A 72089-nucleotide genomic window follows, 5' to 3' on the forward strand; every position below is an offset into this window, starting at 1 on the left:
ACACGTCATTATATTCATGGGATGACCTACCATTTATGCTCGTCACACACTCCCGTCATACTATGCCAATTTTGATTAATAAAGAAAAATGATACATCCACCTAATCTTAGCAATTGCTACATAGGAAACCCATACGGGTTCCTCGAACGGAAAGCCTCGCCATTGAAGAATAATTCGTCTTGGTCCAGGACTCGAACCCGGCACCATCGCCTTTCCGGGGCAGCCCCTCTACCATCTGAGCTGACCAAGAGGCTAGCAGATCGCAATGCGAAGTCGAACTTTGTAGCAATTGCTACGATTAAGTGGATGTCTCATTTTCCTTTTATTAATTGCTTGTCTCCACCTCGCGAGTTTCCGCAGAACTATTACGCTATACCAATTCTGGTACATAACAATTAACGAGACAACCATGAGAGCACCAAGACGTAGGTACCTGTCTGATGACCTACATGACATACATGTCACGATATTCATTACATGACCGATCAAACATGTTCGTCATACACGCTTGTCATACTATGCCAACTTGGGTACATACCAAGACGTAGGCGGCTGTTTCATGACATACAATATGTTGGAGATTATTGAAACATTTAAGTTTTTTAATGCTAAAACATCGTATGCACCACTACGGAAAAATACGTCTGAGTCTGAGTGATAGAAAGATGATATCAAAAATAGCCGACGGCGCAAGAGTAAAAACAAGTTAAAAAATGCTCTGACTGACGCCGAAATGCGTAGGGAGGTTCCTTTAAAGGAAATAAAATTTCGCACGCGTCGGTCTGGGTTGGAACTCAACCAGGGCATCCGGGGGGTGAGACGAGCATGCTTTCCCCGACCTGCGACGGCTCCATGTTTGTGGAAGACTAAAGGTGTCCCTATTGCGTGCGTCATTGCAAACGTCACATCGCAGCCATCTAGCTGAGTAAAGGTGTGGCCTACTGCATTCACTAGTGAGCTTCTGCGGCGCAGCAAATGTCGAGGAGTAGGCGTCACTTCACTCGTGCGTAAATTGGGCGCGTTCATGATGTTCCGAGGTCTACGCTCGGTAGAATGTTACGCATTCCAACGCGTGAAAAGTCTTAAGTGTCTCTGCCGATACTTTCTTTTAAAGTGAAAGCTTTTCTTTGGCTGCACTTTAGATGTTAACTAAACGCGCAAGTTTACAAGGCTCTAGATGGACATATTACACTGCTGCCTAAACCACAACACGTCTCTACAGATGTTATATACCTTGTCACAGGTGAACACTGACAGCGTTGAAGCCACGACGTGAGGAGTAACGCTATCATTGTCGTTGCTCGGTGACGAAACGTTCAATACGCGCAGAGCAGCCGTAAAGCATTCATCGTAGAGACCGAGCGACGCCTTCTCGGAGCCGCTCGTCAAGCGGCGGTGCCAGTCCATGCACGAATAAACAGGCATTCCCTAGCCCGCATTCCCTAGCCGCACACTGAAAATAGAAAGGCTGGCTAACCAAAGTCGACGACAAAGAAAGGTCGAGACGACGTGCATGGTATACTGTATCTATACTTCTTGAAATTGTGGTATAATTAAGATGATCCAACGTTGCACAGTTGCAAGATATGTTTTTTCATTGCTCGCATTATTTTGCTCACTCCATGATCAGACGTTATTTTCCGGGCCCCTTGGTTTCCGTTATTCCTGTGGAGTCTTATCATTTCCTATTTTTCTTTACGCGCATGCACGAAGACGGTGTCTTCTTTGGCGTCGATTTTGGTTGACACGCATATCATTCTATTTTTTTGTTCTTGCTTTTATTTTTTTGACCAAGAGGACAGGCGCGCGCATCCCGGAGATCGTGAAGTCTGTCGTGCATTGTGGGTACTTTTCAACTACATTGGCGCAGAACGAACGCGCCGGCAAGTTAACCCACGGCGCGAGTGATTCTCGCTTCATACGTTGCTGAGACCCAAGTTTTAATAGCTCGACTCTCTGCGGCTCTCTCGAGGAGCGAAGGCACCATTTCTTTCACCGAGAGTTCAGATGTAAATACCCAAATTCCAGGCCGGGCAAACCCGCTCGAAGTCGCCTAAGAAGGCCTTCTCTTCAAAACATATAGCATTTTCATGTAACGATATTCACATTAATAAACAGTCACTGTAGCATACGCCAAACAATGTGAAGGCGACAGCCTGCCCGCACAAGAGACCTTCATAAAATTACTTGGTATTCACATTCGGATCCTTTCTTACATCTTACTGTTTTCTCCCACCACAGGTCGTGGGTTCGAGTGGCTTCATTAACTCTATATTAACAGTGCCCTAGTTAACCTCTCCTTAGTACGAAGCGTCGTGGGTTCGACTTTCACATGAGCTCGAGGGTACGACTGCCACAGTGGGAAATGGATTCGAGTGCCTAAACCAATTCTATCACATTTAATATTGCATTTCTTTTGTACGATGAGTGGCATCAGAGCCAGCTGTGGAAGAAGCCGACGACGAAGGCGAGAGCACGCGTCAGTGTGAGACGAGCTCACATGACTTTCTGTACCGCACTCCGTGATTTCCAGATCACCGGGGGTATTAGCCACTTAAGGCTTTCACCTTACGAAGGCATGCGCAGCAGCTCAACGTAGTACAAGAAAACTTGCTTTTTTTTTCTTTCCTATCTAGCGACATTCATATAGATGTAGCAGGAAAAGACTGCACCGGCACAATTCCGGATAGAGAAATCGGTCATATCCTGCCTCTAAGGCGACGTGTTTAGACTTATAAAGCGAAGCAGGTACGTTGGTTGGAATTTTCTGTGTCACCGCCATCGTTATCAGCTAAAAAAAAAAAAAAAAAAACCCGATCAAGCAGGTACGTTGGTTGGAATTTTCTGCGTCATCGCCATCGTTATCAGCAAAAAAAAAAAAAGAAAACCGATCGCCGTCACGATTCACCAGTCGAGAGGATCGAGTGGCTCAAAAACCTTACAATAGAAAAGCTGCAGCAATTCTTCTGTTATCTGTGAAACCACACAGTAAAACAATCATCGGTACTTCAGCACAGACTCATTTTCCGGGTTTGTGGTTCGGTGCGCCTGCTTGTTCTGTCTCTGACATGTAAACTGAACTATCTGCAAAATCGGCCCAACCACGTACGCGCCAACCCTTCGGAAGCAGCAAACCTTTATGGAATTTGGAGTGTCCTGTTACACCAATCGAGAGTACAACCACAGTTAATCTCGCGTGCACTGGGCTAACATTGTCCAAGAATATTGATAAAATGGTTACGGCGGAACCTGTCGGTGCTTCCTATAGTGATCACAATGCAGAAAAATAATGTTCTTCAATCAAACTATTCTAAACATTGTAAGCCTGAATGTGCGTGTTTCATTTTGTGATGCCATTTGTCATGATGTTAACAGCTCACTGACCAATCGCCTTCACAGGGATGAGTGTCTGAAAATTCTCTTTCCCGCAGAGCTGGTGGCGGTGAGGGAAAGGGTGGTTCGAAGGTGCCGTACATGGTAATCGCACTTGTGCTACTCCTCCTCCTCATCGGATTGATCTATTTTATTGGTTTTTCTGGAAGTTCACATGGTGAGTGTAACCACTTTCTCTCATTCGATCGAAGTGTAGTAGTTAGTTCTTTCATTTAGTTATTTCATTCGTGAATGCATGGTTTAGCATCCTACAAAAATGGACCAATTCAAGTAAAATAATAAAATTATGCAGATCCAACGCACACGTTGGAGTTGATGCGAGGTCAAGGTTTAGTGATGATGGCTATATTACGCTATATAAACATTGAATTGGGTATCTTACAACGTTTCTTCAACATTCTGCGGAAACTCATAATGCTGTTGAGGTCAATTACAATGAAGTTTGAGTGACTTGCTGAACAAGTTTTGCCTCAGAAGTAAAGGTGGGTCATCGCAAGATTCCCAATTTGGAACAAGAAATGCATGCGCCAAGCACTTTTGAAAACAAATATGCTATGACTGGGAACATGAGGATATTTATTTGATATGCACACACCTTCCCTCACAAATGATTATGATGTGAGAACTACCAACCATGTCATGAACAGTTCCCAGACGATTACTATACTCCCTATGGCGAATTTCGAACGTAGCCCTTTATGTCTTTCGAATTCGCGGTGCATATTAGGGTAACGAATTTGATTCTTAATGACAGCGTGCTCTCGACGATGGCGCTGAGCGTCTTCTCGGGCAGCTCATTCAGCAGCATCAGCAGCAGCCAGCAGCAGCAACAAACAAAGCATTTCCACAACATGCATCGCTCACTATTCAGGAAGAAAGCAAACACTAGAAGGCGTGGCTCGCGCTGAGCGCATTCTCCGGCGTCGGCGCTGTTAGCGTAGAAGCACATGCGCCGTGCGTCCGAAGGCCACACCAGCGCTGTTTTTCAGCGCTGGCCGTCATGCCTTGTCCTGTCCTCGCCATCTCGCCGCGTTCCTCCTCACTCTTTTACCTCTTGGTTGCAGTCACGGAGCAAGAAACCTTTAGGAGTGGAAACTCCGCTGTGTGCGGTGACCAGAAGAGGTCACAAGCCCGCGGAGCCACTATCATGCTGGCGGCGCCTGGCGGCCTGGAAAAAAATTACCACCGCTCCCAACCTATCGAGCGTGTTGCTCCCGTTCGGCCGCGCGCGCCTGACTTTTATTGAGGGCACTCTCTCGCCCTTCTTTACCGCTTGTAGACCGAAGAGCAACTGCTGCTACGCTTCAGCCATTTGAGCACAGTAAAAAATAAAACGCGTTCTTTTCCATGACCGCTATAAACCTCTAAGCTCACCGTAGTACTTATCACGTCTCATCATGTTGCTCGTGAAATGCTTCTCGCAGACGTAATCTCTCGATGTGAGCAGACGGCCGCCCCCAGGAATTGCCGCAGGCCATGCTTGCAGACCATGCTTGCAAACGCTTCTACGACTCGCCGCATGGCGCGTCGTAGAAGCCACTGTGCTCGCTCGCGCTGACGGGAGTCTCGCGTCCGAGTTGCAGTGCACCCTTCTCTCCTGTTTACTCCTCGCGGTTTTGATCTCCCGCTGCGCTCCATGTTCGTTTTCATCTTTCGCTGTGCCCGATTCGCACCGCCAACGACGTTCGCCGCAGGAACGGCCGCTTAAGAGCTGCGTTCTAAAATTCGATCATTTATGCGAGCATTGTCTATTTGGCGGTTTTCCTATATCAGACCCAGGACGACTGTGTATAGAAAGAACCTACTTTTTTGAAGCTGTGCGCTGATCATCGGTACTGAAATAATTAAGACAATCTCGAGTGATTCAGCATACCACGTCATACAATTTATTTACTAATTGCGCGCTCCAGGCACAAGGAAGTATTTTCAGGGTGTCTACCAAGTTGACATTTCCAAAGTCCCTGAATTTTCTAGGTTTTCCTTGAGTGCCCTTGCAAAATTCCATGAGTGATGCAGAACTATGTTTTATGTCAACATGAGCTGAAACCATATTGCCCGATGCTGTTACTATCTAGTAAGCATATGAAAAAAAATTAAAGAACTACTTAATCCAATTTGAATACTAAAGAGTAGTGTTTATGTTATTCAAAAAGAGAATAGAACGAAGGGGTTAGTAAAATGCACAGCAAATAAATTGTCTTCCAAAGAAATTGCAAATCGAATTGGAAATTCTTAAATACGAATGAAAAGGGAGATTCATACAAAGGCGAATATTTTCGAATATGAGGTATTTCTATCAACTGATAGCAAGCTCAGTGGTATGAGGCCCGAACTTTGTCACAATTGAGATTCTCTCTCAAGAGCTCAAAAGTCAACCCCAGCTGTTCTGACATACTCTCAGCCCACGCACGACGCCTCAGTGTCGTGTTTCACTGCTTTAAAGAGTTTATTTTGGTTTGGATGAGTGACACTTGCATTTCAGCATCAGCTGACACTGTTTTTTGAGCTCAAGCTCCTTCAAAATGGCGGCAGCACGCTTCCTTTCCCGTTCATTCCTGAATGCGTAGGTCCTTTCTGTTCTTGTACACCTTCCGCCACTCCTTCGCCCAAAGGACAATTTGAAGCATCTTCTTGGTCAGTTGCACACTCCACGTCCAAGTTTTCGATCTCCTAAGGGGCTGCGAAAACGTCCGAAATATGGGTCAGTTGGGAAAAAAATAAATGCATGTCATTTTCTGCCCTTAAGGGCTCAAACCGCCACAGGCACTTTCAAAAACACTCTAAAGACCTGTCGGTAAATGTATTAGGCAGATCGGTGCTGGTACTGTGAGAGGAAATACCGGATACACGCGTGCTTAATTAAGGAATGCATACTGTATCCCGTGGCAGTAGCCCCTTCCCACGCTTGTTATGCTTCACTGCAATACTTTTGCGTATGCTTCACCAAGTGACATTTTTGTACGGAGGCTTGTATGTGCTTTCCAAGCTTCTAAGCCAATCGCAAGGACCACAAAGGCAGAGTCCGTGCCGTTGCTGACAGCCGCGAATTCTTTCAATGAAAAACACGGCACCCAAGGGCAAGAAGCTTCATAGCGAACGTAGTCGAAGCAGCTAGGCCTAGCGTTGCTGCGGTGGTGGCTATGGATTGCCAGAGGATCTGCGTGCGAGAGCGCCAGTTGAAGGCGGCGAGGTAATCAAAATGGCAGCAGTGGAGGTTTTGATTAATGCCGTTTCGGACCTGTGGTCACGGCAAAGCGTCCAGAAAATCGGACGGCGAACCGTTCGTGCGTCCGGAATTTCAGACGTTCTGATACATTGACTCTATTGGGTAATGGTGGTGCCGCGAAGCCGTCCAAATTATCGGGAATCCGGATAGTCGGTCGTTGACTGTACTCTGACAACTCCTCCTGACGACAACAGGACGTCAAAGACGATTCATTACCATTTCTACTCGAGCGAGCATTACCGCGACTTTCGACCCTTTCAATAAGATTGCAGCTAATTTTCCCTGATAGAGGCACAAATACCCTGAGTTTCTCCTGAGTTTTTCCAGACTATTTAGGATCCCTGAGAATACCCGGTTTTCCCGGTTTTCTCGGTTGGTAGACACCCTGATTTTAATCAAATGTCGAGGATTTCCTCGCCCACACCATGATTTGATTAGGAGGCACGCACTATTTCGGAAAAACACAATATTTTATTACCACCCGGGGTTACTCAAAGTGCATCTAATTCTAATCACATTTCGCCCCCATCGGAAAGCGGCTGTCGCGGCAGCGTTCGAACCCGCGCCCTCGTGATCAGCCGCGCAACGCCACAGCGACTGACCTGCTGTGGGGCGTGTTACTAGTTTCCCGCTGTTCCTATCGGAACCAACCAAGTGTTCACACGGCATCCCTCATATTCTGTTTAACCGTGTTCTCCTGAACAGAAGTTCACCACATAGCGATGCTCACAATGGTATTGATTGCACCAGTCACCAACTTTACCGTAGAGCAGCAATTAGGACTAATTGCCTCCTTCGTATATATATGTCTTCCTGCATTTACGTAAGGGGTCAGCCTGAACATAAATGATAACTAATTATAGTAGAAAAACGAGCACAACTTATTTCAGTAACTCTGTCATAACAGGCTGTTTCATCGAAATGAACCACAGTGTGTTTGGTCAACCGGGAGACATTTTGGCATGCTCTTGACCTACGACAGTCAATGACAGCTAAAACTTAATAGGGCTCTATCTTTACCTGCACGCGAAACCCTGAAAATTTAGGAACAACTTAAGCTTCTTTTTTATCAATCCTCACATGCTACGGCACGCGTTTCGCTGGCAACTAAGGCACGGATTATAGGTATGTGCACGCGCGCGCGCGTCGGCGCGTGTTGTCTGTGCGAGCACGAGGTTGCGCGTTCGATTTCCGGCCGCACATCGACGATGCATGAATTGCGACAACAGTCACGTAATCAATTTCAGATATACGTTGAGGAACCACTGGTGGTTAAAATTATTCGCGGTGGTCCATCAAACACCGTGCCAATCGATCTACTCTCCTCTTTCGCTTGTTTCTAATTTCAGTGGAGCCGACCGGTGGGGAGGCAGAAGGCAGCAGCGGTGGTGGTGGCGGTGACTCCGGAGGCAACTCGGGTGTTGACCCCCCCGCGTATCACGCACGGCCTCCGACCACGAAAGCGGCGTCAACAGGTCAAAGCCCAAGTTACCACACTCTCCTACGTTGCAATGAATGGACACTGAATGTGAAACTTAGAGCTTCTATACGTTAAGAAAAACGTCAGATAAGTTCCTCTTGGCAGAGACGACCATCAGAGAAAACACGTGCTCAAACCCCGTTTTAACTTGGAAAACCCTTTTACCGAACACTTAACCGTAGCTTCCCCTTTGGTGTCGTCTAACACCTGTACAGTATATTTCAACCCAAGCAGGTTGGCTTCCGAATTTCGTTTTGCTTCGGTGCGCACTAAATGCGACCAACTCACCACGACCTTTGACGTTGCTAACTTGTGTAACAGTCTTGTTACGTATTAAGCAGGGCTAATTGTATAGCCAAGCTTTTATATCAACTCGAATACAAATGTTCGAGAAAGTGATCTTTCTCATTCAAGTTGAATGTCAAAGATTCAGAATATCTAAAAGATTACATCGTGAGCTTCAAGGAGCCCGTTCAGCAACAAAAGGCCAGTACACATTAATTAATACTCTTAACAACGTTGAAAACATGATGTCTCATCTGCGGAGAAGCTTGTACATCCGAAACATCGAGTGGAGCATGCCGTGTATGCAGAACCCAAAAGTTTGAAACAAAGCAATGTACGATCGTGTCTGCGGCACAACGACAGAGAAGAAGAAAAAAGAATGGAACAGCGTGTCCGAGAACCTCGTAGTAGCGTGAAGTGCTCGGTGAAAGAACTAAGGGCAATACTACCCTGCCGAATGTGCATTTAAGATATTCAAACATGGGGAGATTGAAAATGAAGCAGATAAACTGCTTTTTCTGAATAGAGCCACCAAATTCGTCGGCTGCGAAAGGCTACACAGGCCTTCTCAATGGCTGGAAACAATTATTCGCACGTGGCCTCCCGTACGTGCTTGTTGAACAACTGAACCATCTGAGCAACATCTGCAGCACTCCCGCTAAGCAATCCTTCCAACGACTCTACATTTGCACCACGTAGGCAGCAGGAACGGTTCCTCTCATTTACAGTATTCGAACGAAACGAGTATTCGAGAAGCTCGACCACCGAATTCTGGCATCGTATAGGAATCTAATACGCGTTGAATACAAATCAAAAAGCAATGATTGTTTGATTTGCAATGAAAATCTCAAGTTGCCGCACACACCTTGTATTATGCAATTGTGAACTTTATTACTGTATAAGCAAAAGATTGTCTTGTTCACTAACGCCCTCAAAGTCTCGTGTTCAAAATTATGCCGATAGTTTTTTACTGTTCTACCCATGTTTTCAAGATTATATTTATACTAGTTTACCGGCGTTTACTGTGTAATTGTTCAATTCTAATGTTATCTCACATACTATGTACTGTTTCGTCGTATCCTTGAAATAGGCTTTGCGTTATCTAACAGTAGGTCGCTTTACGGCCTTGTGCTGTGGGATCTCCTTCTGCACACTGACCAGACTCCTACGCTATACAGAAAAAAAATAAGTGTAACCGATAACAGTTACAACCATACTTCTTAAAAATCTGATTAATTACGATTACCAATTGCTGCCCCACAATATCAATTGGGTAAACACTACAAAGTAATCGATCACATTAACGTTAACTTTTCAGCCCATTTTAATAACATTGCACAAGTGAAGCACCTAGATCGAGCTGGCCCTCCTCTTCAATTGCGTCCTCTGCAGGCCTTCGCACGTTGCTTATCTTCAATAAGAACTGCCTTTCAAATTTTTATTCGGTAATCTTCTCTCTCTCTCTGTGCGGGGACATCCGCAGCAACAGCAAAACATCGCTCAACGAGCACGCTGTTGATAAGAGCTGTGTTTTATCTCACCAATACACGTCCCGCACAAGATTGTGGTCACTCAAATCCGCGATGCCCGGAACTGTGTCCTGTGTGAAGCGAAGCACTTGTTACTGGAGCCAGGGAAAGGCACTCGTTACTGGAGCCAGGGAAAGGCACTTGTTACTGGAGCCAGGGAAAGGCACTTGTTACTGGAGCCAGGGAAAGGCACTTGTTACTGGAGCCAGGGAAAGGCGCTCCCGATAGCGCCAATCCAGGAGTGGAAAATTGCCCACTGCAAATTCTTTAGGGTCAACAACCGAAGGGAGGGCCATCGCTACGTAGTAGTGCGAATTGAATTCATCCGCTAACATGGGAAGCACCTCCTGCCGGTGTCATTTCTTTGATTACAAATTAGATTACTGTTCATAACGCACTCAAGCAACTGTTTACGTTCCTTGAAAAGTTAAGAAAACTTCTGTTGTATTTCGATATAAAGCTGCATATTATTCAGCCCTTAGAATGCTATTCATAACAATGAGTCACGTATACTAGGTCATCGTTCTTTAGGTGTCGGGGAATGTTTATAAATGGGCTGCTGATGCTGAGGGCATGACTCTTGTCGTTGAACTCGGTTATTCGAAGAGGCAGGTATTACTAGCAAGAGAAACCTAAACAAATATTACACTATTTGCCAAAATGATTATTTACTTCTTAACTGATCAATCTACACTACATATTATAATTGACAAACTGTAGACGGAGTTTCCCAGACTCATTCGCTTGAAAATAACTGCCACAATGACAGCAGTTACCAGACATTTCATAAAGTGTCACACAGAATAAATGGCCGTTTCATTTACTTTCTTGCTTCAGTGCATACAAGACCGTTTTATTAAAGAAAGTGAACCAACTGTGCATTTTTGCATCGAGTTTGATGGCGCATATCTTAAAATTAGTGCGATTTCGGAAACACACGCCAGGCGCATAAGCAAGGAAGAAAGAGCGGCGGTGATGATGCACATGTTCTACACAGCAACGCACACGTTTTGTTGAGTTCATGGGCAATGTAGTTGACTCTGTGCCTCCGTCACGCGTTAGAGTATACATAGGTCGAACTTGTAGGTGCCTAAATGAAAGATTTTTATGAAAACTTTAAGAGACAAGGCAGCATCGTCTGTTGCACCTTCTTTCATAAAAAATGTTGATTGGTTGCTATATTTGGTTACTTAATGAAGTAATTGAATTTCGATGAACGTTAAATTGTAAACAATAAAATCGTTAAACTACAAAATTACCAAGAACATTTTTAATACAAATAATTAATGACATGTAATTGCTTATGTACAAGCCTCATACACATTCATGTGGTTCTAAGCATTGTATGGCTAATCGCTTGATCGAATGGCTGATTGATTCATTGTATTATTTGATAGCCGTAACGGGAACACTCGAAAACGTGACAGGATTAAACCTCTCATGACGCCTCTTTATCTTGTCACAGGCACTAAAACTGACCCTGGCGTAGCGAGCACAACATCATCAAAACCAGGAACAACCGAACCATCCCCAACAACGCCGTCACAACCACCACCTCCTCCAACTACTGCACGTCCTCAGTGTAAGCGCGATAGCACAACTGTACAAGTAATAATGTTTTGTTATCGTATTTTAATATAATTATTAGAGGAAGGAAATCCTAACTTTTGAAACGTTGGGCAAAATGCGCTGAAGTGCAGGAAGGTTATGTAGAAAATGCAGGATTCAGTTTTCTGTGATTAGAACAAATGTGCCTCTTCTTGAACGTCTCTTTACTTTTTGCCTTGCCTTCGCACATTTGTCATCCTGTCAATACCTCATGACTTTATCTAAACGTTTCAGTGATTGGCTTAGTTTAATCGTAACTTGCATATTCAACACCTGCCTCAAGGCACTAAAATTTCTTATATCATGGGAAATCTCTCGTGTCACTCTGATCCACAAATCTGGCTTGAATACAAACATACAAAACTAAAGAATATCTCTCCCATTCTTTGCCTTTAAAATATTCGAGTCCGTCCTGCACACATTATTCGCATACAGCGTACTGAACAACCTAACGTACATAGGTTTATCGCGGTTCGGCAGTACGAGGACAGGAGTCAACTTGACACTGTTTGCAGTGACGAATGTACGGCGCTTAATTTTTCCTCTTTCATGCCGCATTTCTCCCAAAACGTTAAGAAACCGACGTTTGTGCATCTATAATGCCATTGCTGAGGACTAGCTGTCAGATCAGCAACGCTGTGTCACCTCCAACGGAGAGTTCTCAAGCACGTTCAAAGCTGTCAGTGCTGCACCACAGGGATTTATCTTTGGACCGCTTGTCTTCTATATTCTTGTAAATGGTACATGCAGAGTCATAAAGAACTCGTTTTTTGACTCTGACAGCAATGGTGTAGAACAACGAAATGAAATATAGAAATTCTTGCTGTTTTGCGAGCGAATGTCATCACATAAATTTTAATAGCTTTATCATTGCACCGTTTACAAAGAGAAACCTGGTGAGGCTGCAGGATGCGACAGTCATAAACAGTAGGAATTTCCTTGCAAATCGTGATGTCATCGCCATGTAGAAGAAACGAAGACTTCTGAATAGTGGAAAGAACGTCATTAATAAACATTTCCCAAAGTAGTAGACCTAATGCTGATCATAGAGGGACGCCGCTAGTTGTCATTGTTACGGTTTACTTTGTGTGGCCATGAATGCAACGGATGCTAAACGTCTGAGACGCGACGTGACTAATGACGTGCGACAGGATTACGCACCAGTGCATGTCCTACTCTTTTTTGTCCTACGTTCACTCCCTATCGGCCAGGGACTAGTTTGTCCCCAAATCGCTCTCTGTGAACTGACCCGACGTGACCTACGTTCACCCCCTCCATGTCAGCGAGTGATTTCTCCCGAATTTGTCTGTGTGAGCAGGAATGGCGTGTCCTCACAAGGCCCGCCACCTGGGAGCAAGGGACAATGAGGGTGCCCGGATGGTGGAGGGTATAAGAAAGCCAGCGAGACGCCACGTGGAGACAAATTATCTCTGCCCTTGCATACAGGAGCACGCACACCCAACGTTTCTGTATTTCTCTTGGGGCGCACCGCTCACCCGTAACAGTGTATTAAGCTTCCGTTATTTGGTTATACATCATCTCGCGTTTCCTGCCGGACCCACTCTGATGGTCGATATGGTTCAGGCTCCAAGCAGACTCTGATGAAGATCGCCAAAACTCCCTTTAGTGACAAGAGGTACCAGCTCGCAACGCCACGTATAAAGGAGATGTTTGGCCATTGACGTTAACAAGACGTAGTTTATCGAGACAATCACTTCGCAAGAGCTTTTCCGACTTACGAGTCAATAACAAAGTGCATAAACTTGATCAGAAACTGTTATAAACAGGAAGGAAGAGCGAGACGGCCAGACGAGGAGTCACATACGCACACGTTTAGCCCTTTCAGACACCACTTTATCCCATTGATTGAAAACTTGCTTTCGCCAAATCTCTTGCATCTGCAGAATCATAGACACTGTACAGCTGCAGAAAAAATTTAGAATTTTCAATTGCTTAGTGAGCTTTGTCATGTTTACAGAATTTCGACTCCATGCGAAAACTTGATACAAGAAATCAAATATGAGAACAAAAACTACTTGGTGTTTTCAAAAGCTTGAAAAGCACTTATCCAGCCACTTGGAAATTATGCCTGGTGTATGACAATGTCAAAAACAATGAAAGAAGTGAACCCGCTGCATACAACATACTGGCACAGAGTAAAAACACCCAACCGTCTACCTTCCCATTCATTTTGCTAAAGTATTCTGCACATTATTCGAAATTGCAGCACAGTTACAATTATAAGTGTTTCAAGGTGCATGCAACACACTTTCCTATACTGCAACTATCCATACTTTCATCAGTGCTTTTGCTGAGGACGCACTACCTTACTGTACAGAATTGTGTAGACAGCGTCTGAAAGGATTAATGGTCTCTCCGACGTGTTCTATCACTCAACAACAGGCAGTTTACTGTCAAAAACTGCAGAAGGGAGCTTTCCGAAATTTACATATACTATGCAAAATGTTCCCAAGTCAATACATGGACACATGCCCGTGGTGTGGCGCAATGCCCACACTTTATCACATCACATGGGAGTGCAATACGAATACGGCATTCCACAAAATAGAAAATCTGAGTGCCGAGCAGTGGGATGGCGTGCTCTCGAGCGGCGACCCTAACCTCCAACAGAGGGTGGTGCATCATGCCCGACGAGTAGCCACGCTCAGTGGTGCCCTGGAATAGGGGCGCCAACCATGCAGGCCGGAGATCGTCATCAACAAATAGAAGATGAAGACATCCGGCCTGACCACTGAATTACCCTTTCTAGAGCAATGAAGTTTGCTTCCTCTTCCTACTCTATCTCTGGAAGAAGAGCACGCGCGGTCAGATCACCGACCACGCGCAGTCACGGGGAAATATGTCTCCCGCTTTCACTAGATGGCAGCATTTACATCTCCCCAACTGAGCAACCTATGTTCAGTGCAGCAGGCGGCTTCACGCACCTCCTACTTCTAGTATGCATGTGGGAAGTGTCTTGGCAACACGAACGGGCGCCTGCTGCACCGTCACTGACACAAACATTTTCTGCGTTGGTTTTAGCAGGGTAATAGCGAACTAGCTGAGTATTGTTCCTGCGTACAACACCAGTGTCGGTGTTAACCCAGTAGGACCGAGGCTCATCGGCTGGGGCTTGTACTGTAGCTTGGCACTTGAGGTCTGTCAACCAGATGTCACCTCCGTAGAGTAGCCCCAGCAGGTCGCGGACTCCGTGACGCCTGTCAAAGTCTTTCCTTTGAAGTTTCCGGTACTGTTCCTCGAAATCCGAAGGCTCTCTTGATCCGGCAGTTGGGGTGTAGGCTTGGTTGAACTAAGAGAAAGCGTGGTTCTTAGCCGACGACCCATCAGTAGTTTCGCAGGGCTATACCCATTCTTCAAAGGAGTCGACCTGTAAGCTCGAAGCGTTAAGTAACGGTCTTTCGTCTTTGTCATGGAAGCCTTGATGATTTTACCCCAGCCTCAGCAAGTCCATTGCTCTGAGGTAATTGAGGGCTAGACGTGACATGCTTGACGGAGTAGTCCTGAGCAAAGACTGAAAACGAAGTCGACGAAAACTGCGGGAAATTGTCGGAAACCACTTCCTCAGGAATCCCGCGGCGTGCAAAAAATTACTTGCAGTGGTTGAGTACAGCTGTGGACGTAAGTTTCTCGAGCCGAGCCAGTTCAGGGTATCTTCAATAATAATCTATTGCTATCAACCACCACTGGCTCTTAAAGTGAAACATCCATTGCGATGCGTTGCCAGGGGCTTTCTACAAATACGGAACTTCTCAGTGGCATTTTCCTGTTACTTGTTGTTTCGACGCATTGCTGACATTGCTTCACCACGGACCTGACATCAGCTCCTATAGTGGGCCGCCAGACACAATCTCCGGCACGAGCAAGTGTCTTTGTTATGCCGAAGTGTCTTTAATGTACGAGTCGTAGGACTTCGGTTTGGCAGGGGGCCGGAACGACAACTCGAGCCGTGTAGAGGAGTAAATCGTTCTCCAGTGTCAACTGGTGTCGATGTTCGTAGAAGGGTTTTATGTCCACTGGTGAATCTCGCTTGCAGGGCCACTCTTTGTTCTTTCTCCACCAGCGAATTTGTGCACAAACAGGGTCTGTTTGATGGGATGCCGTAAACTATTGAAGGCAGTGCTTCTTTATGGGAAAAGAGGGTCTTAAAGGGCACACGAAAGCTCCGACGTTTTCTTCGAGCTCTGTGTTTTCTAATTTTTGGAGAGACGCTCTGGAAAGATCTACGGCTAGAAGGTATTTGCCTGGAACGTATGCAATGTCGTACTGGCATCGCATCAATCTCATCTTTAGCCACTGTAATCTGGCTGTCAGGTCGCCAAGGTTCTTCGAATTGAGGATGGGAACCAACGGTGTATGGTCCGTCTCCAGCTTGAACAGCTTGCCGACAAGATAATCGCTGAACTTGTCACGTGCCCAGACTAAGGCAAGAGCGTCTTTATCGATTAGAGCGCATCGCTTCTAGGTCTCTGAGAGTAATAGTGAAGCATAAGCGATGAAAGAAAACTTGCCGTTCGTTTGCTTCTGTCGGATTAATGCACCAAGTCTGAAGGATGACGCATCTGCAGTGACGATCGTTTCTCTCGATGGATCGTACACTCCAAGGACCGGGCTAGACGAGAGGACAGACTTCCATTTGTTGAACGCCTGCTGTTGAGGAGCATCTCAAGCAAACTCTTGCTTCTTTGACAGTAAAAGAGTAAGTGGTTGCAGGACTTCAGGGAGATTGAGAATGAATCTGATGAGGTATGTTGTCATTCTGAGAATTCTCTACAGCTCGATCGTTTTTCTCGCGCTCTCCACTTTCATAATCGCTTCAACTTTCTTTTCGTCGGGGCGTATGCCCCCTTGGTCTAGCCAGTGTCCAAGGAACGTGAGGCGCTGGACAAGCATTTGGTTTCATTTAATGTCAGTCCAGCATTGACGAGTAGCGGCAGCACATTTCTGAGTGTCTCATTGTGCTCATGCTCATTCGAACTGCAGATAAGTATGGCGTCCATGTGACAGAAAAGCCTAGTGACGCCTTGTAATATCACGACATCTGGTTCTAGAAGTGTTCAGGAGCAGACGGAATTTCAAACGGTAACCGGTGGAAATAGAAGCATCCAAGTAGTGAGATGAACGTGGTGAACTTTTTAGAACCTTAACAAAGTGGAATTTGCCAAAATCCAGAGTAGCGTCCAGGTTGGAGAACACTTTAGCTCCATCAAGAAGTCTGAGAGCGTGCTCCACGGAAGGGATAGGATGCCATTCGCTCAGAACGTGGCGGTTCTGTTCTGTGAAGTCAACGGAGATTCTCACGTCTCCGGAGGGCTTTGGGACGACTAACACTGGTGCATACCACTCAATCTGCTCGTCAACAGGTGATATGACGCCGAGTTTCTGCATTCTTTGTAGTTCCGACTTTACCCTTTCGTATAAAGGAATTCGGATGCGCCTCAGAGTGCTGAGTGCGAAAGGTCTCGCTCCTCCTCGCAGCTTAATTCGGTGTTCCTTGTGCAGATTCTCGAGTCCCTGGAACAACGCTGGACATTCTTCTTTCGGATTCACTTTCTCAGCAATGGCGTTTACAAATGTAAACATCCGGAGTTCTTCGATCGCCGGCTCGCCTACCAAAGGAGTGCGGACCTCATCTAAGACGTAAACATCCTGAGTAATCGTACGGTCGTGGTAGATGAGCTCGAGTTGTGCCACTCCTACGGCTGGAAGAAGCTTTCCGCCTGGACCATTTATCTGGCGAGGAGGAGCTGTGAGAAAAGGTCTGTCCTTGAGCACGTGGAATACTTGCTTCGAGAGGACGGTTTCGTCCGCGCCAGTGTCAATTTTGAAATCTACTGGCTGACCTTGAACCAAGACTGCTGCCTCGCACGTTCAAGCATGCAACCTCTTGATTAGTCCGAGGAATCTTGCTTCTAAATTTACTTGTTGCGTTTCCACACAATCGAGGCTGTACGACATGCATACGGAGGCGTAATCACCCTTTTTCTGGCAATTCCTGCAGACTTCCGAGCGTGCTGGGCACAGAGTACGAGGGTGACGCTCTTCAACGCACCAACGGCATAGTTTTGGCATGCTGTTTTTACCAGAGCATGAAGATGGCTTGTTTGTCCCACGTGAATAGCTGCCGCTTTTGTACTGTTTTGAAGTACGCCAAGTGGATTGGGGTGCGGGCGCAACCTTGTTCACACATGGCACTTCCTGGCGGAGCTCGACTTGTTGCTGATGGGCGCTCTCGATCTGGCGGACAGACTCAAAACCCTTCTGAAGAGTGGGGTCTGCGTCGAGCAATAGCCTGGCAGATAGCTGCTTATCTTTTATCCCAACCACGAGGCGGTCGTGCACGAATTCTTCTCGAAGAACGCCGAACTCAGTCTTTCGAAAATGTGTGAAGGGCTGTAACGAAATCTTCGGCCGACTCACCGTCTTGTTGCACTCTGGCATTGAATCTGGCTCATTCAAAGATTAGGTTGCGCCGCGGGATCAATTATTTATCGAACTTCTCCACGACTCTGTCGAATTTCTTGGAGTTCTCTTCAGAGAGAGCAAAAATGGCGTAGATTTCTTCGGCTCGCTCGCCCATGATGTAGAGCAGCGCGTCTACGTGATGCTCCTCGGCCTGTTACGCACAACACTGAAGAGATTCGGAAACGTTCAAATCTTTGTTTCCACTTCGGCCACTCGTTCGGTGACGAAAAGTTTAAGGCGTCCGGTGCTTGAATTACGAACGACGCCATGGCCTCGAACGTTAAGGGGTCGCGTTGCTTGAGTACCGAGGTGTATGTATAGGGAGCAGCTCACCGGCGTTTCGTTGCTGGCCTCCTCCTCCGCATGGAGGATCACTGGGAGCCGATGTCCGCTGGTAGAACCTGTCCTTCTGACACCATGTTGTAGCCAGGAAGGAAAAGCGAGACGGCCAGACGAAGAGACACATCCGCCCACGCTTAATGGTATCTCATACGTGTTCTATCTCCAGAAGAAGAGCACGCGCTGCCAGATCGCCAACCACGCGCAGTTACGGCGAATTATGTCTCCACGCTTTCACAAGATGGCAGCACATAAAAAAAAAAAACAATGAATGGCTGACTACATCAAAAACTTTCCTGATGTCGCAGGAAATGGTGTCAACTTTCCCTCTCTAAATGGCCGGTATGGAGCCCTGCGTCATGACACTTACGAGATTTACTTACGAGCGGAGAGGCCAGAACGAAATTCATGCTAATTCAGAATCATTAAGTTCTTCACAGTAAAAGATAATAGCTTGTGAAGAGCAGGCTCAAAAGTCATAGACGTGGCACAGAAAACAAAACAAAAAAAAAACAAATTGGGCGATATACTTCCAAAGTTCCACCGTGGGGTCACAGGATGCTTTTGTCGAAGAATAGAATATATGAGTCGTGATCCGGCTTGTATAGGCATTTGCTGAAAGCCTGAAAAATAAAGCGGAGTTCTTCACTCCACCCATTAGGCCGAGGATTTCTGGATTTTCGGTGGACGCCATCGTTGTACTTCAGGACAGTTTTAAGTTCAGACAAAAGCCAGAGGAGCTATCTATAGCTACCAACCTTGTACTGGGGAACACATCTTTGCATCGTTTTTAAAACTAGGTCTGTAAACTAACCTACTTAGCCATGCAGTTTGGTTTTGTCTGTATCTATAACCACTCGTTAACGGACAAGATATCATATAAATCAACATAATCAGCACGCGTGAAAGCAAAGCGAAAAGATTCAATTGTGTCACTGGAGGAGCTCTGCCTGAGGGCTGACACAGAGGCAGTTATTTTTAGTAACGAACAAACCCTATCAGGACAGGACGCACAAATGAAATGTCAGTACGAGACATTTCGTTTAACTTGAGCATTTAACAAGCACTGGTCTTAGACATTACCAGAGAGATTGGCGATAAAGTTATGCTGCGTAAGGTAGCAGAAGGCTCGAAAGCCTAATAGCAGGCGGCACTTGGCATGCTCCAGTCAATTCCGGGTGTACTAAGATTACGAGGAATGATTACTCCACTCTCGATACGGAAAGATAATATACTTTCAATAGCAGAGATGATCTCATCAAACAGGACAGGGTAAATATTCGTCGATACACAGAGAGATACAATAAACTTCTAGCAGTGCGTTAGGCTGATCTTTAAATACATCGAGTCCTGAAAACTTTCTATTTCGTCTCGCAGGGAGTGCTTCGCTGAACTGTCAACGATATTCAATACGCCACCACCTTTTTTAAAGATAATATACTTTCAATAGCAGAGATGATCTCATCATACAGGACAGGGTAAATAGTCGTCGATAAACAGAGAGATACAATAAACTTCTAGCAGTGCGTTAGGCTGATTTTTAAATAAATCGACTCCTGAAAACTTTCTATTTCGTCTCGCAGGGAGTGCTTCGCTTAACTGTCAACAATAATCAATACGCCACCTCCTTTTTTAAAGATAATATACTTTCAATAGCAGAGATGATCTCATCAAACAGGACAGGGTAAATAGTCGTCGATACACAGAGAGATACAATAAACTTCTAGCAGTGCGTTAGGCTGATTTTTAAATAAATCGACTCCTGAAAACTTTCTATTTCGTCTCGCAGGGAGTGCTTCGCTGAACTGTCAACAATAATCAATACGCCACCTCCTTTTTTTTCCAACTCAAAGAAGGCCCGATCACTGCGGAAGCCGTTGTAGTGCGTAGAAAAAAGGCCCGAAGGGGAAATTGAGCCAAGTTTCGAAAATACGATGTAGAAAATGACGATGTGGAAAAATACTGTGCTTTGTTGCGAAGTCCACTAGTAAGTTGATAAAATGTATGTACGTTACGTAACATTTCAATCCTTAAATAATAATAATAATAATAATAATAATAATAATAATAATAATAATAATAATAATAATAATAATAATAATAATAATAATAACAATAATAATAATAATAATAATAATAACAAAAGAAATGCTTGTCAATGCGATATGTATACACATTATAGATTCATAAATAAACTTCGAAATTGCGCCTCATACGTACAAGCAATGACTTTTGTATACTTTCCTCCACACAAATGTATTGTGGGCAAATAGAATTCTCTATAGCTTCAATCCGACATTTTAATTTGCGAAGTTTGCAAAGACGATTGTTTCTCATTAATATAAGAAGCGGAGGAAACAGGTGCGCTTTTCCGCCTGTTGGCATGTTTTTTGTTGGAGCAAACTTCATGTAGCAGTTGAGGCTCCGGATCCCACCCGTACTTCGACAATGGACTTTACGGGAGCTGCAGCGACAAGTGTGTGAAGCTGCGTTGGGTTATGATGTTTTTGTGACTTCTTTCATTTTTCTTTTTTAATAGCTCTACGTTAAGGTTGCTACTTTTTTTCCAGAACTTATTTACTTTAGGAGGCCGACGGATTCAGTGTTTTTATTCAATCGAGGCATTATGTGTTTGTACAAGCTATATATTGGGCGTGCATGTGTTCTGCGCTGCTGCAATCGGCAATTAGTTCAGAATCGTGTTTGCGTCCTTCATTTGACCCACTCTGGTGCTTCGCTCTGTGTGATGTGGCCAGGCTGACCTTGAGCTGTAATCACCGTTTTTTTTTCTTTATCATCTCCCGATGGTATTGCGGAAAATGCTGAATACTGTTCAAGTCAATTATTTCGAGAGAATGGCGTAAGGTTATCGGGTGAGCCAATGCACATTGGGTTTTGTATGTGGCAGAACCTGACCGGCCGCACACGAGCTTATTACAAGAAAGAGAAGAATAACAACAACAAAATAATGTTTACCTGAACTGCAACGTTGTTCAATACCAACATCAAACTTTGAAAGCTGGACAACTCGGCGTGCCCATCTATGTGCTCCTAATAACTCTTAATATAACTCTTAATAACTGTTAATAACCTCCAGCAGAGTGCTCCTATTGGACTCATTTACCAGAGTTAAGAGCTACGTTTATGGTGCGAAATAACGCTCACGTTCGTGGTACCGTAAATAAACATACCTTGAAGTCTTTATTCTTCCATGTGTTGTGCTCCACGCTTCCATATAAGTACATATTGACATGCTCGTCTCGAATGGAAGTCGATCTATGTTTAGTTCGTGGGGTTGTTAATTTGTGCAAGTTCTATTTGCTATATTTTACAAATAAAAATACGGATTCTCCTATTTGGCCTAAAACCTACCAATCTATTCTGGGTGATGCAAGAAATATAGTAAGAGCAACCTTCATGCCGAGAGATGTTGTTCATGGAACTTTCAGACACCTGTTGAATTTCCCCGCAACACACCAGCGTAAATTATTCAGCAGCGTTTTCCAAAAACTATATTTCAAGAGAGCTGCTCAATTCCATTGAGGTTAAGTTAGCAGCGTTGTGAGTGTACTAACGTTTACCAGCATATACGTTTACACAACCTAATTGGCAGTTAGCTCGGCAATATCGCAGTGGTTAGGTCACTACCAACACACTACTATAGCGTAGCACACCATGCCGACTAATTCTCATCTCTTACTTCGTTAATATACCCTTCCGCGTTCAATAAAGTTCGATAAGCATTGTGCAGACTATGTTAACAAATGTGCACGAAATGGCCAATTAGAATGATTCAGTGTACATAATAAGTTTTTGTGTTTCGCAGTAAAAATGACCATGTTGTCTTGCACGGTCGGGCAGCAAGCCGTGATCATAGATATGCTGCCCCCCGATGGATTATGCCACAACATATTCTACACGGACGTCTTCTTCAACGACAAGAACAACAAGATAGAGCCAATGTACAGCGACACCGCCTTCAAGGTGGTCCGGTCCGCCGCAGCGACCTACTCGAAGACAACGTTCGGACTTTCGATGTATCCGGGGTGAGCCCATCCCTGCATCTCCATCTGCTAGTTTCTGTGATGAACAGAAAAGCCCACTAGCAATATGAGGAGTTTATTACTGCTCAATGCAACGTGACCTAATAACTCCGTGATTCAGAGCAGCGTGAACCGCAATAAGTGAAGAAGAACGACCTTCTCCAGGACACGCGGAGAATCGTGCTTCGAGTACAAGTAAGGTCTCAAAATGAGAAACAACGTGATGGCTCATTTGAAGGTGCAGCGCACTCTCACTTTATGTATAGCTTTCACTGTAGTAGCTGTGGCTCCCCGCAAGTCATTACTTTTTTCGCTTTCTCACCACAAGCGTGCGGTAGTGCGTGAGCTGTTCATGCCTAATTAAAAAAAAGAGCAGCAGCATTTCAAAGAGTCATCAATGCGTAATAAGCGGATATATGATGGCGCTACTTTCACTCTTTGAGAAATAACATTGTTGGATAGCGGCTAGGCATGAACCTAGTTTTTCTATAGCGCACATTTGACCTATTATATCCCACTCCATTGTCCCTGGCGTCAGCCGCTTTTGCAGAAGACGCTGGTAATGAAAACAAGATAATGGTCTTCACAGAGGAGGGGATATTGCTGTCATAGAAGATGAGTTGAACGCCGGAGCTATCGCTGAAATCTGCAGAATTTGGTTGTTGTTTTTTTCACATCTGTTTCACCCTTGTGATACGGCTTTTTCATAATAAGTGCTGAATTCATATACAGGGTGTATCTTTTAGCCGCACCAAATTTTCTAATGATTACCTATGACAGGTAACATAATTCTAACCTTTGGTCTAAATCACTCAATGAAGTGGCCATTACTTCTACGAGAAATCAAAATAATCCATTGAATATTAACGTAATTAGTCTAATTAACGTATTACCTAATTGATTTACACCACATATTTCGACCTACGAATTATCGACGCTGAGTTCACAAGACGTAACCGCTTGGAACAAATTCTCTGGACAGCACCAGTTCCGAGATATGAATTTTAAAAATGTCTGACGAAATGCATTCGTGTTCCAGTTACTTTTGTGCTTCAATGCAAAAAACAGCGCCTTCCTAAAAAAGTAACTGCAACGCAAATGCATTTCGTCGGACACATTGAGAATTATTATCTTGGAACTGGTGCTCTCCAGAGAATTCATTTTGAATTGTATACGCCTCGCGAACTCGGAGCCTATAATTCGAGCATTGAATTATCTGACGCAAATTATTTAATCGCAAGGTTCATAAGCTTAATTACGCTATTTATTCAATTCACTATGTTGCTTTCTCGTAGAAGTAATGGCCATCTCTTCGAGTAATTGATATTAAAAGTTACAATTCTGCTGTGGCCATAGGCAATCTCTAAAAATTTGGTACAGCTAAAGAAAAACACCCTGTATAGTATGTGACAAAGGAGCTACATGTTTTGTGCTTCTTTAACCCTAGGGGATTTCGGTTGAATTACCACAGGTAAAGGTATAAAGAAAAATGTATTGATAAGCTCTGTTCGCCGAACCAGAACACAGGCAAGATGGCGGAAAGAAAATCTCTATAATCATCGTTTCCTTCTACACAGTGACCAATGTAATCTTTGTCAGATTGATTGCAATCTCGCGACATTGACTCTGGCCGGAAAAGCGTCGACCAGGTGCCAAAGACAGGTTCGTAGGCGAGGGGTACAGCATTAGGCGGATATGTGCATCATGTCTAAGGAAGCAGAAGACGTGGTAGATTCGAACGGCGCCTATCTCGAAAGTAACGTCTGCCACTTGTCCTGGTAAGGGCTGGAGGACAGTAGTACATGGTAAGGGTCGCAGTACCGCGAAAGTAGTCTTTCAGAGAAACCAACGGGCTGAGAAGGGGACCAGAGAAGGGCAAGGTCACACGCACTAAAGTGGTCTTCCCAGTGGTTGGGGTCGTACAGCTTCCGGCGTGCTTACACCGCATAGCTGAAGGCGCGCAATCGGATGTGTCTCTTTGTTGTAGCAATGACGTCGCAAGCGTATTCACCTGACAGTTGTGCAGGGACCGGAAGAAGCCTGTCAAAAGGCGCCAGAGAGAATATGCAATGAGAGTAGCCGTGGTTTTCAGGGCCTGAGGAGCTATACGCATAGGTGAGAAAAGGTAGCATAATGTCCCAGTCGCGGTAATTAGATGAAAGATAAATTGACAAGATATCAGTGATCGTGCGATCCAAACGTTCGATAAGACCGTTCTTATGAGGGCGGTACGCATTCATAAGCTTTCATATGGTGCGCCATAAAAGAAGTAAAGCTTCGCTAACTTTACACCAAACGCAGCTTTTTGAAAAGCTGATGAGGGGCGCGGGTATGTAAAATGACTTTTTGCATTCAGAAGCCGATAACGCCTGTAGCGTAGATGGTTCGGGGAGGTCTTGTGATAGGACAGGTCTTGTGATAGCCACATCTCTGAGACCACGGGCAACGCTTTCTCCTAAGGGCAATGAAGCAATATTTCGATAATCTGTTCTTTTTACGCAGGGACTGTACGCAAAAGTGCATGCGAGTTGCTTTTGCCAAATCTGTCCATTGCTGGTGAGGCAAAAAGCACGGACTCCTCTTCACAATAGTTTGTCCCTTGCACATATATTCTCATTCTAGTTGATTTCAGACTGCATAGAATTGCTGCAGAAGACAATTTACCTTGTGGCACGTTTGACCGGACGGGTGAACGCAGCATTCTCTGCAAACAATGCAGACGGAACAGACATCCCTCGCTCGTGGTTTGCTGCCAATAATAGGCCGTATTGTTTGAGTCGCTGATGAGGAGCATTGACCACTGCTGTCGAGTGGAGGCGCCACCATGTACTTTCTTCAGCCGAAGTGGAGCCCGAGTGAAAACGCGTTCTCGAATATCGTGGAATCTGTGTTGGTCGCATGATCTTCGAATCTTCGTATTAGTTTAAGCAAGTGTCTATGTTGTCGTTGCTTTATTTATTTCCTTTACTTATTTGTTTCCGTGCTTAATGTCCCGAATCCTTTAATGTAGAGGAGTTGGTTGTCTTTCCTTAAGCAAAAAATCTTCAAACGTGGCTTTCTTGAAGGTGGTAGCATCAAAAATTGCAGCAACGGAGCCAGGGAGATGATTTTATTCGTTTACATGTGGATAGTATTAAGGAATTGAAAAAAAGAAGGTTGGTTCGGCATAAGGCGAGCTCGTATTTGGAATTCCTTGTCCCCGCGAGAAGCAAGGGAAGTATAGGAGCCAGAATTTGCTGTTATGTAATTACGGTGCTAGTTAAATGCCTTTTGCAACGAACAGAAACACGAGCACATGCGACGCGATTCGAGGCAAGAAAGACCAGGCAGTCATTTTATAGAAGATACACTGGTTTCACGCAACTAATCAGACATAACCAATAGGTCGGCACGGTTTTGGACACTTTGGAAAGCATGCGATAAGGTAGCAATGCATTGCTCCCTGACAGAACTGACATACTCGAGCTTGACTCTCACCAGGGATGCATGGGTATGGGCATAACGGAAATTTCGGCGCAAATAGAGGGGCATGCGGCTGGCACACGTAATTAGAAAATCAACATGCATATTCTAAGATACAATAAGAGGAAACAGGCACTAGGAGGTGTGTCGTTGAGTGTAAGTGGATGGCTGACTTAAAAAGGGTGTAGCATTAGATTTGTTGCCGAATGGTTGTTCCAGTTCAGTTGTTGTTGTCGAAAAGAATGAAAAACTACACTTCCCTGTTTCTTTCGTCATTTTGCGCAGGACGATCGGTGAATTCGCACGCAGCAAACGGAAGGATATTGAGAGCGCCATGACCACGCTCTTCAATGAAAAGTTCGTCAACTTCGGCATGCTGAACGTGGATAATATAGAGGACTACGACACGCTCAAAGATGGCCCACTCCAGTACTTGAACGTAAGCATACGTACACACTGCCACTATGTTCATTTTTACTTCTTTGTTATACCATTAAAGTATATTATTATAGAAGGAATTGGTCACGCAGGGGTTGGTAATAATAATTTAATATGAAATGGGAAGCTTAAACAAAAATAGGAATTATTCTTGCTTGAAAAGAACACAGCGAATTGCGAGAAAAAGGGGCCCAAACATATACAATATTTAATATTGAAATGATACAATAGTAACTAATAGTTTCACAAATGCATTACCACATTCAATAGTAAGCAGTGATGGGGAAAGGTGATTAATGTCGATTGATATGGGGGCACACATGAAATTAAATATGACTGTCTAGAATCGCTCGCGCAGGTCTCGGTGATGCCTAAATGAAATAGTCTACGGCGATTAATGAGGCTTGCTAGAGAAGCACGTTATTACGTTTGCGTTATACTAGCGATATGACCAATAAAATAAAATTAATAAGGCCGAAGACTTCTGCGACATTTCCAGCGAATTGGGTCTTGCCACAGCTCCCATAACGACGCGGCGAACTAACGTTGACTACGAAAAAGCGTTAAACCGAACGCACACGAATCTAGGCTGGCCTCCGTTCTCTGATGGCGGCCGAATTTCGGAAAGGCAGAAAATATTCTTTAAATAATAATGCACATCCAGCGCACACCTTAGAATGAACGGAAGCGAGGCGAAGAGTTCGTGAAGCAGTTATTTCAAATGCTCCAAGTTTGCTCATTTGTTTCCTGCGTCTATGGCGTAAGCGAAACTGGGCAGCTCATGCACCTCCGCGCACCTGTGCTGAACAATATGACTACTTTTACCTTGTGTTACTGTCGCCCTTACAGACGTAAGCCGGCTGTGGTACCCCGCGTGGAAACGCACTGGGGGGATGCAACCACGCGGAAGCCGGAAAGTGGAAATTCAGGACCTTGCAAATCCAAGCTTGCAAAATGTTGGCTTTTAGCGCCGTAACACCAGAATGTTTCCGCAAGACTCTAGGGATTTACTATTTAAAACGTATATTAGGTCCGCGTTGGAATATGCTTGTACTGTATGGGACCCGCCGACAAAGACCGACAGACAAAAATTAGAAAGAATCCAGAACTTAGCGGCCCGCTATGCTTCTGGGAATTATAGTAGATACAATACTGTGTCTGGCATAAAACAGGAATTAGAATAGGAACCCCTTGAAGTAAGAAGAAGAAAGCTAAGGCTTAAATTGTTTCATAACACATCTTACGATAAAGTTGCTATTCCTAGGGAGAAGTACATTTTTCATCCACGCTACAGATCCGAGCGGGTTGATCATAACCATGAAGTGCGTGAATTCAGGTCAAGAACCGATATGTTCAAGATGTCGTTTTTTTCCTCACACTGTTCGAGAATGGAATGCTTTATCTTCATTTCTTTTTATTATTACTGACAATGAAGTGTTTGCATTGTCATTGTGACTGCCCTTGTAATATTTTTTTTTTGTACAACCCCCCAACTGTAATGCCACTGTGGCGCTGTGGGTAAATAAATAAATAAATAAATAAATGAGCAAAACGCGAACAAGGTGAAAGCCGGAGCCAACATTTCGAGAAGTGGACTTGTCTTTCTCAAAGCGGCATATGCAAGGATAGCATAGGCCGCCTTGGAATTGACATGTCCGCATGTGACACCTTGAAAGAGCAAAGTGAACTTTTAGAAACGTCGGATCCGACTTTCGCCTTTTTACCCTTTCACAGTAAAAATAAAGGCGTTCGTTTGAGAAAAAATTCATCTTGTCGCCGTTTTCTGCGCTCGTCGCAAGCATTTGCAAACTTCACTCGGCGTCTTTATCGACATGGCTAGATTCTTTACCACTGATTTCCAGCCACAGAACACTGTTTTACCCTTCGCCTGCATCGTTCGAGACACTGCATTTTCGCAATAGTCGAGTTTTCAGTAAAGTTGTTTCAGTGCCGCCAATGCCCTTAGACCATTGTTCAGCCTAACCGTGGATGTCCACAGCTCTCCGCGCGCCTGAGCGCATGTCCGGCATACACGCGACCCGCACGCCGTATCTTCGAGGTAATCTGCGGCGGGTGCGGAGGCAAATGGTCAGCCGGGATGGTTCTGGCTCCATCCCCGCTTCGCCATGAAGGTCACGTGATATCCAGTTAGGGAGAAGCGTTTTTCCTCCGCTGCCGACGCTCTGAATTATGCCAACGTTGTCACGGCGACTACTCGCGTTCAACGAGTGAGATATGGTCAAGTTTATCTGTGCGCAAGTGACACTACGATTTTTTTTATTAGCGAGCGAGTGTCTGCTTCAATATGCATGCCTGATAAAGCGTGAGTCTTCATTTGGTGTAAGTGGCAATTACCTTACTATCGCTAGCAATGCGACGCCTTTTTGGCAAAACAGTGACTTGCTTTTCTACGTCTTGGTGCTCGCGCTTCTGTGATCGGTAGTTCCTGGTGGTTGCGGTAAATCTTTACTATCGATCATAGGACGACACCTGCAGTTCGGACACTACTTTGTAAAAAAGAGATTGGTCTCCAATGCACGCTGCGAAGGTAGTTGGACTGAGAAGTCCTAAACGAGAACTAAAACGATTGCTCGTTGAGACGTAGCCTGAAATTAATCACACGGCGACATTGGTGTTCGACTAAGATGTTTTATCGGCCTGCGACATCGCTTGCGCCGCTAGTAAGTGCATGTACAGAGTGAAACAAAGAATAGAGGTTCGCACTTTACCACCCTTTCGTCGCGCTTCTTGAGCCCCCTGTTCTTCAGGAATCTTCGTAGCCTTCTCATGGCATATGAGAACACAAATCAGTTTCCAGGTGGGTTCTTCTTTTAAACACGAAAGTGTTGTTAATCACTCTCTGCAGTTTCGGCTTCCTGGCGACTCTAGCTTATCCAACCGTAATCCTTGGCGGAAATTTCTTGCGGAGACCGCAATGGTCGAAGACGAGCTTTCTGTTTTATTTCGTACAGCGAAGATGTATCTGCCTAGCAGGTTCATATGTCCGTCCGTCTGTCGCCTGTACGCCGAAAACTCCTTTGTGGCAACCCCATGCGCACGCGCGAAAAAGAAATGAGGCGCGCGATGGGCTGCGCGAGTAGTGACGCTGTTGCTTTCCGTCGCAGTCGAGCGCGCGCGCCGCAGTTCCTCTCCGGCTGCGATATGGGTTGGCCACGCGGCATGTGTACTCCTGAGGAGCAGGCAGCTTTCGATCTGCAGCACCGCGAGAAGAACCGGTAACGAGCTCGTCTGCGCTGTACGGATGCTGCAGCCCGGGCAAAAGAAGAGGCTCTTGCAGCCGAGCACAATCAGCACCTGCGTACCGAGGAGCGGTAGCCTAGAAAGCGTTGATTAATGGACCGTAGGGAATAACTCAGTGAACAACACCACCGCCGCCCGGAATGCTTGGGGGGTAATTCTTTATTTCCCCCGCACTGCCGGCACGCCGCTGCCGGCATAGAGTTTCTCACTATAACACCTAGAGGGTAATCTGGCGCCACCGTCTATGGGAGTTTCTTAAGGGGGCACCGTGCCGTCATGGCAATGACGGTATATGTGTCTGCGAGGCTCGTGTTGGCTGGTGTTGTAAGAGGCTTCGTCTAAAACGTGGATATGGCTACGCAAATAACGCGTTCTCAAAGTAAAATCTTCATAAAATGTTTCCATTCACGCATATTACATCTTTACTCACCCACGATGCATGACCAAGCGAAGAAAAGCAAGAAGAGATGACCAACTGTTTCAAAGCGAGCGCGAACCTTGTCGTCTGTCCTCCAACTTTAGCGGCCCGCTGATACTTCTTACGTAACATGTAGTCGTACACACAATAACAAGTTCTCGTAGTTAAACAAAGCATGTTTTCGCGTAATAATAAAGCTAAAACACATTTTCAAGTGCTGTTCTAGTAGAAAATGAATCATTGTGACAGACGGAACGGTACTTGCCAAGCGCGTCTTCAAGGTTTCCTGTCTCTACGAGAACGATGCCAATCCGAATCCACAATATACCGGCATTCCCATGCATACCGCAGCGCAGCAGCGCCAGATTTCCCTCTAGGTAATGTAGTGAGAAACTCTATGGCTGCCGGGTATGGATGGATGGATGGATGTTATGAGCGTCCCCTTTGGAACGGGGCGGTGGGTTGCGCCACCAAGCTCTTACTTGCGGGGATGCGAGGAAGTGAGCGCCATCTAGTGGTGCTGCAAGAAACCCAGCTTTGCACGCATCGGGCGCCTCCCGCCTACTGTGTTGAGTTTTTGCCTGCGAACGCGACAGGCCCATTGGGAGACCGAGCTATGCAAACAGTTTAACTGTAAAGCGTATTCGCCTAAAGTATACCGAATACGGTATATACAAGTATTCCATACCTTGCAGATCACGTAGAAAGAGCATATGGAATGCAATCAGTGTTCTTAATGACATATTAAATGTAAGCACACCAAAGCAGGTTGCATTAAATGTGTACACCAATGTACTTATATTGGTGCGCGGTTCAGTTTCTTTACCAGAATAAGGTTGCTTTGTTTCTCTAGTCCCATGCCTACAATTTGTGCTCATTCACTTTTATTTTTATTATGCGTATTTTTACTAGGAGGAAAGCATTAGGATTGATTATTAGCATAGCGGCACATTCCGCCATGATCAGCAAAAAAAAATCAATACTGCAAGAAACAATTTCTACTCGTCAAATAAAAAACGTAGCGAGCCCACAAGACAGCTCTGCCACACAGCACTGCGCACCGCAGGCGCCCATTATTCGAATCGTCAGCCCAGCCGAGGTGAACTGAGTAGTTTTACAGAATATGTTGTATTCATGTCCACGTCAGAATGCCTATTTTCATATTAGGCCAACTAAATTTATATATTTAGAATTTTGAGGAGGATATAGCACGGTGTATACGTCGTAAAAGTAGACTAAGGTTTGCGAGGTTGTACTACTGCATTTCAAAGCCGGCCAGCTTACGCCCGTGGCAATCCATGGCCGGTATTACAATACCTCTGGTATTGGCGTGCCCATTCCGCTTGCTTATACAAAGAGCCCGAGCGCACAAACCCGCAGACCAAGAAAGTACGGCACTTCATGTGTGTGCATATATATATCAACTTCTAATTGTACTGCTTATAAGAACTAAGTCAAGTAAAGATGATGATGTTGAAGTGATACGGGTCTTATCAGTTACCATTTGGTTCAGTGAAAACGTAAACGATACATCTAGCAGTGATTCTGAACTTGCAACATCACGGCCGTCATGTGAGCGGTTGTTCCAGCCTATTCCTGGAAGGTTAAAATGCAAGAGTCCCAATGGCTCTAGTTAAGAGGAAGCTTTAGGCCGGGCCCAACTCCGACGCGGCCTATTCAAATACATGTAAAACGCAAGAACGTTTTCTTGAAATAACCTCTGTACCTATTTTAATGAAATTTGTTGCATTTGAGAGGGAAAGTTAAATTCTAGTGACTGTTGGAAGCGGAATTTCGATTTAGGGCTAGAATTTTGTTTAAATGATTTCCAAATATTTGACCATTTGAAAAAAATGGTAGCACGTAGTTTACAAAATCATAGCTCTGCACCAAGAACATATATCGCGGTTCTGTAAATGGCATCCATCAGATCATTGAAAGCGGACAAATTGTGCATGTCTTTTTATATCTTACGTGATTTTTTTACGTTGTTTACAAGGGTTCTGAAAAAGCTGTATTTCTATATTACTGAATTTTTTATATTCATGTGTAACATATCAATTTTGTCCGCTTTAGATGTACTATTATATGCAATTCACTGCATTGTATTATAATTTTTCGTTGTTGAGTTACAGAGTTGTAAACTTGATAGTTCCGTCTTCTGAAAATTTTCGATCTTTGCCAATTTTTAATGAAATATTGACGAAGTAACTCAAAAATTCGAAACCAGCGGTCACTAGATTTTACGTTTTTCTTTTAAATGCAACAAAGCCCGTCAAATTTGGTGGAGTGGTCGCCGAGAAAAACTAATTCTGCTTTCACATGTATTTAGAGAGGAGCACCCGAGCTAAAGCTTCCTCTTAAACACATTCACTGTTTGCGTTCCCTAATTATTCGCTTTAGGACATCTGGTGAGGTTGGAGAAGTTCATGGAATCTGAGCAGTAGTACAGTAATGTCAATCTCAAGGTTAGCAGCTGCACTTGAGCGAGTCCTAATGAGCCCTTCGCCAGCTTCGGGCATTGCAACCACGTAATTGTAGAGTGAAAACCCTGCAGCGTTCATCCGATCAGCAACATATTATGCCGACAAACGCCGCGAAAGCAGTTAATGTCAGCCAAGTACCTCGCGCTCATGTTCTGTGAACTATATACGATATACAAGGCAAAGCTTGTTGACTGATCATAGTTGCCGCGAGACCTTAAGGAAACAATAATAGCTGGCCTATCGGATTCGGTCGGTTAAGAAAAGTACGCAAATAAAGGATGTCGCGGGCGCATGGTACTAGACGTTGATTGCTTCTGCCGCTAATTCATTAAGTCGCGCATTCAAGGAAATACCTTGAGGAGTACAACTCTTCTTAGAAAATGGTACCAGTGAGTAAAATGTATGCTGGGCCAGTTTGGTACGTCACGCTATACGTAGAATATGAAACAAGCGCTAAAGAAAAATAACAATGACAACGAGAGGATGAAGCCTCATTTCGCCGTTTTTCGACCACCGCTCCGTCCAGATTGCGGGAGACTTCCTAACTGTACCTGGCCACCACTGCGTCTTGGGAATAGGGCTCTCGAATGGAAAACTAGGTGAACTGATCCTGGACAAAGCCAAATTAGCCGCCATGTGAGTATAAACTGCCGGATGGGAGCCATCACCTAAACGTGTGTTGAACTCGAGGTCGCGGGTCCGTTACACGACGGTAGCGGCCGCATTTCAGAAGAGGCGGCGTATACAAAAACAGCATTGTACCCTGTTTCGACGAGCTTTCGCCTTCTCTGGCACCGCGTCCACTTGCATGAACAGGAGCTTTCATCTTTTTTCAGTAATTAAAGCCTAAATGACAAGGTGATAGCAACCGACTTTTGGAATGCGATCCTACAACCTCCGCGGGGCGTGTGCGTAGCAGTGCCAATTTGTGTTTTGTCCGTTGCTGTTCCCACGACCGCGTTCTCACGTATTTATTTATGTGCAGGGTAGTTAACCCTAGGAGGGGGTGGCCAGCGCTGCCAGTGGCCTTTCGTCGGCGGGAAATGTCGGAGATCGTATAGACCGGCGCCGTAACGTTAGAATGTGAACTTTGCGAGCATGCAGCTCTAATAAAACCTCGAATGCTGTGCCAGAAGGCTTCAACCCTGCCAAAATTCAAGGCCCTTTCTATGCAATGGACTGTGGACATTGTGCTGTCCGCGGAAGGAAAAGAAACTGAGATGGTAAACATTAATCCGCAGCACTACCTTAACGCATCCTCGGAATCCAGCCGTCCAGCCTAAAGCTTTTAAAGCAAATTTCGGTTTCTCCTGCCGACTTGTGTATCACGAGGTCATACGTCCTTATTCCTGCAGCAATAGCGAAAGGATTTCAACAAGAGATGACACTTCGTAACAAACCCCTTTTCCTGCATTTTCTACAACTTCACGCCGTAGTCGATGGGCTTGGTGGATGGCATGCCTTGAACGCCACCCTAACCACAACATGCTGTAACTAAAGACTGCAATCGGGGCGAGGTAAAGTCGCCTAATGGAGTGTCATTTACATGCCGTAAGTGTGCGCAGTTGTTACTAATCATATGTAGCTCTCCATTTCAGTTTAAAATCAGAAACGCAATTTTTAGTTGTCACTTCAGCACGAAAACGTAAGCTAAAAGAGAACGCATTCTTCCCCTCGCTCTACACGCGTTGTTCTGTTATCTTCAGAGCAAACATTCGGAAAGTTGCCGGCGGGCGAACCTCGCTAAGACTATATAAGAAGCGTCTTGTGGCTCGACAATAATCTCTGTCGCCACCGTGTTTCTTTCGTTGTTTTTCCTTTCAGAGATTTCCCAATAACGGTTATTGTTATCAAAGTACACACGGAAAGAGCCGGAAACCTTGGTCGGCTGTACCCTGTTGCACCGAACCCCGACCGTGTGGACATGAGCAATTACCTCACGCTGTCACTGGTGAGCGAATTTTTAGTAGGGAACGTACACTAACGTGCCCTGCCCCACTTTGATTAATCTACAGCGAACCTGTATGTGGCTAGGATCCCGAAATTTCTTCGTGGTGTAACGTAGACAGAAAGCTATCATAACGAATGGCGTATACCTCCAAATGCAATGGCTCGTACCCCCGTGAGGTAGAGGCTACAGGCACTCAGCAGTATGAGGCGAACAGTGCATAAATTCAAGTAAAATCGTGACATGAGCTATTGCATTGAATCATTTGTATAATTCACTGGCTATTGCATTGATTATCAGCACTGATTTCGTCATTTAAGGAAAATTTTCAGCGCAAACTAACCGAGCACGAAGAAAACATTTCGCTACTTAGCAACACGCGAACATCACACGTTTAAATAAAGAGCAAGCTCAAAACAAGCGACCGATCCACGTCATTTGCGAGCCTTGCCAGGATTTGATCAGCCGAATGACCGATTATCAGGAGTTGCAGAGATGGAGTGGGAGCCGTTGGCGGCAGTGGCTAAAGACCTAAGCTTATCAAAGGTGGAGATGATGGTGTTTTTTGAGAGGGCTCAGACAGAGCATGTTAAACAGTAAGTGTGCGTGTGAACTTTACGAACAGGAAAATAATCTGATATACAGGCTTCGATGCAGCTCAAGAAGGCGACTTCCAATTGAACAGACATCCAATCTGTACAACTCAGCAGCACCTCATGTGATAACGCTCCATTCTCTGTTTCACGAACTGTGTGCAGCATTATGAAAGCCATAGCCTTCGGCAAGCAATGAGGGAAGAAGTACACGTTTGAATACTAATTGGAAGACCCACTGTCAACAGCATCCCCTGAGGGACTCGTTTGCGATGACATGCCTGTTCAACCTTTGATTGCCAAACGGTGAAACTAAACAGTAGGTGACACACATTGGGCTCTAGCCGAACGAAGCACAAATGAAAGAAATTGATTTACACACCAAAGCATCATGTACGAAAATTAGGCGAAAATTTTTAGCTGTGTCAGCACAGTGGCAATCCCAAAACTGAAAATTCCACTTTAAATCGTGCCGCAATACCGCATGTGTAGTCGCTGCACGAAAATTTGTAGTGTGCTGCGTGAGATATGTTACCATAACTCAGGAGAGCGAGCTTGGAAGGCGGCACAATACAAACATGATGGCAGGGGTGCAGATATTCACTGTTTTCTTTTGCAGCAAGTCTGTGCACACATAAGGGCACAGCCTGTTCCTAGGAATTGTGAGCTTCAGGAATGCTACACGTGCAGTTGATAGTGAGAAAGCATGCGCCTGGGGCCCTAAGTGTGCACCACACACCAACACTGTGAACAACATAAAGCAGCATTACTAAACAAGCAGTAAGCGTCATCAAAGGAATGAGCATGAAATGTAATAAACAAGCTAATGTCATGCTTAGGAGGTTTACAGTGTGTATTAGCCGAGATCTTAGAAAAGTCATTGCACAACTTTGTTCCGGTTCTTAAAATGGTTTGCAAGGTCATGATTTTGCATGCTTATCTTAAAGGTTAGATGCGGATTCGGCAGTGTGTATCACCTGGACATCACGCATGTCAGCAATACTGAAATCAAAGTACACACGGAAAGAGCCGGAAACCTTGGTCGGCTGTACCCTGCTGCACCGAACCCCGATCGTGTGGACATAAAAGCTTTTGCAGATTTGCAGATATCCAGCAATGCCCGGAAATAAGGATGCATTTAGGAGTTGCAGGAACACGTTCACTTGGGTCCCTAAGCCGGTGCTAATGTCGTGCGATGAGCATTTGCTTTGCTTTTTCACGCTATTCCATTTGCTTCTTTGCTGGTTTCTGCATGCCTGCGTCCCCTGCCTTTGTATTCTTCCCTGCAGTTAAGACCATAACATGCTGCCCATCATAACAGCATAATCGCAATAATTCAGAAGCGGGATTTTTCAATGCCATAGAAGCAGGTGTGCTGCCTCAACTTATGCTTATGCTTTAATCTGATTATTCATATTTCTGATAATTTAAGCGAAATTCTGGCGTCCCCTCGAGTTTGAATTGTCGAGTCTACTGTGATGTTAAATGTGACAACAAATGGTGGATGAGGATGGAATTCTATGGTGAGCCGCAGCAAAAGTTCTGCGGCTCATGTCATGGAAGCTTTTCACAACACGTCTGCTGCCAAGAAAGCAGAACTGTGACACAAGGTCTGTGTTATCTCAACTAGGTAGGACCCATGCACAAATGCAAAAAACGACTAATTTGTATTTGTATCACTTGATGATAATGTTGGTTTATTTGCACACTCTTCCTTTATTTATGCAGCTGAGGGATTTAGTAATGCGCCTTTGCACCATTGTGGCTTGCTAAGCAGTATCACGTGTGTGGCCAACTCTATGTGGCTTCTGCTGGCCCTAAAGCAAATCTGTGGCTCGCATGAATTGTAGCTATGCATCGTATTGTCCTATAATATACTTTATATTTCTATACAATACATGGACGTTTATCGAAGCAGTGGTTTTAGTGAGATAATGCAATCATGTGACAGTGTGTCAGAACACGTTACTTTTCTCATTGCTCAACCTTGCCTCTTGACAGGTTCTTCAACACAGGTACACTAGCTGTGGGCCATCAAAGCATTAATAACTGGGCTATGTTTCAGGAAAATTGACACAAATATTGGTGAAAAAATGAGCAGGTTTCTCTTTGTGTTCCTCCTCAGTGTCACACAGCTCAGATACCAAAGACGATGACAGACATTGTGCGAGCACCCAGTCGAAAACAACAACTACGACAATAATGAGGCAGAAACGCACACCAGGGAGTGGGAGACAGCTTATGCATGTGCAGTTTAGATAACTAGACTCTCAAGTGCTGCTACCTAACTGATGTGCCAAGAAGCCCCTTATTACTGTCGGCTTAAGCCACTCACCTAAGTTATGCCACTCACCCATGTTATTCCGCGGCCATGTTTTAGTAGGCGCTTTTACATTGAATGCGGCATCTTTCAGTCGTGATACATTATAGAGGAGCTCACTTTCACTGCCCTTTGTTATGCCCTGGAAAGGGCACAACGCGCATTTTGGTAGATTCAACAGTGGTCCGGTGGGGCTTCGTGCATCATCCACAAACATCAACCAATCAATAGAAGTGTCACGAAGATTTTCCCCGCCGTAACTTAATCTCCAGGGTGTGAACAAAACATCACCTTTGCAGTTAACCATCACACTACCTACGAATGTTGCGAAACTCGCATATTGCTACGGAAGGATGAAAGAAGAGAGAGAGGAAGAAGATCACGAGATGCTGGCTGCTGCGTGTTGTTACTAGTCACCCATTTTTAACCCCACAGGCTCTGCTTGTAAATAGAGTCTTATGTCTCCAACATCCCCGTAACATATTTGTGGGAGGTGTGGGGTACCACGGCTGGAAACGGAGCTCCGCAGTGGACGTCGCATCACCGTCCTCACCATGAATGACGATGAGCACTCGGGCTCAACGTCGTTGCTGCCTCCAACGTCATCATCGTCCACTACGTCGCTGTCCCCTTCGGTTGTGGTTGTGCAACACAAGGATCCCGGAACTTTCTGCGGGACTGATGGCGCCGATGTTGAGGAGTGGGTGGCTATGTACCAACGTATGAGTGGAATCAACTGATAGGACCTAACGCTCATGCCAGCTAGCCTGTTGTTCTACCTAGGAGGCACGGCAAAGGTGCAGTTCGAAAACCATGAAGACGAGCTGACCAGCTGGGACACATGCAAAGAGAAGTTAACAGAGTTTGGCAAACCAGCCGGCCGTATATTGCCGCAAAGCTGGAACTGGCCTCTCGTGCCCAATCCCCCACAGAGTTCTATGTTTCGTATATCCAGGACGTTCTGGTGCTTCTTCGTAAAGCCGATCACGACATGACAGAAGCTGAGAAGGTAGGGCATTTGCTCAAGGGAATCGCTGATGACGCCTTTAATCTGCTCATGTGCAAAAGCTGCTCTACATTTGGTGCTATCATCAAAGAGTGCCGACACATCGAGCAGGCCGAAAGCCGGCGCCTTCTAGACCCATTCACCAGACTTCCCAATACTGCCGCAACGTCGATGTGTGAAGATCAGACCGCACAGCAGCATGCGTCGCCATAAGAGGACGTGGTGCGAATCGTTCGACGTGAGCTGGGCGCGATGGTGCCCGCATCTTTCAGTACGTGTAGCCCTGATATTACCCTTTCTTCAGTTCCCCTCGTGCAAGCCATTGTTCGTCAGGAACTTGAACACTTTGGCCTACATTCTGTCTGTGCTGTCAACAACCCCAGAGCCCCCCGAACGAACGCCCTTCTACTATTTTCGCTCCACCCCGACGCTTCTCTCCGCGTTATCGCAACCAAACTGAGTGGAGAACTGCGGACGACCAGCCGATATGTTCCACCTGTCGCCACATTGGTAATGTCGCCAGATACTGTCGCAACTCGTGGCCCTCAACACCTCGCACGCCGACCAACCTGAGTCGTTTTAATGGGAATGCCCGCAATGTTTCGCCCACTGCCGAGTCTAACAGCGCGGAGAACTCTGCTAGGAACACGGGCTACAGTCGCTCACCATCGCCGCGCGGACACCAGTCTCGCTCACCGCAAACACGTCGTCCATCTTCCCGTTCGCCGCAGCCACGTCGCCTTTCGTCCCCTGTGGCTTTTGGCCACACCCTTCCGCAAAACTAAGAAATGCAGCCCTCGGAGGTGGTGCTGCATAGCAATCATGCATTGACGAACATGGAGTGTGGAATTGATAGTGGAGTGTACAGTCGGCCTCTTTCAGATCATTTGCCTATCTTCACGGCATTTAACAGCCAAAATCTAAAGAACAAAGATGACAGGAGGCTTATAACTAGATTAGATTATGGGAAGTTTAGAGATAAAACCATAAACAAGAGTACAGTGATAATGTACACACAGAGTTTTCAAACTTGATTTACATTATTAGCCATTTGATAAATGAGTGTAGCAGTACATATACTCGAAGTTCTTATAATCAGCCAATGTCTCCATGGATGACTCCACAAATTTTGTAAATACTTAAAACAAAATAATACTGGTATAACAAATGGAGGCATAACAGGAGTAATGTTAACTGCTTAGGTCAGTACAGGACATTACGCAACAAAGGGGTGTCTATGATGAGGGTCCGAAAAAGATATTTTAATTCGCAACGTTTCAGTCAAGCTGCCGACCATTGCACACAACTGTGAGCTGTGGCGAATAGTAAATGGGGTTCCTGGTAAAATAACACAAAAGTGTGTTTATCCTCCCACTGTCGATGCAGACACTGTTAAGACTTCAACACGCATTTTACTACTGTGGGTCCAGCACGAGCCACTCACCTACCACAGCCAAATAGTGAAGCTCCACCCGCTCCTATTCCAGAAGTAAATTCGTTTAATCTAGGAGAGATAGAGCGCAGTGAAGTCGTTTCAAACATACTAAATGCACCTAACAATAAAGCGTCAGGCCCGACGGCCAATCTGTTAGGGTACTAAAGGAAAATCTTGGTACATTAGGCCCAGTTTTGTGTAAAATGCTCAATCACTCCATACTCAAGCAATATATCCAAATTCTCTAAAAAATGCCAGTCATTCCAAACCCTAAAGGAGATGGTGATGCGCCTGACCCTTCAAATCATAGGCCAATCTCTGTTTTAAGCATAATCAATATTGTTTTCGAAAATAAAATTAATGAAACGGATGAAAATATTCCTTGAAAAGTACAATGTGCTCTGCCATCAGCAACATGGCTTCAGACCTCGTTTCCAAACAGCTACGGCAGTCATTACGTTAACGCAAAAGATAAATATGGCTTTATAACTAAATGAGCTAGTATCTGTCGTCTTTTAGATTTAAAGAAAGCATTCAACACAGTAGATCATTGCATCTTATTGGACAAACTTAAACATTGTGGGATTGGAGGCAAACTATTTGACTTTTTATCAAGTTATATGCACGATCGATTTCGGAGCGTGAAAGTCAATAACATACCTTCTTCAAAACTAAATATTGCTACTGGAGTCCCTCAGGGCTCCGTATTTTTTTTTCTTTGTGTATAAATGACCTGCAACAAATTATAGACTCTGCAGAAATGTTGATGTACGCAGATGACATCTGCATTATAGTAACTGCGGGTAATATTGCAGAACTTAGTCATAAAGTAAGTCTAGAGGTAAACAGGATTTCTGACTGGTTCTTGGCTAACAAATTAACAATCAACGCAACGAAAACAAAATATATTGTTTTTCAGTCACGCTTCAAAATGGTAGATACTACACCTAGCTGTAAACATACATATAAATAACATCCCATTCGGTCAGACAAGTTCTTACAGATAGCTTGGAGCAATGTTTGATAAGCACTGGCAATGGGAAGACCACATAAATAGCGTCTGCTCTAGATTAGCATCTGGTTGCTACGGATGAACTATACCCCGCGAGTACTTTGACACCTCAGTTTTACAACTTATGTATTTTGCTTTTATTGAAAGTCGCTTAAGGTATTGCATCGACTCGTGGGGATGGGTGTACCAAACGACATTAAATCCGATTATTATTCTCTAAAAACGCGCAATTAGAATTATGTCTCATTCTAAGAATTACGATCACACGGCCCCATTATTCCACCAATATCACATTTTACAATTTCGCTATTTACGCCAGCAAGGCATTTCATTGTGTATTTATAGGGTTGTTAGATTCAACCACCCATTCAGCTCATCCATATTTTACTCGTCTTCGCCTTGTACAAGAAATGTAACTACAGGTCATTTTAAGCTCGCACAGTGTAGCCACATATACGGAGAGCGTATGCTACAGTTCACAGGCAATAAAACCTGGAATGGACTATCCGCGGGAGTCATTAATTCCTCGAAATTCCCTGGTGCCCTGAAACAATATTTTCCTTCTTTGTTAAAGACAGTAAACCATGAATTTCTTTAGAGATCTGTACAAAGCAAGAATTATATTCTTTAGACTATTTTCTGCTTATTCTATGTAAATTAGTATCACGCGATGGTGTTGTTTTCTTTTGCCTTGAAATGGCATATTGCTCTAGTTCTTGCTCATTATGTACGTATTGAATTTCAAAAATTGTATGCTTCATCAACCAGTTCAGTACTAATCGATATTGTTTGCAATCTTTTGTGGGATACGTAAACGAAACTGACATTATAGTACACATCATTACATTGAGATATGTATTCTGTATTTGAACTGTGCCCCTTACACTGTTCTTTGGTGCTCTGATGTATATACTTACTTTTCGCTCACTTCAACAACTTTGTATATACAAATACTGTTGCTCTTTTTTTTTATTCCTGCTATGCTAGGATTTCCTTTACATTTTTTTATCGGACCTTCAACTAGCCTTCGGCTACAGGTCCGACAAGAGGTTGTTACTTGTGTATAATATTCTGGAAATAAAAGTAAACATCTTTCTCCTATGTATGTAAAAAACACACCGGCAGCGCATGCCTTTTATGTAAAATTTTCTCGGACTGAAATATCAAAAGTGCGAAACCATAACAGAAGGTGGGCCCACGCAAGAAGCCTTGTTTCTACGAGAAATCTCGTCTTCATTTACGAGCTTTCTGCTTTTAGATTTTACGGCAAGCGTTCCCTGGTGAACATTACGGTCACATAAGCTGCAGTTGGCAGGATGCGTGGAAAGCAGTCAGGGATATTTGAATGGTACCGCGTTCCACTCCTTAAGGCGAAGCTTAAGCGTTGGGTGTTTTTCATCAGAGTCCCGTTAATAAGCCTGAGCAATAATAATAATAATAATAATAATAATAATAATAATAATAATAATAATAATAATAATAATAATAATAATAATAATAATAATAATAATAATAATAATAATAATAATAATAATAATAATCTTTATTACAAATAATTAATTTGTACATATAAGTCTGCTAGGTCTGCCGAAGCCTTCTGTGGGCTTTCAGGACATTGCATTATGTAACCTTACTATAGACAAACTAAATGTCAAACTAAAGAAAAACATAAATAAAGAAATAAAGAACCTATCACAGGTTCCTCAGGTAAACATGCCCAGTAAACAACACCTAATGTTCAAATGAAAACACGTAGCGTACAACAACCATTAAAACTTAGTAAACATGGCACAATATGTAAACAAAGTTACAACCTATCGAGAACAAAAAAGAAAAGAAATTGTGATAACAGCGGAAACAGTCTCACATTAATTTTTGCAAAGATCACACTACTACAAAATAGACTTTGTACATGTGAAAATAATTCTATCATTGCCTCTAGGGTCTTCTTTAATGTCGACAAATTTGTCTGATTCAATACAACACTGGGAAGGTTATTAAACAGGTGGGGGATATAGTACCTTATTTGTACTTTTCCATAACGAGTTATTCTCCAAGGAACTACAGGTGTGGGATGTCTACGCAAAGCAACACTTTTATGGAGAGGTTCTCGGAAAGCATTTCTCCAGAAATAACGCATCACAATTGTCGAACGAAACAAAGACTCGAAATCGGGCATTTCTAAATCTCGAAATAAGTTATCCGTAGTTTGGTTGTACGCAACACTTTTTAGTATGCTTAATAGGCTCTCACTTTTATGTTTCCAAAATCCGCTGCAATTAAAAAAAAGAGCAAGTGTCGTACCTTAGATGCGAGTAGCCTATGGCATGCACTATCACTTCTTTAATCTTGGTAGGTGCATAAATCCTTATACGGTAAAGGGCACATGCAACATTACGTAATCGCGCGCAAATTCGAGCCATTTCAATATTCCATGATAACTCAGTCTCAAAGTATACTCCAAGGTACTTGACACTATCTACATGTTGTACTGGGGCCCAAACACAGACTAAGCAATCAGAACCGTGAAGGAAGGCATGTTGACTTGTTACAAGAGCCTTTAACGGATTTCTCAAACATACTAATCGAGTTTTCCGAGCAGTGACTTGTATACGGTTTTTCCAAACCAATTCATCACATTTTTTATGTCGCTTTGAAGTAAAACGACAGCTGCTTCGTTCTGCATGTGCTTAGAAACAAGCAACGTATCATCTGCATACTCGAAAATCGCACATCTACTTACCTGTGACAAGTCGCAAACGTCCGAATAAAAAAGAAGCGGAGACAAAACGGAAACCTGTGGAACCCCTGCATTAAGAAACCGCAAAGAACTATTTTGGTCGCCAATACATACAATCTGAGACCGATTTACCAGGTAGCTTTGTATAAATTAATGGAACTGTCCCCGAAACCAGTAATTGGGAAGTTTAGCACATAGAATACTGTGGGTTGCCGGATCGAAAGCTTTAGATATATCTAAAAAATAGCCCACAGGCTGCCTGGTTAAGTTCAAATGTTTGATGTAGATTGAGAGTTTTCAAAAAGCGCATGCGTGCTTCTACTAGACCCGAAGCCATAATGGGAAGATGATAACATGTTATATTTTAAAACAAACCCCTCAATCGTTTCAAACACGTCCCTTTCCAACAGTTGAGCTAAGATAGGAAGAATAGAGATGGGGCGATGGTTCTCTGGCTTCGGAGCATCTTTGCATTTAAATGTCGGTATCACGCGTGCTCTGTTTATTGCATCTGGTATCATGCAAGTAATGAGGATTCTATTAAAGATAAAAAGAAGCGGATCGACCAGAACTCTGATGTTGCTACATATGTATTCTGCTGATATGCCATCAAGTCCGACAGCACGGCTTTTTCTAGATCGATGCAACAATCGATATATGTCTTCTTTATTTATTGGTGGAAGAAAAGCCGAATCTAGTATTGAACCAAAGCCACCGTTGAGACTAACAGGATCGGTGGGTCCATTATTATCAGCGCCAACCGAAGAAAAGAAACCATTGAAGCTATCCGCGAAATCTTTTATTGATATATCCGAAACTCATTGTTATCTGGTCCAAATACGTACCTGGATAAGAGCCTCTAAGCTCGTTCGCCATGGACCAAATTTTAGCGGGTTTATAACGCGAAGAAAAACATTTATTGCGATAGTAGTTCCTCTTAGAACAGTGCATCAGTGCTGTAACTTTGTTCCGGGCTTCTCGATAGAGACATTTTAGAGTTTCGTCATCAGGGTGCTGTCGACACCGCTTCCACAACTTTTCCTTTCCTTCAGTAGTTTTTATTATCCGATTGCTCAGCCAGTATAGGTATGGTCATCTCTTTCGGACCAAGACTGTTTTCCTACACGCCTTCTTTAAATCGGAAATCAGCGCTATAAAATTATTATATACAATGTTGGGACAGCTATTTCCTAAAATTGCTTTTCAGTCATAGAGAAAAACTAGTCGGTCGCATTTAAAGCAATTAAATAGTTCAATGTATTGGGATTCTTTACTTTGGGCTTGCTGGGAACTTGTGAATAAAAGCTGGCTACCTATAAAATAGTGGTCTGCCAGCTTTTTTGTCACTCGGACGGAATTGTTATTTGACAAATCTATTGAACGGGACCATCACGTGGTCAATACAGGAAGTCCCAACACGAGACAAAAGAAACTCCTCTCGTGTAGCCTCGTTAACAACTGACTCTATGCCATAGTCAGCTAAGATGTTCAAGTAAATGGTAACCATGGATTTCTGAGTTTAAAATGTCTATGTTAATGTCTCCAATGAGAGAAACGTTCGACAACTGAGACAACTGACATTTTGCTTTAGTTCATTCAAAAATGTTTGCATATGTTCGGAGAGGGGACGATAAATTGCAGCTAACAACAAGGCCACGTTACGTTAGAACTTTCCATGGGGAAGGCGAGGCTTTCCGCCCCCATAAAACTAAACGTCGTAATTGTAGTAACCCCTTTAGTCTTGATGAATACTCCTATTTCACCACTTCTCCTGGCCGATCTAGTAAAAAGTGTTCTTGTAAATTCGGTCGACGAAACTGTGACAACTTGTCATCTTGAACATTTATCTCCGACAGTATAAATGCATCCACTAAGACCATGACGTCATCAACGTTGACAAGGAATTGATCCCAGTATTTTCTTATGATTCTTACGTTTATGTCAACAACTGAAAAAGAAGGCTTATCACAGTTCTCAAAAATAGATCCCAATTAACCGACGTCCGGAAGAGAAATATAGTTCAACGCCATGTGTTTAAAGCATCTTATCGATGTCAGTGACGGAGGCAATCCTGATGACAGGGCCTCCGTCTTCCTTTCGTGCAAAGGTCTTTGCATTTCTTACCCAGACAAAGTTATAGCTGTTTTCTTTGTCTTTATATCGAGTTTTCTGAAAAAGTTCCTTAGTAGCTTGGTTCAGGTTTCCATTGAGATATATAGCAGCTACGATTTTTTTTCTGTGCCAAGGCACGAAGCTTGCCACGAGCCGCCAGCCAAATGTGCCGCAACTATGTTACAAGGTTCAGAATCTGTTCTTTCTAGCTTCTGCGCGAGATCCGCGATGGCAGTTCGCAAGTTTTCTCCCGGTGAAAATGGAAGCCCGTGTATCTCCAGGTTCGATAGCCTGTTATACTGCTCGCAGCCATTACTATCAACCCGTAACTGAACAATATCAGTGGATTGGGCATTCACTGTTTCCTTCAGCCACACCACTTTAGTTTCTAGGCTTTTCAAGGCCGATTCAGACTCTTTTGTCTGTATCACAACAGTGTGATAGGATGAAGACGGAAACTGCACAGAGTTTTGAAGTTTTGAGTACAGCGTCTTTCACTGATAGCACTTCGTCTATTTTTGGTTTCAGAGCTACGAGCCCGTCGAGCTTTTCTCGGGGAGGCAAAAGAACAACCATCAAGTCCTTAATACCCCTTAGTTCTTCTCTGAGAGCATTTGATTCCTCAGCGAAAGAGCCAGGATCAACAGCCAGTGCAGTTGCTTCCGGATTATGGGCTGTCAATAAGCTGTTATCGCTTGCAGGTGTTCTACATTGCTTACATTTCCAAGCCTCTCTTTTTGGCACGCCCATTGATGCAAACGTATTTTCAGCCACACCCGAACACTTTTTGCCAAGGTGATAGCCCAGTTTGCAATCCAAACACGTGAGGAATCTGCCATCACCTGGCAGCTACTCCGAGCACGATTGACTTTTGGTTCAGGCAGGCATGGTCACATACACAAACAAAAATGGACAAGGCTGAATGTACTGTTCGCTAAATACCTAATACGTCAGCAGAGTGTTCAACACAATAAAGCATGATATACTTGTAGCATCAGCACAAGTTTCAACATAACTAGACAGTAGTCGGCAGCACTGGCAAACAACTATGCTCTTAAAATTAATGGTCCACCTGCCAAGATAAAAGTGGCAATGAATATTCGGTGACAGCTTCGCCACTGACTGCGAAGCACTGTTGATTCGGGAGTGCCTTTTATGTAAAAACAAGGCGCCACTGTTCGGTCAAGATCAAGGCGCCAAAAAAGATCAAGGCGCCACGGTTCGGTGCGATGTCGAAGCTAGCAGCGGCTACTTTGGACAGCAGCTTAGCGGGCTATCAGAAACATCGCCCAAACTTTCCGGCTGAGCGCTCTGGCTAGGCCTGGGACGAAGAATTGCGCAGCCGCAGAAGCTTGTTCCAGGTTATTTCACAGCGCCCACAGCAGCGCCTGCCAAGACAAACGTGGCGATGAGTATTCGGTGACAGCTTCGCCCCCCACTGCCATAGTAATAATAGTAGTAGTCATAAGCAATGAATTGTAAGAGCCGCAGCTAGCGCTGCACCCGCGATGCCAGTAGAATGCGTACGTATTGTCTTCATTTATTTATTTTCTCTCACGCTCTGTCTTCTTTCCATTTGTTTCTACATCAGCCGTTACTGGGCAAGAAGGCACAGCAGCGTATGGAAGAACTGACCGACGTCGACAAGCGCTTCGCCCTGCTATCGTTCGCCATGTTCGCACGGACGTACCATTTGCCGAAGAGGTGGACTGATGCCCGCAATAGAAGCACCCCCGCTGAAAAAGGCATCATCATGGATTACCGGATGGTGAGTGGAAAGGGAAAGTCAATAGTCGGTCACCACAAGGCCCGCAAGGCGTGTTTAAGAATATGCCTAATTTAGAAAAAAAAATAATTGACTGCAGCAGATCGCCCCAGTCTAATGCTCCAACTGGATTGCTCGAAGAGGCAGCCGCTTGCACAATAAATGAAAATGGATCGGTGATTTAATAATAAAATTAATGCCTATACGATTTCAGCGCCTCGTTACGTGCAAGCTGCGTGTGGCGATGCAAGTGCTATGACATTTGAACGCTATCATTCGGCCGCCGGCTCGCTCATTCGCGTGGAGGAGTAGCGAAACCATGGAAACGTGCCCCCAGTGGGCGTAGCTGTTCCAAAGAGCGGGTTCACGCCCTTCCTACTTTGACCAAAGAGCGTGAACTTGCGCAGTGCGTCAAACAACTCAAGAACAACACAAAGGATTTAGAGAACGGACGACACCGAGCAATCTCGTTCCAGTAATGTATATCGAGCCGGGGCGAAACGTATAGGCAGAGAAAAATAAAGCAAATGCAAGCATACGCACACACACACGTACGCGCGTGCATCAATAAGCTGCATTATTTCGTGCAATTAACCTGATAAAACAAAAATAGTTATTTTACTTTCTCTGTGTAATATCGCATGGCGCATCTATGCCAACAACCGCCGTTGTCGAGTAGTATAAATGCCGTGTCTTCTTCTATGCACACCTTTTTCGCTACAAAAACATTTCTTTAACACACCTGGTTCAGCGCTAACACTAACAGGCTGTCGTTGATATGTCGTACATACCACAGCACATCGTACGCTGAACGATAGATAAATATATTACATATTACAAAAAAAAAATAAACAGAGCACTCTACCCGACAGATAGCAGTGTGAACCGACTGGGACGAGCGTTTTTCGCATTTCGCCCCCTTCAAAATGCCGCTTCTTCTGTGGCCGAGAACGGGCTTGCGACCAGAAACTTAGCAGAGCGATATCAACATTCAGTGATCTACCGCGACAGGTCTCTGGGTCACAGTGCCTCCGTGAAACGTTTTCAAGCAATCGGTTCATGTCATTGAGCACGAACAGCATTCCAAACAGGCCTAGACAAACACGAGCTCCAATCTCGTCGACGGCAAGAGCACTACACCTCACGAACCTCCTCTAACGCTAAGAACCATACAAAAAATAAAATAGGACTATCGCATTTATTACAGCTGTACACGTTTCATGCTTTCATCAATACCGGTTATTTTCATACAGAGACTAATCAATGTAGTGGTTGTTTTTCACCCCGTGGGTTGCTTTTTCCAGGTATGCGGGTACAGCAACATTGCCAAGGACCCCGTGGACTCGGGCTCCTCTTATGTGGCGAACACGACGACCAAGTTTCTGGCAATGTTCGACACCACCCAGAATGTGAAAGACAAGGTGAGAGCAGCATTTGTGTGGCTGGCATATCTGATGTATTGACAACCGACGACTAAATTATAGCAAGCATTACATTCCTTGGAAAAAATCGGGCGCCGAGCGAATACATGACGGGTATTTCTGGTCTCCTCCTCTTTCCGGCAACGCTACGGAGACTATAAATACTTCTGACACTGCTGCCATTGCCCACCAAAAAAAAAAAAAAAAATGATGCATCACGAATGACTGAAATATATGCAAATAGGCGTCGTGTAATACTAAGAAAGATTTAGAGGACGCTTGTAACTGGGGGGCTCCCGTCTAAATACATAAGAACGGAGCAATCGTTTTTCTCACCAACCACTCCCCCAAATTCGATAAGGTATGCTGCATATAAAAGAAAAAAAAAACGGAAATAAAGTGGATATTGAGAACATTTTTTTTATTTAATATATTGCGTCCATTGAAAAAAATGATGAAAACTGAAAAACTTCGAGCACGAAGCCATGAAGTTTGCAACTCATTCACTCAACATTGAAGAAGCTATGCTAATTCCGAATACTGCACCTAAGAATACGTGTAATGTGAACAAAATTGATGCATTTTAACCCCGCTCTGATTACTGCCAATAAGATGGCGGTAGGACCTTGCAAATCCCTCGTAGACATCGTAAGAAATTAACACAATATTTATTGACACGTCTGTTTATTGATCTTTTTTTGTCGAGACTGTGCTTCACCCGCCAACTTAGATGTGCCTCATCAGGGCAAGACGCGCCGACATGATTTATACGTTACGCAAATGATATCGTTGATTCTAATTGTTGTGGACATTCTCGCCGAACTTTGTCTAATCAGATTATATGCGCGGTACGAATTGTGTAGTACTTTCGCGAGAACGCCCGGGCACCAGCGATTACGATGTGAATGAAAGCATACACGCTTTACCCGCTGACCAGATTTTCCACGACCGCACACTGTGCTTGCTCGCCGATATCGTTGTGCATCGAGGTCCACTTGTATTCCTGGGCACAGATTTGCCCAAATAACAGTCAGTTTCGTGAATCAGTTTTCACTTCTGTGTTCTTCACCGTTACCACAACGTGACAATATCAAGTTAGTACGTTTTTAATGCTCCATCGGACGCAAGTTGGTAGAACTGCGATGTCCGGTTCCACAGCAGAACTGTTAAGCGCTAGTGTCTGCGTTGAGCGTCGGAGTGCTCCGGCTCCAGCGTCGTCGACGTAACTGAGCAAATAAGGAAAGAGCGAACGCAGAGCATAGCTGGGGATGAAAAGCGAAGAGAGCGTGAGGAGGAAAGCGGAGAAAGAGGCTACAATGAAAGCATGAGGCGGAAAGCGGAGGAGGGAGGTATGTCCGAAAGCTGCAAGAGAAATGCGTAGTGCCGCTTCACGGTTACAATGGCTACAAGATGGTGCGACATTAGCATGCGTGGTGTGTTCAGCGATGGCACGCGGTGAGCGCGTCGAACGATACCATATACGAAAACAAAACACAAGTAACAGGAATCTCTTTGACAGGGATACAGTGAATCACGCCCACGCGTCACCAACGCTATGCCTCTCGCCATATCCCGATTAGCGAGGCAGTCACGCTACACATCGCTCCATTACCAACATGGCGCAATAGACAGATTGTCAGCGCCAGCCAATGTATGGCGAAATGAAAACACGTGTAAGCTGCGGTCAAATTTCACATTAGGAAGTGTCGTAATCGTAATTGAAAATTTTCCGTGAAGAATTTGGCAACTTTGTGCCAAATTCGTTCGTCTTAAAGCGCAACTATTAGGGCACCCCTTTCTGCGGTGAGCGTCGCCGTAACCGAGCGAGCGAGCGTAGTGAAAGATGAAAGCGAAATCTGAGCACAGGGGGGTCTGCAATACGAGAGGAGGAAAGTGGGGAAGAAAGCGCAGCTGTACCATAGGACGGAAAAGGGAGGAGGGTATGGCGAAAGCGTGAGAAGAAAAATACGCAGTTTCGCACAAAAGGCGGAGCACCGTCTGCGACAGAAAATTAGCACTTAGCTGTACAAAGAAAGGATAGTAGTTTTTTATTGACCGTATAATATTGCAAACATTCACTTTTAATTTAATTAGCAATGATCGAATGTGTAAGCGTGACTGAACGAGGACGCACAAAGAAATGGCAACGTGAGTTTCGGCGCTTGCAGCAGGTGTGCGTTTCTTGGCGTGTCTGGAGTTCGCGGTTGCGGCAGCAGCGATGTATCGAGGGACACGAGGGTTGTTGGGAAGCGGATCGTTTCTGGTATGCCCGAGGAGACGGTTTTTTCAGTCGCGTTGTCTAACCGAAGTAAGATGTGAGCGTGCGGTCCAACCCCCGTGCTGGAGTTCAGTACGCTTGAAGTAATTCGCTACGCGGTAAGTTTTGAAATTCCAGTGAGTGAGATCACACAGTACGTTTAGGATTACGGGCAAGAACTTTTAGAAGTAAATGGCGCACACCACGGGTTTTGCTGTTGACGAGCTGAATACGTTAGATGGATGCCTTTTCCCACACATCCATAACACACGGAAACAACGCTGTCTATGTTTGTCTGCTTCTACATCTTCGTTCAATCACGCTTACACATGCTATCATAGATATCATAGATAACGTAGATGCTCTGGACGTGCGACCGAACCACCAGAGCCGATTACATTCAGGACCTAACCAAGTTCGAGGCTGCCATTCGCAGTCCGGATCTGGTTGAACAGCTTTGGGCAGTCCATCTAGCCCACGGCGCGGCCACGAGGTCCCATCTTCCGGTCCCGGCGTGGGATTAGCCCTCCTATGGGCCACCGTATAGCCTTGCAGGACCCAATAAAGCCTTCCATCTATCCATCCATCCAACCTACTAGCCCGCCAGCGTGTTTTAACAAAGCAACAAGCACGGTGTCACGCGCGTACAGGCAAACATGAACACACCTCACTCTTTGAGCGCTGATACTCGCGGTCCAAATACTGGAGTGCGGAATCGCTGCAACCGCTGCGATCGATTTGACCTTCCTGATATCTCGCTTCAGCGCAAACGAAACGTCGAAAGCACAGCTCATAGGAACCTGCCGGTACTACGCGCATTCTGCAAACATCGCAGATCCCTTTGCAGATAAAACTCTGAGGGCGCACAATTTGGCCACGTCGCAGATCGCTTTCAAGATTCAGCACCCGCGCTACCGCGCTGTACGTAGCAGCTGCCCAAAAATAAGCCCCCCGGCACCCCCGTCCCTCGCACGCAACAGGGGAGGGCACGCTTTCGGCCCGCCTTCCTCACTCGCGCACGCTAGATCGTGTCCATGATAAGTTTGTTACAGCTCAACACAAGACAATGACAAAAGAAGGTACAAAACGACGACATGGCGCTGGTCGTTTTACACCTTGTTTTGTCCTTGTCTTATGTTGCGCCGTAACATACTTACTATGAATCCCAACCAGTTGGCCCAACTTGCCCTTTAGATCGAGTCCACTGGGCCGCGTTCGCCGGCTCACCCTCGCACGCTTTCACTCGCACATACCGCGTAAGAAGGCGGCGGCGATTTCATAACCCTTGGACTTTAGAGGAACCTCATGGCGATGGCGACGGCAGAAATGCGCCTCGAGTATCCACGTAATTGCTATCCTTGTAAAACCGTAGTGCAGCGATATTAGCTATGAGATGGCGCCAGAGTAGCGCGCGTCTTCTGGATGGCCTGTCAGCGGCGGCTACTGTGAATCCCGCCCCACGCGTCATCCATGCGCTAGCTCTCGCATCTCCAGTTTAGCAAGTTACTCGCGCCGCACATCGCTCCAATTCACAGCAAGTTTCACCGCGCCACCCGATGTATCGCGAAATTGAAAACCGAGCGGCACTCCAATTACGCATTAGGGAGTATCATAATCGTCGGTGAATTTTTTTTCTCGTTTCTAAGAGCATGCCAAGTTCTTGGCAATATTTTCTAAAGTTTCAAACCACTACTCGAAATTTTCCCTGCTGTAGTCACTATAACTTAACTACTTTACCCAGATGCAAAGAATTTCACTCAAATCTCATTCAACGTAAGAATCCAAATTATGCCAAGTATTTTGCAGCCACCTGGCTATCGCCATATACCCTGCGGCGGCGCACCTCGACCGGCTCTTTGACACTCTCCATTACTTCGAGCAGGCGCTCGTATGTGAATTCACGCTCATGGTTAGAAAGAACCTGGGCTTGCTTTATTACCCGCTTAATTATTGCGAACGTTCGCCTTCCTCTGCGATCAAGTAGTACTCCAGTAGTACGCCATCCTCAAGCTTCTCAACTAAGCCTCTGAGGAGCGCTATGTCCCAGTTGACACATTTCTCGTCGAAGCTGCGGTCTTCCAAGAGCTTCTTTGTGAGCGCCTGGAGCCCGTTGGCGTGCACAAATGTGGGAAACTTTCTTTTGGATCGCTGTTCGTACGGATGGAAACACCCGCTGTTCCGCAGCTGACAAACCCGGATGTTCTTAAGCGGGATGAATTGTGCCAAATTACGGCACAAAATCTGGCTCGGTGGATGCGAGTATCGGATGCCTAGAGTCGGATGCCGCAACCACTCCAGGAAGACGGACATGAGCATGTACTCAGCAGCCCAAATTTGTAGGCACTGCCAGGCCGGCCGGCGTACAATTCCAAGCTTACCGACACTGAAAACGCCCATAGTTCCCACAAAAAAAAAAAATGCTTCGCATTTATAAAGTGCAGAGTTTCTTGGATACTCTCAAGTTTGTTAACGTTCTCTTTAGTCTACCGGACCCATGCAGTGCAAAGCATGTTCTACCTTTGGCTGGATAAATGTTAGGTTATCGAATAGCTCAACGTTTCGAAGGGAATTCTTAAGCTTGTGTCGCAGAAAACCTAGTTCTCGGAAAGGCATAACAATATACGTCGTCAAGGTGCAGTTTTCAAGAAAAGTTCTTAGTGAATGTTACGGCAAGGTGCTCATTTATTTATTTATTTATTTATTTATTTATTTATTTATTTATTTATTTATTATTTATTTGTTTGTTTATTTATTTATTTATTTATTTATTTATTGATATTTATTTAAAACGGCTTGACTAGCCCCGCATCCCCGGCTCACTAAGTCAGCATGTCAGTAAAATAAAATGCATTGCAACGTCGGTGTCAAATGAGAAAACACATGATATCGACAGAAGACATACACTCTCGAACATTTTTCGTTAGGCTAAATGTTCGAGACTGCTTCGTTGCATTGAAACGAGCGGCTCTCTTCTGAAGCGATTCCAGCTTGTTGATTAGTTATTAGTGGTGAGGGTTCCATACTATGGATGCGTACTCTATTTTCGGACCTACTGATGTTAACGTAGTGTAAGCTAATAGTTTCATATCGGTGTTACCAGAGTGTAGGTTGCGCTGAATGAACTTGAGTGCGCGAGATGCTTTGCTAACCACTTTACCTTTATGGCCATTCCACGAAGTATATGTCAAATTAATTCCTAAATGTTTTACATTAGGCACCACTTCGTTAAGCAGGGTATTTAATGTGTAACGCAATTCGGCAGCGATGTTTGATTTAGTAAACACAATGGCTTTTGTTTTTAAAACCTTTATTTCCATTTGCGACATTTTCACATCATTTACTGATTTTGTTCATACCATCCTGGAAAGTGTCGACATCCGCCGTATTAGTGATCGCTGTTTATATCGCGCAGTGATCTGCAAACAATATGTTAGAGCATATGTTAGCGTTTAGGTTGTTCACGTATATTAGAAATAATATCGGTCCAAGTACGTTTCCCTGGAGCACCCAAGGTTTGACTTGGGCTAAGTGAGTTAGGGGTTGATTTACAGACACTTTCAGGAGTGAAAATTTTTTTAATAAGCAGATATGTGAAACTTTATCAAAAGCTATTTTCAAATCTATTAACACGGCGTGTATTTCCGATGAAGAATGTATGGCCATATGGAGATCAGTACTTAGTTCGAACAACGCCGTTTGGGAAGACCGTCCTTTCAGAAAGCCATGCTGATTATGGAGGGAAAAAATCGTGCTTCGTTTGCAGTCTGATGATATCATATGCTCTACAGGTTTACAAGCCATGTAAGTTAGCGAGATAGGTCTGTAGTTCGAAGCTATAGAAGGGTCACCGGATTTTGGTACGTGAAAAACGTGAGCGATCTGCCAGTCATCTGGCACATGCCCGGAGTCGACAGACTGCTGGAATGAAGCGGCTAGAGTGTGGCACACGGAAAGCTGAGTTAGTTTTAGAAGTTTTGGCCTTATGCCATCAGGACCTGATGAAGAGTTAATTGGCAATCGATCTATAGCTGCTGATATGCCCTGAGGGTTGATGGTTATGTGATCCATTTTAGGTCAGAAGGGAGCGGAAGTTCGTCGGTAAGTACGCAGCTGAAAAAAAAAATTGAATTCCTCATCTGTCAATGTCGGGGGAAGAAACTATCCATTCTTATTATTCGGTATAGATGACTGTGGAGAGTAGTTTGGTTCATTCAGTTTCGAAAACTTTTTGAGGTGCTTCGTAGAAGGGTGGAAATTTCGTGATTGTAGAACTTAGCTTAAACTATTTGAATTTTATTTTCACAAACGTCTGCATGTTCACGGTGCAGTTTCCAAGTTACATCAGATCCCCATGAGTTTCGCTTTTGAGTATAAGCACTGTATATGCAACGTTTAACGTTCGCGGTAAACCAGGTGTTTTGTATAGATGATGTGAATGCAACCTTCGGAATGTACTTGTGCTTGAATGATGCAAGTTTGTCTCGAAGAATTCTCCATTTTTCCTCTATTCCGCTCAGATTGAATGAAAATAACCAGTCTATCGCAAACGATGACATTTCGTTGCTTATCGATTCAGACTTAGCGGGCGAATAATCAAATATTATTTTCTTTTTCGATTCGCAAACTTTATTTGTTGAAGAAAATTCACAATACAGCACTCTAAGGTCCACTATACTTTCAAGCGCATAAAGGTTTATATTTTCTGGGTGTGTGGTTATCATGAAATCAACGATTGTGAGGCCGCATGTGGGTACGGTGACAACTCTGAACTTTCTTTAGCAGTATTGTCTCCATCTTTTAGAAGGGCTCCAGTGCACATTTATGCGCGTTATGGAGAGGTAAATAGATTTATCTGTGTTGCCAGCCATGTCCCATTCTTTGCACCACATAAATATCTTACATATTTACATAGCTTACATGAACTTTTCTCTGAACTTACAAACAAGTAATTGCGCGAAATACAACTAAACCATATAAGAATAATCTAATCATGTTCCAGGATTGGCAATAGTAAACAGCTAATAATTATGTAAAAGAAAGAGCAGTGGCCCCAGCACACTGCCCTGTGAAACACCTGATGCACGCGGTAAACAGCCTGCGTTGTTTCCATCGAATGAAAGATACCGTTCGTGATTAACCAAATAGCCAGCAATCCAAAAAAAGTATGATAGTTGGTGCTTCGTATTTTTTTTTTTCATGAATTACCCAATCGAGCGATTTGCTCAAGTCCAAAAAGAGGGCAGTAATTTTACCGTTACCTCAAGATAGTTTTTCAGCAATCGGCTATAGTCGTTCTTAGAACCTGGAACGACTTCGCATATCTTCCTATCTTGAGGAAATTTTGCACAAAATAAAGAGTTTCTGCAGAGTACAACTAAAAACTTGGCAAGAGTTTCAGTGTAGCGCCTAAAGACGTTCGGAATGTTGTCAGGACTAATGGAAGTATTGGATTTTAAATTTCATACCATATACACAACAACATATAAGCGATGAGATTTGACTTACGCGGTTGAAAAACTGCAGAATTCAAAGTTTGTCCTGAACTTAATTGTACGAGAAGATAGACTATTAGAACAATGGCGAAATACATGTGCGATTCTATTTGACTCATTAACAATGGTATCATCAACTAAGCTTTTAGTGACAGACTTCTTGTTACCGCATAAGTATTGCGTAAACTTATCTGGCATGTTCTTTTTCAAGTTGGGCAACGTTGTATTAAAATACAAATCTGTTGAGTCTCTTACAGCGCACGTCAGTTTTTTTTTTATGTCAGTAATAACTCTCGTGCGTGAGTGGGGCTTCTTAGTTTGTTTTATTTTCCCCTTTAGGTAAATGATGCAACGCGTTATCCAAGGCGTCTGTGTTTGTTAACTTTCCTTGTTTTAGTAGGTACGATCGTGCCTGGGGCAATGCCTGCATATTTCAATAGGACTTTCTTCAGGCGCTGAAAGGTGAATTCAGCAAATACAGAGTGAAAGTGGCTAATTTTCTCGTGGCAAATTTTTGTGGAAAAGCGCTCTCGCCTGGCTACATCGTGGCATCGAGGTTCACAGCCTTATTTGTTGCAAAACCCAGCTAGCACGGCTACAGTGGAGTCGCGGCCCTCCCGCGTGGTCTCCGTTGTGCTGTAGACCGGAGGTTCCTATGCCCAACGAATCTAGAAGGCAGCCATGGGAGGGCAGTGGCCGCGCAGTTACGTGCCCTCATATGGGACGCCATTTTCCTTCGTTGTACAGAGAAATTCGCTGTAGTGATCCTCCTTTAATATTATTTTTTGTAGGGCCGTTCAATATACATAATTGAATGATAAAAATAGGAATACGGCCTGGAAATGCAGGACCCTTCGTTGCACAGGTCCGTTCGTTCTAAAGGCGTTTTTATAGCAGAGATCGACTGTTTAGCACTAATTTTACGCCAGTCGCGCTAACTCGGCTTCATATTTCATCCTACCCCCAGATCGCCTCTCGGAAGCAATACGCCATTCCAGCCCAATACGGAGGCATAATGGCTTATCGAGTGGACATGGACGATTACGTCGGCAGCTGTGGCGAGGGAGTTTTCCCTCGACTGAAAGCCCTAAGAAGCGAGCTGCTGAAGTGAGGCAGTATTTTCGTTCGCTCACCAGGGTGGCAGCTCCAAGTTGTCGGTCACCACTCGAGCTCGCTTTGTTGCTGGCCAAGACGAGAAGCCCACGCCTGAAGTCTCAGGACGTCGCGAGGCAACCAAAATAAGCATTTCGGTTTGTCTGCTTGTTTCTTGCTCTTTCTTCTTCAACGTACATAAGTATGGTCTTTTTCGCTGTACTTCCGCTGCTACTTTTGCAAGTTCTTTCCTGAAAGTGTAGAATTGTGAGAAGAAAAAGAAAGTTTCGGTAAAACCCAGAAGTCTGTGCGACATGAGAAGGAAATAAACACGACTCAACAGTGATTGACATCGAAGAAACAAAGTTTCGCCGGACGCATTAGTGCGGCATCCTGTTTGTTTGAACAAAAGAACCTTTCAACTAGCTTTACTTCACTTGGTTTATGGTACCTCCTGAGTGCTGTGGGGCAGGAGCGGTTGCAGGGAGGGGGGTGGAGTGGCACACGTATAGCGTTCAAGAAGCAAACCCACGAGAATTACTTCAGTACGATTACACAAGGCAGGAAAGTAAACTGTATTAGCACTGCTTCTATGGTTTTGTCGAAAGTCAACAGCAAACGTAAACGATATGACGCCTTGCTTGAGTGTGCAAACCCTGTGAACAGGTTCCAATTATTGTAATTGTAATTGTAATTTGAATAATGTAAGAGCTGTGCATAGTGACATGTTGTGCAGAGTGACTGGTGGCCATGTATCGTTGAGCTACAAATACCAGTTTAGATTCTACATTCGTCCTGTCTGAATTTGAGCCAGTGGAAAAGCAAGTCCCACGACATTTGTCAACGACTGGTCCTATCTTCCTTGACTGCGAATGTCAATGCGAGAGCAATCAACGAGAGCATTACCATCATGAACAACGTGGTCCTTATAGAGGAACATTGTCGTGCCAATTTCGTTGCTATCATAGAGTTTTCAAAAATAATGACTAGAGGGAGGTTCCCCGCTGCGGTTTTTTAAGAACCATGAAAATGATGGTTAGTACATGGATATATTGACATTCGTGCTAGTGGGGTCGGACGTTATTGTAGCTAGGTACAATACCTTATATTTGCATTTATGTAACGGTATTTCGTAGAACTTCTTTTTTATATAATGTAGGAGGTCCAGTAAGACTAAACATGCATGCACATAATCGGCGCAAGTTGGCTTTCTAATACAGTATTTCTGGAAAATGATGACAACAAGAATATAGACAACAGAATACAAAATATAGACAACAGAATACAGAATATAGAAGACAACAAGAATATATTTAGGAAAATCCCTGTAATAATTAGCCATTGTTCTTCCCATGGAGGAAGGAAAACTGAACAGGGGCCCTGACAACACTCTTTGGAAGTGAAGCCGGATGTTGGCGTTGCTCTGCCATCATATCGAGCCAGTTCTCCTATCTTGTTTGCATTTCTCGCGCGACCGGGCCGCTCGGACGCGCGCGCCCCGCAGCGATACCAAACAAAGAGGATGTAATCGCGATGTCTCATGGCATTGCCGTTGCCGAAGTCTTGTTGAAAGAAGTTCATAATGAACTTCGCAAATTGAGCTGCGAGGTCGAATCGGCCGCTTTCGCCGGTTTTTATGAAAGTACACATACTTTATCAAGCCAGTCGACTGTTATTGTGAACCACAGGTACTGATCGCTTTCCAGTTGTTGCATGTTTTTACAAACGATCACCTTTACCTCTCCTTCTTCTTGCTTTTCTGTGCTTGGGCTTCCTGGGGCTCTCACACGGACTGGCGAGCTAGACGTCTGGCGATACGAAAAAAATGTACGCATTCTCACTGCACTGAAAGAACGCACTGGACATACCGACCTATTTGCGATCCATTTGGAGTTTTAGCACAAACAAGTAATCTCGCTGTGATTTGAGGAATCGTCGTGCTTTATTGAACAAATTTGGGGTGGCCGCGCATCACTACTACAGCGCGCCGGCGAGGAGGCAGAATGTCATTTCTGACTCCGCGTTTAGATTCATTCACTGCGGCCTCACGTGCCTTCTTCCCACGGTAAGTGAAGCTTCACGGAACCAAAGTTTTGCGATAGCCAGTGCATGGTGCAGAACAGGTCCATAGACATTTGTCTATGAAGTTTATAGACTGTCAACAGACATTTCTTTAGACTAGTCTATAGACAGTCTATAGACTTAGGGCCATACACTTTTTATAGACTAGTCTATAAAAGTCTGAGTCTATAGACTGTCTATAAACTTATGGCCATACACTTTATATAGTCTAGTCTATAAAATGTCTGAGTTTATAGACTGTCTATAGACTCTATAGACTTATGGCCATACACTTTTTATAGACTCATCTATAAAAAGTGTGAGTCTATAGAGTGCCTATACATTAATTAAAATGCACGTTGGTAGACAGTTGTATGCGGAATGTCTATGGACAAGTGTATAGGCTTACAGTTCTACTTTTGTAGAATGAAGTCTATAGAATGTCTATAGAGAAATGTCTATAGATTATCTATAGACTATTCCTATATACCAGTCTATAGACAGTCTATACACTTATGGCCATGCACTTTTTATAGGCTAGTCTATGAAAAGTCTGAGCCTATAGACTGTCTAAGCTTAATGAAAATTTGTTTGTTACAAATGTCTGCAGAATGTTTATAGACAAAAGCATATAGGGTTATATAGTTCTACTTTTGTAGACTGTCTATAAAATGTCTATAGTTAGTCTATTGACATTCTATAGACTTCAGTTTAAAAAACGGAACTATATAATCCTATACACTTCTTCTATGATATTCTGCAGACATTTGTCAACAAACATGAATTTTCATTAATCTATAGACACAGACATTTTATAGACAAGTCTACGAAGAGTGTATAAGGCCATAAGTCCATAGCTATCTGCTATCTACAAGTTTGTTTACATAGCGTAGCAATAAAATGTTGAATGTGTTATGCATGTGCACCTGTTGCTTTTAATCTGGACTTATGCATTAATGTTGGTATCTGAGAATCGGACGACACACAACGCGTACACCACATGCGCGACATCGGTTAATCGCACACTCACAAAGTCCGCGTTGTCAGCCACAAACATTACGAGTCTCTGTGCTGTTTGCTTGATGCCTGTTTGGAATCCGCTTGTAGCTAAAGTTGGCGTTCATACCATATATTATCACAATTGGATCGGCGTTTTGCTTTCTTTATTCTACTGCCGCGAAAATCATGCTATGACAACTATGAAGACTGTCTTTGAATTGCTGAGAGCGACTACGTGGGTCATATCATGTGGTCAACAAATGTCGAGGTACACACTGTGTATACTAAAGCCTACAAATAGGCTCTACAGCAATCTCAACAGTATAGAACTTCAGTGGTTTATATCAAACGCAGTTCCGTATTATCCGCCGGTACCTGCGCTGTGTTACAGCGTACACGGGTTGGGCCCAGATTAACGATTTTTGTCTCTTGTCAATCTATAGACGGCGTTGTCAGCCACAAACATTACGAGTCTCTGGGCTGTTTGCTTGATGCCTGTTTGGAATCCGCTTGTAGCTAAAGTTGGCGTTCATACCATATATTATCACAATTCGATCGGCGTTTTGCTTTCTTTATTCTACTGCCGCGAAAATCATGCTATGACAACTGTGAAGACTGTCTTTGAATTGCTGCGAGCGACTACGTGGGTCATATCATGTGGTCAACAAATGTCGAGGTACACACTGTGTATACTAAAGCCTACAAATAGGCTCTACAGCAATCTCAACAGTATAGAACTTCAGTGGCTTATATCAAACGCAGTTCCGTATTATCCGCCGGTACCTGCGCTGTGTTACAGCGTACACGGGTTGGGCCCAGATTAACGATTTTTGTCTCTTGTCAATCTATAGACGGCGTTGTCAGCCACAAACATTACGAGTCTCTGTGCTGTTTGCTTGATGCCTGTTTGGAATCCGCTTGTAGCTAAAGTTGGCGTTCATACCATATATTATCACAATTCGATCGGCGTTTTGCTTTCTTTATTCTACTGCCGCGAAAATCATGCTATGACAACTGTGAAGACTGTCTTTGAATTGCTGAGAGCGACTACGTGGGTCATATCATGTGGTCAACAAATGTCGAGGTACACACTGTGTATACTAAAGCCTACAAATAGGCTCTACAGCAATCTCAACAGTATAGAACTTCAGTGGCTTATATCAAACGCAGTTCCGTATTATCCACCGGTACCTGCGCTGTGTTACAGCGTACACGGGTTGGGCCCAGATTAACGATTTTTGTCTATTGTCAATCGATAGACGGCATGTAAACCTGAAGCAATAAGAATTTTACAGTACCGGCTGTTCTCTACTTCACCTCACGCCTTACCACAATCGGTATACGGGCTGTTCGCACATGTTACAATGACCTTTCGTGACGTCCCACCCTATGGCCTTCATCGGCGGTGATATAGGAAACCGTGGAGAATAAATGGAATTGCAAAGAAGTATACGGGGTGTTTCACTTAATTTGAGCCAGACTTTACCATATGCAAATGCTACGTAGCTGGAGAGAACCAAGGTAATGTTGTTTGCCATCGCTTGGAGATACTCAGACTTCTCAATTATGTTATTTCGATAAATATTCTCAATGATAAACTTGTAGAGCAACATTAGAAACTCCCGATACAGCTTTCTGTTGCTCAATACGAGCTCCATAGAAGTGTTTGTCCGAGCGTGAAGCCCGCGATTACATGCAATATGACTCCAGCTGATCGCGCAACATTATATATATATATATATATATATATATATATATATATATATATATATATATATATATATATATATATATATATATATATATATATATATATATATATATATATATATATATATATATATATATATATATATATGGGGGGTGCGGTGTACGTGCATGTGTGCAGGTGCGCGTGTGTGAAGAACTAGGTGGAGTGGGAATAGACAAACAAATAGACAAGATGGTGGCGCCATCTCTCGAGGCCGGGCTACAGCACCGCATAGGCAGTCTAAAGACGAAGAATGAACAACAATAAATAGACTGTATAGACTTTTTTCTATAGACCGTCTATAGACTGCGAATAGACAAAAATAAATAGAAATCTTATCGACTTTCGTCTATAGAATGTCTATAGACAAATAACAGAAAAATAAATAGAGGCTGTATCAACTTTCGTCTATAGAATGTCTATAGACAAATAATAGAAAAATAAATACAGGCTGTATCGACTTTCGTGTATAGGTAGTCTATAGAGAGGAAGCAGACAAAGAAGAAACAAACACCTCATCAACTTTTTTCTATAGACCGTCTATAGACTGCGAATTGACAAAAAGAATTAGAAATCTTATCGACTTTCGTCTATATAATGTCTATAGATAAATAATGGAGAAAAATATATAGAGGCTGTATCGACTTTCGTCTATAGGTAGTCTACAGAGGGGAAGTAGACAAAAAAGAAACAAACACCATATCGACTTTTATAGTCTATAGACTATAAAAAGTCTATAGACTCTCTATAGACAGTCTAAAGTCATTTTTGTAAGGGGTGCGACCATGGAACAGCCGTTTCATGTGTTCGCGGGCGTACGCTCTGTGGAGCCTTGCTCACACTTGCAGCGCATCCGCTAACCATCACTTCCCTGCGCTTCTCAGGCGCACAGATAACATACGCCTGCGGCAGGGCGATATTCGTTCCTTAATAAGTCAAAGCAGCCGCTTCTTTCTTGTCATCCCGGATGAAGCGTCGACTGGCCGACCCACGGTGCCGACGGCAGCAAAATGCACATATTCTGCTTAACGCTCTATCAGCACCTGTATTGTGGCACACCTGTGCAGGTGTGCATGCACGTTGAACACGCTCTGCTTAAAAGACATTGTGCTGTCGCGAGTACTGCAAGAAAGAGGCAACGGCTAAGCAACATGTGTTTTATTATGCACAAAAGCAAGTTGTTACTGAACGCGAATGTTCTAAAACCAGGACTTCATTCTTGCATAATGTACTTTCTACGTGCCGCAAATGCATCAAGCGCTGTCAAAAGCAGGAGTCACTGAGTTGCAAGGCGTTCATCGTACAGATTCTGAAACGCATCGGCTTTGGCCTGCGATGACACGTTAGCATGATTCCGCCGTAGAGGGCCAAATTTACCGGGGACATTCCTTCGGCCGTTGCCATTGCCGTACAGCGTGGCATGCGCGTTCATTTCACGATCTTTAGTTCCTCCTCTACCGCCTCAACATCCGGGAGAGCACGGTCTAGACAACAAAGCGCAACAAAACACGGGGACTAACGCAAACCTGCCCACGCGGCGCCTTTGTCATGGTACGAAACCTACGGAGCAACACACGTGAGCGCGCAGAACCATACCAAAGCCGTCATTGTTGCCCGAAAGCGTGGCTGCTACAGCAAAAGCAATAAAAGAAAACAAAAGAAAGGTGAACCTACAACGTCATTTCCGCCACACTTTTCTCCTAGCGCGCGGACGGGGTAGGGCCTCTCCCCAGTTTCTCCCGCTGGTTGAACCGCCATGCTTGCGGAGCTTCATGGCTGCTACGACACACGCAAGGTGTATTCCCATGCGGCAGCATGGTGGCGCCATCCCAGCCTATAGCACCGCATAGAAGCTTAAAATCCGGATCTGTGCTGATTATTAGACGCGTACGGCAAATCAAGCAGGAAAAGCAATAGAAAATGGGAGCCTAGAACGTAACTAGAAATGTTAAAGACAAAAACTGATTTTGACGTGCAAACACTGCCGTATGACTATTGTAAAAGTGGCATTATAACGTTTAATCACGATTCAAATCTTAGAAGCATAAAATTCTTACCAACATTCGGAAGGTCTTGAAGCATGCGTGATTCCAGTTGCAAATTTTTCATAGCAAATAAGAGCAATACTGGTGGTGTGTCAACTTGTAGCTGTACTAATGACGTGTTTTACGTGTGGTTAAATTCTTAAGTAAGGTATTGGCGAATTTCCAAGCTTATCTTTGAACAAACTGCGGAAATAAAAGCGTTGGTCTCCGCTTGGAGTGCCGGCACGTTAACCGTTAACGAGGGGATATGGTGGCCCGGAACGTCAGTGGTTTGAACCCCATCGTCGGACACCCACCAGTTTGTAAGATGGGCAAAAGGATACCCGCGCATAAGGTCGTCCGGCTCTCTCCAGGATGCGCTGCTTAAGAGTGGTTTCGTGGCGACTCTCCGGTTCTCTTTGCAAAAGCTAAAACAGAACACGGCGATGGTCTTAACGCCTTGCCACCAATGTGCGTAGGGGCTAAGAAAAACGAATGCAGCCACGCCGTCACTCGATGCGCGACCATAGCCATGATCGATGTGCCGCGTGCACATTGGTTGGCAAATAAATAAATAAACACCGCGACAGTTTCGTATCCCGTTTCGTATCCTACTACACGCAGGGATACGCCAACTGGCCGAGCGACAAGTAGCAAAACAAAAATCTCGTGGGTAGTTTGGGCGCTTGCTAATGAAAACTTGGGATCGTATCTGTTTCTTTAGGCGTCGGCGTAGACTGTCTCCGATGCTGGCCAGAAATAGAACACACCCTAGAACTGAAAGTGGGAGGCGAGGAGCGCTGATCGCGTCGTGGGCGCTACTAAAAGCCACCACACACCAAACAATTCTGTCAACAAAGTAGTGCCCATTTCTTAAGAAACAACGCGCACTTGTGCTCCTAAGAAGAAGAGGAAAGGGTTCGGAGGAGGCTTGCTTGGCGAGGCTAGCTGCTAGAATGTCACGCTTCAACTTAGTTTTTTTTCCCTCTATGCTTTTGAAGGCTGGCTGTCTGGCGTCATGTTCTTGTTTAGTGCAAACATTTCTTTGCCTAATCGGGGGCAAGGTCAGAACAGGGTCAAGCACAAGGACGCACCAATTTTTTTTCTGAAGAATGGGGGCCTATCGCGGAAACCTTTGTCACACACGTTCTCGTATCACCTTTGTTATTACCTGCGTCCGTCACGTAAGATAATGATTGGCTCATACCCCCTTAAGCAAGGCTTCATGCCACCGCAAATTTAACGCGGCTTCCCCATTACGACGACGGATGATAAATGAGAGAGAGATAAAACTTTATTATGCCCTTGATGGGGTTCTGGGGTGGCGGGGATCGGGAGACTAACCACAATCCCCCCCCCTTCCTCAGACGGCGGCCAGTCCTTGCTTTCTGGAAGCGTCTTCGGCCATCCGGACGGCCCAGAGCTGCTCCTCTGGGTCCAAGCTGAACACCTCCCGCACTAACACACGCATCATAACTACGGCCGAGCAGTGGGAGACATTGCTGCCCAGCTTGGACCCAGAGGATGATAAATGAAGTTCTACGCTGCAATGATGGGCAGCAACGGAGACAACTGCGGAAGAAGACGAACGCGCTAGCATAGCCACGTCCGCGTTCGAGCGGTTGCTTCGAGGGGCGCACACGAGGGAGCCGTCGAAGGAGACGATGATGCTAGAGCTATTGGTGATGATGATGATAGTTGTTGCTGACGATGGTTATGGTGATTAGATAACATTCTCTTGCAAAGTACCTAGGAAGGAAAATACTAGGAGGGAGCGTCCCGGGACAATTTTGAAGCCTTGTCATGAAAGAACACTTAGAGGAATGGGATGATGGGAAATAGGCGCTCACGTGATAACGTGATAGGCAAGCGCTAGCTTCAGTCAGCTCGCTTTGGTTACGTCTGCTGCCGGGGGTTTAGAAATATGCGCACATAGTCGGCGCGGCAAGCGCGCGCCGAGCTTGAGTGAAGGAACTGAAGTGTGTGAAGCAGTAAGGTCTGTGTTATGTTAGGTAAAGCTCCGAACCACCACGCGGCTCGCCGCTTAAGCAAGCAGCGGGCAGGCGCCAATTCAGTAGCATACGAAGGCGTCACATTATGGCCAAAAACCCGCGACGACCACCTCAAGGACGACTGGTCACGTTTTGGAGCGCTTTCAGGGAAACAACGATACCTTTAGCCCTTGTAAAGTCTCAACACCACCAAGGGTGTTAACTGAACGTTCGCTAGGTGTCAAACCACCGCAACTCCTAACCAGACATCAGCGCGGCAGGAACAACGACTAAAAGCGCTCAACCCACCATTACCTAGAAACCGGAGAAAAGGATGAACGGGAGGGAACCACGACAACGAATGGATCGGCGAAGGTAAATAGACCAGTCAAACCACCACCCATCCCTCGGCACTTATGCTGGCCTGCGATGACAGCGCATAAACCGGCTGTTGCAGGATTCCACGAAATGACCTCAGCCCGCGCCCAACCTTGCAGGTTGAGTGAAGAACGGGGTGGGCAACGATGAACGAACAAGGTGTCACCGGATGATTTCTTTTTTCCTCAAACTCTAAACCAGTTTGCTCGAGGCGGAGTTACTGCGGGTTATGTATAGCATGGGCTTGATATCGCAATGGAGTAGATGATAGTGATTTGCTGCTTGACAGGATTCAGATTACCTAGTCGACTTGCCTAGGAAAGAAGAGGTGGTTAAAAGAGAGACTTTTTCGAGAGTGAAGACACAGGGTCCTGATGAGAACGAAGACGTTAACTTTCTCCTGCACAGAGTGGGCTTCCGCACTGGAGCCGTGTAACTAAACTATATAAACCCTTTTTCCTTCATTTTCAACAACTTGACGTCGTAGTCGATGGGCTTGGTGGAATCCATGCGCGGAAGGCCACCCTAGCCGCAACACCCTGCAAATGTGTGAAGGCAACCAAGCCGCCCTTCCGACAGCAATTCGTCGCGTTCGGGGGCCTCTTCTGGGCAACAATGTGATGTCTGTCGCCCCTCCAAACGTGTGAAGGCGCTCAAGCGAGCGTCCAGGATCCACAGCGACTGATTTCCTGTGTGAAAAAAAAAAAAAAATCGTCCCATCTTGTGCGCAACGATAGACCGGCGTCCGGGGACCCCGGCCATATTTAAGGCCGTGCCGGCCAATTGTAAAGGCAGATGGTCCCAGTCGACATTGTCGTTCTGTTCAGTGCCTTCTGCCTTTCAGCAGGCGGGTCAGAACTCAATAGGCATGTCCCAACATCGTAAGGACGTCGCACCACACACTCCTACAAAATAGTGCAGGTAAATCTCAAAGAAAGGCAATGACTTCGTAGTTCAGAGTGCCGGGCAACGTTATTTATTCATTCATTTATTTATTTATTTCACAACATAAGACGCACGGCAGAGCCTGTTACTAAGCAAACAGGTGACAAATAACTATCCTGCAGAATATAATGTCTCATCCTAAGTGGGTGCTGGACAAAGGAGCAAAAATTAGCAAGAAAATGCGCACCGGAGTTTCAGGTACACAACAGCTAATTTGACAATACAATAGACCACGCTCGGGCCGGCATACTCTGGACGGCTTTCAAGGTGATAGCGCCGAATAATTGCGGTGGTAAGCGCAAGTGATGGTTTGAAGATCATGTAGCCATGGGTCTAGATCCCCGTTATTTTTTCCACGTTACGAGGCAACGCATCTGAAGCGAAGAACGACGGCCGTTGCAGCAGAAATCCATGCGTTGTATTTCCTACGCGCCTCCGTGCCTTTGAGGGCAGGCGGCACTAAGCCACTAATCGTTACCACGCACCGAACAAATACGAATGGTCCGGCAACAACGTGGGCCTGTTCGTACCCAGAATGCACCGCGCACAAGGCCCCGCCGAGCGGGAGGGGCGGCTTCAGAGGAGGTTGGCTTGTCGAGGCTAGCAGAATGACGTGACTCTCCGTCCTATTTTTTTTTCCTTCCTCCATCTTGCCAACGAATGGATCGTCCCCCCTTAAGCAATAAGCGGCAATGAAGCCAGCTGTGGAAGGACACGACGACCAGGAACGCGTGTCTGCTGTTTCTGATCATCTTCTCTGACCATCTCCTTCTGTAAATTCATCTGGAGGACTACAACTGCGCTATCGGCCACTGCAACAATCGAATTCGTAGAACTGTTGTACAGTCGTGAAATAAAATACCCATATAATACGCAATGTTGATGATGAGCGAATCGAGAAAGTGTCGTCTACTGTAAGTTATTAAAATATGAGCTCATGGTAGGTGAGGTTATATATATATATGCTCTTCCAAGCTCCCCCACACCTTCTCTACATGTACCACTTGGCCCGCTTCCCATGCTTTAGGGAGAAAATTTTTTTTCTATTTCAACATTTCTAAAGCTAACGCATTAACAAAAGCCTCCCCGCAGCGGTGGCTTAGTGGCTATGCTGTTGCGCTGCTAAGCACGAGCTCGCGCGATAGAATCCTGGCCACAGTGGCCACATTTCTATGGGGGCGAAATAAGAGAACACCCGTGTACTTAGATTTAGGTGCTCGTTAAAGAACCCCAGGTGGTCCAAATTTGCGGAGTCCCCTACTACGCCGTGCCTCATAATCGGATCGTGGTTTTTACACGTAAAACCTCATAATTTAACTTTAAAAGAAAGAAAGCCAGGAAAGCGCTATTCTTTTCGTTGACTGATTGAACCTTATTCTCAAGTTCACCATCTCGTTCAGTTCTGATTGGCCCAGAACAGGCCCAGATGGCTGCTATGGCCTCTCTGACTAGTTCAAGATGCCGCCATCATCAAATGTAATAACATAGTGGATTGTAACAACGTCACGAATAGCGGCCACGAACAGAAGACGGCCGGCGCCACCATCTTGAAGTTTCCGCACCAGCCTGCTATGATGTCACGTGGTTTTGACAGTCCCTGCTTGGGCCTAGTAGGTTCTTTATCGCTAAACATAGATCACATTGTATCACTAAATTTAGACTACATTGTACTCTTAATGCGTCAGACACTGTGCTTGGCACGTTTTCACAACGTCTGCTAGACTCTACAACGGCAGGCGTACAAAACAAATACAGGAAAATGAATGGCAACATGCTAACGGCCTGGTGGTGGTGCTTCTTCGTGAAACATAAAAAAAAACATTTTTTTTTTGTATAGAGCATCTTACTTATCAATTAAAGAATGTAGACTTTCATCGAAATCATTTTTTAGTCAAAACTGATTTAAGCGTTCATCTTTAGTGTCTATTTAACGAATAAATGAGCTTCATTCAGGTAACTGACCGATAGGTTGGCTGTTGTTATACTGACCTACTACGTGCAGACTGCGGTTAAAGGGCCACTTCCAACGCCCCATTAAAAATTCAGTTATACACTATAAGCTCTAAAATGCCGTTCTAGGAGAGTTTCATCGAAATATACTTTTTATTATAATAAATATACCATACCTACAATTCTAAGATATAATTCATTAGTGAAGAAGACAGAAGCAACTAGCTGTCCTGTTACCATGCTGCCAGAAGGCAATCGGCAGTGCCAAATTCTCCCTTTGCTTCGACTATGGCATCCGCAAGCTGTGTTCCTTCTCCGCCCCCCATTTAAAACTCTGCTACCTAATCTTGTACGCATACAGAAATACCCAGGAACGTTGATGGAAGGGGTAGCAGTCGCGATAGCTTAATCGCTAAAGAGCCGCAAGATTTGTGTAAAAGGGCCGCATGCGAACAATTTGGATTCGACTCCCGACTGCGGCAACGCATGCTTCCCTCCACTTTCATTTTTACGCCCTCCTTAATCTTTAGGCGTTTCAATTCAACCTCCGTTTCAATCGTGGCACTTTTGAAGAGTTTGGTACATCATTTGGTACAAGCCTAAAAACTCTTCTCTAGTCTTGAACGAATATGCAGACACCCTCGCTGTAGCATTCCACGATGGTCCTATAATCCCCATTTTACCTTCGTCAGCTTTCATCACTGCGGCGCGATTCAGAAAATGTACTACTACAAATAAATTCGCGCAATCATCACTGGCGACATCTGATTTCCCGCAACGCAGTTTTTCTTGTAACAACAATTGGTGCTCCTCTAGGAGAAATAAAGTAAAGATTACAAGACAACGGTGCCGAGTCCCCCCAAAGAACTTTTACCTCCACAGGTGTGGTCTGCCTATATCGCCCTTGTGCCGTTTATGCAATGAGAGTGAATCTCCGGAACACTTCCTTTTGAAATGTCGCCGTTTCATTAATAAACGGAAAAGATTTCTGAGAAGGACCCTTGGAAAAGTTTGGCTTGAATTTGACTGTTACTGTAACTCTTTCTTGCGGGCTAGTACTGGGTTACAGCCACAGGAACGTTTGTGAAGCCATCTGCATCTTTCTGCATGAGACAAAACGTATTGCACGTCAGAATTTTTCTAAATACTTATTATGCTCACAAAATTCACAAAATATCTAGATAATTGATCTATCATATCTGCAACAGTAGACACCTTAAATGCCGTTTGCAAAATACTTATTTCGTTTGACCCTAATTTATTTTAAAAACGCTAACAGTTCCTCCACCGCGCGATTCACGCCGATTCCCCAAGGTGGGTTGTTCCATTTCCCGAGGAAACAAGACCAGGAACAAGAATATTATCACAGGGATGTTGGTGCAGCTGTCATGGGGTATAATTAAATCAGGATGCGTTCCTTCTTAAATTCCTAATTTTCTTTTTCGCAATTCATTTCTTTATTCATTCAAAATTTCTCAATGGTTATTCTTGTGAGACTCTGATGATCTTTTTCTTAAATCACCCATAGTGGGTGTAAGCCAGTCTCGGAGGAAAGCAAAGCGAAGCAAAGCAAAACGGCTGCCATGATGAGACCCGAGCACCACCGGATATCGGCGATGCCAGTAAGTACGAGGGCAGCGTGCATGTTCGACAGTGAACAGGGGAGGCTGGAGTCCCTTAGCTTCTCATTGAGGTTTCTTGACGACGAGGCGAAATTGGCAGCGTCGGGTCAGGCGCGGTCACCTGATCGTAATAGACCCGAGCTTAGTGTAGGCACGCGCTAGCTCAAATGCTACGATTATTGATTCGATGTTGACGATATCTCTCTATTCTGTCTCCTTATGTCTCTTTTTCAATGTTCATGATTCGCTCACTTGGTACCTTATTGATTTCACTTGCAATTACGTCGACCTTTCCTGCTTAGTGTGGGCGCTTGGTCGAACCTAAATTTGTCTTGCCCAGAGACCGCCGGGTGAGCCAATTCCTCAGATATAGTAGTCTATGGTGCAATGTGCCTAAATTTCGACTATATTGGAGCTAATTTCACCCGTTCTGTTAATTTTATCTACTCTGCGACAAATTCTCGCTTCATGAAGGCATCGAAGCGGCTGCTTTGCAGACATGATTGCTGGAGCCCAAACAAAATCGCTCTATTTCATAAAAAAAAAATATGCTGCATGGCGGCTTTGCCTCAGCATGAGTCTTTCTACGGCGGTGCACCCTTTAGAGGGGCATTATGCCATGCGTTGAATTTCGACTATATTGGCGCTAATTACGCCCGCACCGTATTTTCTTTTACCTACTTTGCGACTAAGTCTTCCTTTTTTGTTGTTGTTGCGTGGACAC

The 72089-nt window shown here is 44.6% G+C and overlaps 2 protein-coding genes across 2 annotated transcripts in view; both read left to right on the top strand.

Annotated features, from left to right (window-relative positions):
• Window positions 1-1640: 1640 nt before the first annotated feature.
• On the top strand, window positions 1641-58043 carry LOC126534661 (uncharacterized). The gene is made up of 10 exons (XM_050181924.2): window positions 1641-3551; window positions 7970-8095; window positions 11380-11496; window positions 22171-22390; window positions 26135-26288; window positions 32979-33088; window positions 34277-34403; window positions 47210-47386; window positions 48688-48804; window positions 57521-58043. The coding sequence occupies exons 1-10, from the start codon at window positions 3476-3478 to the stop codon at window positions 57662-57664; spliced, it is 1368 nt and encodes a 455-aa protein (XP_050037881.2). The 5' UTR covers window positions 1641-3475; the 3' UTR covers window positions 57665-58043.
• A 13286-nt stretch (window positions 58044-71329) lies between these two features.
• Window positions 71330-72089, top strand: part of LOC129385544 (phosphate-regulating neutral endopeptidase PHEX-like) — a 7086-nt gene continuing 6326 nt past the window's right edge. The window contains exon 1 of the mRNA XM_055072189.1: window positions 71330-71365. Coding sequence (XP_054928164.1) covers window positions 71330-71365 — 36 coding nt within the window. The remainder of the gene's footprint in view (window positions 71366-72089) is intronic.

This window comes from Dermacentor andersoni, chromosome 7, assembly GCF_023375885.2.
Source record: "Dermacentor andersoni chromosome 7, qqDerAnde1_hic_scaffold, whole genome shotgun sequence".
In the NCBI taxonomy this organism is placed as follows: Eukaryota; Metazoa; Arthropoda; class Arachnida; order Ixodida; family Ixodidae; genus Dermacentor; species Dermacentor andersoni.

Coding starts and splice junctions, on each gene's coding strand:
- LOC126534661 (XM_050181924.2), top strand. CDS start 3,476: ATGGTAATCGCACTTGTGCTACTCCTCCTCCTCATCGGATTGATCTAT. Junction 33,089..34,276: donor AAAGCCAAATTAGCCGCCAT/GTGAGTATAAAC, acceptor TTTTCCTTTCAG/AGATTTCCCAATAACGGTTA. Junction 34,404..47,209: donor ATTACCTCACGCTGTCACTG/GTGAGCGAATTT, acceptor TTTCTACATCAG/CCGTTACTGGGCAAGAAGGC.